The sequence below is a fragment of the Phaethon aethereus genome (assembly GCF_964289735.1).
Source record: "Phaethon aethereus genome assembly, chromosome: 5".
Taxonomy (NCBI): Eukaryota; Metazoa; Chordata; class Aves; order Phaethontiformes; family Phaethontidae; genus Phaethon; species Phaethon aethereus.
Genome location: NC_138579.1, coordinates 63,364,122 through 63,436,210, shown reverse-complemented (window position 1 = coordinate 63,436,210; position 72,089 = coordinate 63,364,122). Strand labels below are relative to the sequence as shown.

General features: G+C 43.8%; 1 protein-coding gene across 4 annotated transcripts; it reads right to left on the bottom strand.

Moving 5' to 3' along the window:
• Positions 1–33,059: 33,059 nt before the first annotated feature.
• On the bottom strand, positions 33,060–69,535 carry WT1 (WT1 transcription factor; the record flags this gene model as incomplete). Of its 4 annotated transcripts, none has more annotated exons than XM_082000357.1 (9): positions 33,060–33,332; positions 38,230–38,322; positions 40,021–40,110; positions 47,569–47,719; positions 49,101–49,203; positions 58,589–58,666; positions 64,558–64,660; positions 64,909–65,031; positions 69,145–69,535. In XM_082000357.1, the coding sequence occupies 9 exons, from the start codon at positions 69,533–69,535 to the stop codon at positions 33,307–33,309; spliced, it is 1,158 nt and encodes a 385-aa protein (XP_081856483.1). The 4 variants fall into 4 exon arrangements, with proteins under 4 accessions (XP_081856483.1, XP_081856480.1, XP_081856481.1 ...); XM_082000354.1 differs by lacking the exon at positions 33,060–33,332 and adding an exon at positions 34,666–34,787; XM_082000355.1 differs by lacking the exon at positions 33,060–33,332 and adding an exon at positions 34,666–34,787 and having other exon boundaries at positions 38,239–38,322.
• Positions 69,536–72,089: the final 2,554 nt, after the last annotated feature.

Below are 72,089 nucleotides of genomic sequence, written 5' to 3'. Positions count from 1 at the left end.
GGACAGTACAAATGTCACTATAAGGATTCTTTTTACCAACAAAAAGACTTAGCTGAGCTCTATTTACAACAGAGGCTAATAACAACAAACATTATTTACAAGGGATAAATTAAACTGTATAAACTGTCACTGAATTATCTAATTGGCATTTTCTCTCTCCCAAATGCATTCCAGATTCAGTATATATTCACTCTTCATAGAGCTCTTAAGTCTTCAAACTGTTTATAACTCTCCTAAACATTGAAATAATGTATTTAGATCAGGATTAATCATCACTATAATTTAATTAACATTTGACAAGAATTGATTTGGCAGAACTTTTTCCCTTAAAAATAGGAAATGGCCATAAACCAGGGGAATGGCCATAAACTAAACACTGTTTTTTCTCTCCATCTGCTTCTGGTAAGATGCATTCTTCAACTGTTAATTCAGTCAAGATCTCAGCTTCATTTATCCAGTTAATTAGAGTCAGATGCTGACAACATCAAGATTATAAATCAAATCTGGGTATGCAGGCAAAAAGAAAGCTGCTGCTAACACCAAGGTACATGTTTTGAGTTCTTACAGACCTATGTATGAAAGAAGAGGATAAACTAGTAGCACACTGGGAGCAGAATTAATTAGATCCTGTAAAAAATGTGCCTAGAAGTTACATACTAAAGCACTGACCTTGTAAATACTTGGACACAAAAGCCAGGTCTAGAACCTCACACCACTGCCAAGCTGCAGAGGAAACCAAAGTTGCTTCTTCTACTTTTAGGGCACTGGCTCCAGCTAGTAGGATTGATATAAGAAGTTGTTTTCCATCTCCTTCAGTTATGTTTCAAAAGACAGTCGTATTGACCCCTGCACATTGTGGAGAGCCTGATCAAGCAACCACTCACCAGGAGCTCCCAGATCATACGTGTCTGATCCTCCGCTTTGGATCCAGTCAGACCTAAATGCCCCAGACTAGTGAAGAGGGAAGCAGTTTGGGGCATGCAGAAATATGCAATTCTTGTATCTGCAGAACTTCAGATATCAAATGGAGTATGCAGTCTAGACATAACCAGAATAAAGCAGCACATGTGCTGGGGTTTTCACACAGTTTTGTTCTTGACAACATTTACGCATTTTTGGAGGGCAACAAGGAGATGTACATGATCCCATGTAATCTCCCTTTTGTGCATTTCTTTCTGTTTACTCAAGGGATCACATCTGTGTCACCAACAAAGCAAACCAATCATAATTAATGGTGACTCAGGAATTACAGGAGGAGAATATTGTACTACCATAGCTCCTTCTGCTTGCTATGTTTATGTTTAGATGGACCAAGAATTCTGAATACCTTGAGAATATGCCACAATACTAAGAAAGCCTCAAAACTAAAAGAAAAAATGTTGTAATATATAATCTTCTCCCTACAAACCAAAAGCAAACAAACTAACCCTTAATTCTAAATCACAGAGCAAGTTATTTCAGAGCGTAGAGATTAAAAGGACCCTTGGCTTTTCTACTGAAACCATATAACAATGTTGAGTATCGGTTCTAAAATTATATATATGCACACAACATCCACATTGTTTAAGGATATATAGACTCCTGGGTCACTTAGTTCAGCCTCAAACTACCAAAGTGTTTTCCTATATCTTTGATAATATTCCATAAGTAAAACTGTATTTCTTTTCACTCCACTTTAGAAATTGTCAGTTATACTCAAATTAACTGACCAATTACAATCCATAGGCAATCAAAAGTGATTTTTCAAAAATTTTTTTTAACTTAGCAAGGGGCTCATTTCAATCCTTCCTACACTTGGCAAAAACTCCTCTCCCCATGAAAATCTGCAGTGTACAATGGCATTCCTCAACTCGCGTTCTCAGTGTATCCTTTCTCAAGGTCTTGCAACTTTGCCACATTTCATGTCATACAGCAAGGCCTTGGCAATATTAATGTACTATAGTGTCAATGATTTCAGTTTTACAGCCTAACAGCCCTCCGTTGGAAGCACAGGAACTGAACACCTGTTCTGGTACTCGGCAGCAACATTTTTGTCTTTTGAGCATCAAACCTATAAATTTTTAGATACTCACACAACTAAAGAGCAATTCCAAATGCTGTAATTTGCCAGATCAGGAAGATCACAGCAGAGGGTTATACGACCATTTTAACTACGAGTAGGTAACTCAAAGAGATTATGTTGGATATCTGAAGAGAAATAATAAGCTTATCCAAAGCTAACATGCCTTGAAACAGCCAAAGAAGCAAAAAGCAGATTTATACAGGAAATTACAGTTTTTTTCTAAGTGCCCCAATTCCACACTGATACCTTGTGGTACTCCTATCCCACCTTTCTCTGGATTCCTGTTGACAGCAAATCACTGCCTTTACGTAAGGAAACTTTAACAACCTGAGGCAGAAACATCTTGGCAGTAACAATTAAAAACTCACCATTCATTCTGGCAGGTACCACAGCCATCTGTTGTTCAGGTGCAAGACTTGCACAGCTTAAGCAAGAGAATGAAAACAGCAGCCGAGGTGAGGAACATAGTCAAGAGCAGGCCAGGCAGGCATAATTGCCCTGGGAGGTGGCCACGCTGGATCTGGCACAGTAAGACAACCAAAGGCCAATCTGCCCAAAGGAAAAAAAATTGCAGTGGACTACAAGTCTTTCCTTATCGGTGAGTCCATAGCTCCACAGAAAATACTAAGCTTTGGAAAGAGCGGACATAAACATACAGAGCTGCGTGAACCAGTCTTCCTCTCCTGGGAAAGTTGTCCCTGAGAACTGTAGAAGGTGGGTGTCCTCCCATACCATGAGCTAGTGGGATGTCCTGAACTCTCAGATGAGATACATCTTATGGACAGGTTACACATAAATAATTGCGATTCTAAACTGAGGCCTGTCATCAACTCAATCTCCAAGGCAACATGCCGCAAAACAGTAATATAAACTAGTGATATAAACAGATAGCCCAGACCAGTCCTTAGCACGTTGCTTGATTTCACGCCATTAGTTACATACAGAGCTGAAACAAAGCCTTACACTTAACTCACGTTTCCAAAACTGTATTGTTTCCAGGCTCTGGTAGGAAACAAACACCTCAAATTAGCTTTTGCTTTCAGTTACAAAAGCAAAGATCACAAATGATTTACCCTCAGTGTATCCTTAAACATTAAACCACAATGGATGTTTCCACCAATGACGTCAAGTATTGGGTTTTTTTTGTGATTTTGCTACAGCATGTGTGATTTACAAGTATCACCTGTAAGGATTTGAACTGCACAGTATTCTACTAAACACGGTGATTTTCTCAGAGCTGGACTCTGGCTTTAACAAGATACCGTTAATTAAAGAAAATAAACATGAAGTAAACAGATTAGTTTTTAAAGTGACTATATGAGTTAGACCAGCCAAGATGAGGGAAAAGGGGTAACCCTATTAAAAACTCTTATCTTCTTGCTGCAGCTATTTCATTTGTCTTGGGTATAGTTAGTAAAGTGAATTAGTAGATTTATGCCATCTGAGTTTCTATTCTTATTCTTGAATAAGGATTTTTACACATTGAGCCATCAGTTATACTCCAAATGGGAAAATGTTTTCATATAAAAACACTGTTCAAATATACAGATTATCAATCTGGGCATGATTTTTGAACCTCTCAGGTATGTGTATTTTTTACTTTTTATAAAATCGTCTAAAAGTTCTACATGTCTACTTCAAAAGCCTCACTTTTCCTTAAACTAAAATCTTATCCTCCATAGTATTTTACAATTCACTCAGACTCCAAGATTTATCTGTTCTTTATATAACCTACATCTCGGTTTTTACCAGAGTACCAACCTAAGCTACGAAACAATATTCATTCCAAGCCAGCAAATGATCTCATTTCATACGCACATTCTCTATCTGGGTCCAAGTCCCTACAAGGCGAGTACACAATGCGATTTCCTGCAAAAGAAAACCTCTGAAATTAGTCAGGCTGACAAGAAACTCAGATTAAACTTGGCAAAAGCTTTACAAAGTCTTAGCCAAACTGGCTGTTTCTGATTTCTAATGACACCTAAAATCATGTTTGAGCCACTCCAGTTTTACAGATCATAATCCCAATGAAGCAAACCCCTGTTTCTTTTCCAGACTGATTCCCTCCCACAGTACCACAAACCAGTAAGACAACTGATCTGCAATAAACAGGTCCTTACTGTGGTGTTCCCAGTATTACATGTAAAATTACACTGTTAGATTCAGCAATATCACAAGATCCACATAAAAAACCCCGCTGTAATCATAATTTTCCCAAAAGTCAGAAGTGAAAAACTTCATGCTCACAAAACATAACAATACTTTTTCAAAAATGATAAGTCATGCAAACCAAAATATATTCTTCACGCAAAGAAGAGGTCAACTTAAGACATTACTTATGTACATTGCAGTTCTCTACAGGAAATAAACCTAAAAAACATGGAAGGAGATGCACAGTAGACACATCAATTTCAAGTTAGTATTTAAAAATGCATGGGAAAAATCCATGTATCAAGTGTATTCCACTGCAACTGTGAATAAACTAAACTGTAATTTTGATAAACGTGAAAACAATCTAGTTACAGTTATTATATTGGTGATTATAGCCTAGAGGAGACACATTAAAAATGCCTACAACCCCACTGAAAACAATCTAAATTCATAATTCACTGCATTTGGGTTTTATATCCATCTTTGTTAACTTACAATACAATAAGGATTTAATTAACAGAATGCTTTCATGTCATCAGATAATTTCACTGGCCAAGCACGAAGCATACCAAATCACCTGAAAATCTGACAGAACATGATTAGGAAGGTTTAGTTTGCAAAACTTCTATTACTGCATGTTACTTTTTTGGGGTGGGAAATTGACCCAATTATGCATTTGCAGTTATTTACTCTTTTTACATGTTATTGCACTCTCTTCTTTTGTGCTCTTACACTTTGCCTTCTTTTCCTTTGAAATTAAATGAAAGGGATCTAACTTGTACTGCCCAGGACAGGGAAGAAGAGAAATCATCAAATTCTGGAATCCCAGAAGGCAGTGTTTCCATAGTTTGAGGCTCTTGCAGAGATCTGAGACAGAGGAAGCATGATCTATCAACTCCTACCAACTTAATTTCAGTAGGCTTGCTTTATTTTCTTATACTTTGGTTGCTTTTCCAAGTGAACACAAGAGGGCACAGCTCTTGTGCAATCTCAGACTATTTGTATTCAGCATACGCAAAATTAAAATCACTTCTTCCTACATGCAAAACATCCCTCTGTGGAAAGCTCACATGCCAAAATGAGGCAAAGCAGCTGACCAGAAATCTTACGTACATACAATTTCAGTTACTATATGTAAGCTAAAATGCTGTAAGTGAAATAACATAAGATTACCATGTGATAATGGTAAATGGGGACCTCAAAAAGCAATGTGGAGCATGTGCAAGTTAAAATATCTATTTCAGGAAACCTGACACTGATTCAACTAACATCTGAAGATCCTGAATATAAAACATCCTGAAAAAGGAAATACAGAGTGACTCAGGAAAAGGATCAGCCTGATAACAGGGGGGTAACAAAATGAGAATATAGAATTCTTCCCTGCATTAATCCTTTGAGGCCAAGTTTATCAGTCTATTTTTAACACAATGATTTAAAAAAAAAAAAAAGCTGAGGCTGGAAGACTTGAAACAGACTAGTTTCTGTACTCAGCAATAGTAAATCACGTATTCCGCTTAAATACAATAATTTGTGCTCCAAGATAATCCAAAGCAATTTAAAAAATTTTAGTGATAAAAATTAAGTAATAGTCAATAACAGAACTAGCCTTTGCTAAATTAAAAAAAAAAAAAAGAAATGTGTAGTGCGGGCAAGCAATACGTGTGTTCAGAAGCTACATGCAAGCACCAAGAAACTAATCAAAATTCAGGGGCTGATAAGAAATACCATTCAGAATTGACTGTTAACACTGCTGTTGCAGCTTCTGCTCACAGCTCAAGCACCTCTTACAAACATTTTCTCCCAATGCAGAAGCAGATATGTAAAAAGCACCAGGTATTCGGCCATGTCCTCACCCCGCTGCTGTCAGACCCTGGACTAGTGAAAAGCCCTGCCTTCAGCTGTGCAGCACCGCACTGCACGTAAGGCACAGAAGTCTTCATTCAAGCAGCTCCAGCCACAGACAAACCCCACTGTGGCGTGGAACCACCACAGCCTACTTCTAAGTCAATGAAACACCTTGCTCCTAAAAGCAGGGCAGTGATACTCTCAGCAGGCAGGCTGTATCATTTTACTGAGTTTGCCAGCGCACCTCTTGTTTCAGCTGCATTGTTTCCAGTATCACGCCTGCCTTCCGAGGAACCAAGCCCATGAATTCACCTGCCCAAAGAAGAATGGTGCTCTTACAACACATGGTAACGTTACCAGTAAAAGCAAGCAACTTCTGCTTTTTGCACATAGTGACAATTCATATAAGCAATAAACTGCTCTGTCTTCTTGGTTTAAAAGCACCTGCCTTCATAGGGAAGGTAAAGCCTAAGGAAATCTACTATGACATCTGGATGAGAAACATGCAGTCTGAAAAGCAGCTCACAAGAAACACGCAAATGAAAATAGGGACTGACATCAGCTCTACAGTGGAAATCTCTAAAAAGGACTATAGTATACTGGCATGATTAGAGCATAGATTTGATACACATTCTGTCATTTCTAGGATACATTACGAATCCTAAAACAGCTTTGGCTGTAAGATTTAAAACATTTTTTAAATTGTTGATCTTAGCACACTGTTTTTCCTGAATAAATACTTTGCTTTTGCTATTAAAATTTTAGAAACCAGGAATTGGACCAGAAAGATACTCCTGTCATGGCACTACTGCCAAGGAGACATGAGACAGCATGGTTCTTAAAGACAGGACATAAACATGGCAATGCGCAGCATCAAGATGCTTGGCTGTAGGTGCTCAGACATGTCTGAAACTCCACCACCCTCCTAGGTGAGGCTCTTCCTCGCATCCCAAAAGCCCATCCTGCACTTCAGATGCCTATGTCATCTTGTTGGATATAGATGACTGGCTCACTTTTCTTTGAACGTAAGTCCAGTGAAAACAACACTCTTTACCGAAAAGTAATCAGAGTCTCCAAAGAGCAAGAAGCCCGAGAGTACAATCTCCCCAGTGAAAAAAGTTCAAGACACCTTACACCTTCCATAAAACTGCCCTAACCACTAGGCTGCAGGCAGTAGCACAGCAAAGGCACCTGCCACCTCTCCTACAATGGCACACCACTGAACGCACACAGGTTCGCATCACCAAAAACCTGTTATCAGGTTCCTGCCTTATGTGCATCTTCTATCTGGCCTTCTTTTACAGCAGGAGAAAACGAGAGTAATAACAATGAACTAAAGGGTGAAAAGAAAACAAAGCATTTTATACCAACCATGACTGAAAGAAAGTGTCTGTGCGGTTCATGGCATGAATGTCCCTAGACATTATCTATCAGCACAAATACAGCCTTGGCTGTAAAGTGCTTGTCTTTTTATAATTCTGTAACTTTACAAAAAATGGCAAGCATTCAACCATGGAACTATGCAGAAAATTACCACTGCTGTGCACTTTAGTGAGGACTTTAAGGCTAAATTTTTTTAGTGTACCAGACTATTGTACTAGGAAGCCACATTTTAGTTTGCATTTTTGCTCCTGCAATCTGAATAACACATGCTTTGCTGTGACTGAGATAAGTTATACTAAGCAAGTAACTGTTAGTAGCAAAAAATAACATTTTCCTCTTCCTATCTCAGTATTATTTATACTAGCAAGTGCACTATGTCTGTTTGTCCTCACTAGAAAGACATAACTGGAAAATAAAATGGTTCTCCAGCTCAGGTGAAAATTATGAAAAGCAAGTATGTCCAGAACTGAGTGCACAAAGAGAGCAAGTTCAGGAAGAGAGAGCAGAATAGAGACAGAAAGGAATAAGCACGTCATCATGACAAAAGAATAGACTGCTTCTTCTGATTAAGTTCTCATTAATAATGTATTATTTTAAGTAAAATTATCTTCAAGATCAAAATCAATTTCCAAAAATTAGAGCTCAACAAAATAAGAGGCACATCTTACTATTTGCTTTTGCCTACTTCAGTAGTATGGTATAAATTTGTCATAAAAGCAGAATTAACATTTATTCCTTTTCAGAACTAAACACTTCAAAAGCAGTAACAGGCTTTAAAAGAAAGCAAAGATCACATCAGTCTACATTAGTTTCTGGCTCCATTCTCTGAAATGCTATATGTTATCATGCACGTGTTTGTTTTTATCTGTCAGTGTGGTTTATTGTTAGGGAAGTGTAGTATCAGCTGTCTCTTCCCTGCCATCAAAGCTACTTCGTTAAAGTTAATAGTGTTTGACTTCCAGAGGATCTTTTACCAAGGTAACACAAAAAACTTCTGCTCATCATTATTTTTCCAGCCGTAAAGACGCCCAATGGATGCAGCATTCCCTTTACCTTAAAAAAAAAAAAAAAAAATCCATTGCATTAATCCACTGAAAGCATTTAAATATTCTATTTGTCATTTACTAAATTACTTTCGCTGTGAGCAACCAAAATGTTAACCACACACCATCAGATGGCAGACCGCGCTGTATTAAACGGTATCTGCCTTGATTTGCAGAAGACTACTGCGCAAAGTTTCCTATGCACCTGCGTTAATCTGCGCTGCTTTCCGTCTAACATTGCCCCTTAACGGTTATAACTACTTGCATTAACTGACATGAAACATTTAGCAACGCCCTGCCTCCAGCCCGGATGAACACATTATAATAGTCTTAACTAAAGAACATTTAAAGAATATAACATTGATTTCATTAATAATTTCTTCTTGGTTTTAGCTAAACCAAATAGAAGTTGAGAAGTGTTTGATAAGCTGTATAACTTTAAAACCTTTTTCTACACTTAGGAAAACGTATTTCTTTTCAAGATATAGTCACTGGTTTTTAGTCTCTTTGCATTTATATCCTTCCTCATCTCTATTTTCTGCAAGATGCTGTAAATGCATCTGATTTCGACAATAAGGGTCTTTCCAAATAACTGGCATTATTGGCGAGAGGGGTGCAGAACTGGCAATACATTTTATTACTTTGAATGAGAAATCACCAATTCTGTGAATATCTGTTGTATTAATAGCAATAATAATTTTTAGAACTGCAGGAACATAACCAAACATCATTAAAACTTATGCTGAAAAATATTTCTATTTAAAAGCTGCTTACATAAATAAAATGCTGCTGCTTTAAATAAAAAGCTGTTAATTTTCATAAAACCACTTAGGGACTGAGCATATGGGTTTTTGTATAATACACATGTATCCTATTAGCAGTAAAAATGCAAAGATATGACATAATCATTGAGAACTTGTTCCTGTATAACACAAGTTATTTTAAAAATAACAAAACCCAGTAATCTTTAAAAAGATCTACACAGTTTCAGATATGTTAGAATGGTCTGGCATATTCACAAACAGCTGTTAATTCTAAAAAATGTTTATCAGCACAAATACAAGAGGACCCAAGTTCAAATCAATTTTACTCTAAGTATTTGAAATACGCTATAAAAATCTTGTGTACCTCAATAACCTGCAGTAAAAGAAAAATAAAAAGAAGTATTTTATGCAGTATTAAGAAACATCCAGCCTCCTAAAAGACATTACAATAAAATATTGTAAAAAGAGAGAGCATTCATCTAATGCTTACAATAGTAAAATTAGTGTTTTATAATAGATAGTTTTCCTGTGCACACACCCTTTTAAATACAAGGAGGAATAATCTCAGAACCATCTTTTCAACGTGTAAAAGTGCATCAAGACTATTCATGTTATCTAAGAATACATAGCATCATTTAACTGCTAAATTGGCATTGCTGAGGAACCAGACACGAAGGTGGGTGTGCACATTTTTGTGGCATTTTACTCTATTTTTTTAAAGTGTCTTTTTCAATATGATCTTCATCTTAATAAGTATGTACTTATGAAGTGTGTATATATACACACACATATACATATGTATGTGTATATAAAACTATTTTGTCTATCAGAAGATCATGTCAATCGAAGTCTACAGAACCAAAATCCAGCAATGTTTCATTGCATAGAATCTGGGGTGTATTCACTTAATGATCCCCTCCACGTGATGCTCCTGAAGGCAACAAGGTTGAAAATTAACTACGTATATCGCATGAATCAATTATTAAGACTTCCAAAAGAATATACCTCCAGACGATGCCTAGGAAGATGAAGGTGTGTGAACAAAGCCCTTGGTAGCCAGCACAAGGGGGAGCAGTCGGGTAATATTAACGAGGCTTGTGACCCTACTGGGAGCGGTTCAAGACGCAGGTTTGCAGAACCTGCTCGCAGGCTGCCTCTGTCTGCAGAGGCAGCTGCTTTTCAGAAACTCCCCGACATGCCCTCAAACAAGCACCTACCAAAAACCGAACGCTCGCTTCAGCAAAACCACCCTCTCCACATGCACACCCCAAAACACAGCTTTGGCAATTTCACCGTGCTGCCTGATGCAACGTTTGCAGCTGTTTTCTACAAAGCAAAGCGAGTAGTTACAGCTGCGGTCTGGTTGCTGTTTTTCCCTCAGTTGCAATATCCAAATGTTTGTGGGGAGGAGAGAACTTCTATACACTTATTTCATTTTGGTAATACAGCAACTGCAAATCAAGTGAATTACAAGACATCAGTCTGTCTCATGTAACTGCCTGTGTGCTCCTGCTTTTGATTCATTTCAAATATTGTAAGAAAATACTAAATGTCAGCTTTTCCTCCATCCCGAGGAACTAGTAAGTTGCAGTGCACCTTGAAATATACTGCAATGAATTTGGCCCTTGTGAACTCTGCTGTTTTACTGGCAAAAGTGATCCTTCTGCAGAAATCTGTAAGGAGATCCTCAACGCAAGCTCGTTGTCACAGTTTATTGTGATGTTCTTCCAGTTTAATACAGCTGTAGCACTTCCTGTGTTTGCTGTCTGGAAACCACCTTCTCCAACACCCAGGACTGTATGCTCTTTAAGGACTCCAAATCCTTTTAGCCACATATTGGCGAAACACAAAATTGAACACAACCACCTTCTGTCTGTGACTAGCATTCTTTGCTGATACAGCTAAAAACTATTTCAAACAAATGCTTAAAAAAATAATTATCACAATAAAGGAGGTAACCTTTCATGCTGAAGTTCCAAATGAAAACTGATTTTTAAAAAAATAAAAAATCACCAAGCAAATAGATTAGAAGCAGCAAAGCAGACAGTCGAAGAGTTCATTTCTAATCCAGAGCTTCAATCAATAACTACTTTCTATGTAACAGATATATTTCATAAATTTTTGTATACTATTATTGTATCTAAGTCTTCATAACAACTCTGAGAAAGAAAACTGTAAAACACCAGGCAAAAAATCCTACATACAAAGCAATTACTCTTACTAGTACTTATTCCACTTTTCAGATAACTTTATAAAATAAATTCATATGCACAAAACCCCACCCAAATTCCACAGAATCCAGTGTGATTCCTTCCACAGAAGTCTGTGAGAGCTTCACTGACTTCATACTGTTCACTACGTCGCAGACCACAACCCAGCCATGAGCATTTTGAAAGCCACTAAAATACTAAAACTTCATGCTCAGGTAGGATACAATAAATAATTTTTTAAAAAACACACTTTTTTAAAAAAAAACACTTTTTTAATTTTTACAATCAGTGTTATATAAGCTTTTTCATAAATTGAAAGGATCATCACCCCAGTTAAACTTTAAAACTATTGCTCTGCAACACCTGCAAGCAACTTCTATCTCCACAGAATTGCTGAAGTTAAATTTCACCAGCTGAGATGACCATGATCATCATTAAAAGAAATGCAACAAAATCCCTTCAGCACAGCAGAATCTGAACTGCAGGTCCAATAAATCAACTGGTTAGTTTAATTATAAAGAGCATATTTATAGTGGATTCACTCCAAAAACATTAGAGATAGGCCAATTAGTTACAGTCTTCCCTCAGAATGAAGTGAACGTAAACTGTATTCTTTACTTCTGTAGGTTACATGAAGACTTTCATCTGGAAGAAAAACTTTTCTCATTTAAATCCACTTTTTCCTTTTTGTTTTGTTTTTTTTTTACTTACTGCACACTGTTGCTAACTGAAGGAAAGATTTAAGGGTTTTTAACCAAAGTATCTGTTGGAAGTTCCAAGTAAAGCCTTGACAGGGCCCAGCTTGCCAAGAACTGCGCTTTCTACCCGTAAGCAAGGAAATCTATCCAGCTTTTTTTTTTTAAAGAAAAAATGACATTTCCTTTGGATTTGGTTTTCTCTTCTAACGATTCTCTGTGCTCACTGCCCAACACAAACACACACCTTTCTGCAAGGACAGGAAAAAGCTCCAAGCACCCCAGGGGACTGTGGTGGCGGTGAGGCCTCCCAGGCCAGGCCGGGATCCGGGCGGCCATTTTCCCCCCTCAGGACACAGCCTCAGGCAAGAGGGCTTGGCTAACCAGGTGTTCCCAGGCTGCAGCTGTGCCTCCCGCTGTGGCACTTCTTCCCCTGTCGCCCATGGGTTGTTTCTCGACATTTTCGTGAGGACGACCCAACATTTTGTTCAGAAAAACCATCGCCTCCCATGGGTATGTACCTGGTGCCTGAGGCGGGAGAGGGAGCACAGGCACCGCTGCCAGAGAGGGATGAGAAGTGGTTGGGGGTAGAGAAAAGGTCTTAACCTTTGAGTGTGCGTTTTAAGGAAAAGCACAGTCTTTTTAGGCCTTGCATTTGACCTCCTTAAATCAGGAAAATGCTATAATCTGAAGGACTTCCCTTTTATTATAAAGGATAATTTTTCTAAATACATGCATCGTTAGTATGATGGACTGATTGATAAATAAAAAAAGCCTGTTCCAAACCGTTCATGATACACTTTTATTACACAGTACCCCGTACATTATACTGCAACACTGGCCACTTGATGAATCCAGTCCATACAATGTTGTTAACATCCCTGACGTGCCTAAGAAGAAAGAGGACACTTGTTTTTTATCTAGTCTAGATGCTAAGAGGGTAGATAGTCTCCATGCTGTTACCTGATCCAAGACTAGCCGACAGCACAAAGCAGATCTGTACTACATGGTTATCTGAGGTTTTCTTCTCTCTAAACTATGGTGTATAACAGTGAAGGATTTGTACAATCTAACGAGAAAGCAGTGACTGTATCAGAGCAAGCACAGCATTCATGGAAGTATTAGCCCTGGGCAAGTTATTAAAAGGGCCTCTGGAGTGTAGTTGTAAAAAGAGGGACGAATTTCAAAGGTAACTCAGCACAACAAATAGCCAAGCAGGAACAACTTCATGTAACTGCCAAGAGGAATATGGCTAACACTCAAAAATTCAAAAAAAGCAGAAACATGATAAGAATAGAAAGGATGTTCATTTTCAAGCAGAAGATAAGATATGGATTAAAGTTCATTCTCAGAATAGTGCAGAGAAAGATTTTACGACTACACTAACCCAAACCAGAAGATTCCTTACCGAGTTATTTAAGTAATAGGGTAAACTGAACCACAGCGCTTACTGTACGCAACGTGTGCTGCTGTGGGATGCAAATCCTGGCACACTTACACTGCTGGGCATTCTGGCAGCCTTTATTCTGGAGTTGTGGTAGAATTCACTTTTTATATGCTTTATGTTTCCATCTCTGGTTTTATCTACATGGACATTAAATTTATTCATTCTTTTATATTCCGTACCTCTGTCATTCAGTTTTTAGCTCTCCTGAAAGGAAATTACCACAAGGGCAGTAACCGTGTAACTAATCTCACATATAAAGGATGTTAACTTTCTTTCCTTTCTTCATAACACACATATAATTTCCACTCATGTATATCTTGGCCTAATGATGATCATTAGTTGATAAGTAGGAGAAGAAGAGCTTGGGAAGGGAGAGGGGCTGGACAACAGGGGTCAGCTCAAGGAAAGGATTCCTCACTTTCTGACCATCATGCAAAATTAACTGGAGAAGCAGTGAACAAATGGTTTGATAAGGCTGGTATCGCTAGCAAAACAAGGCAGGGAAAAAGGACTGGAGGCAGTATTACTTAGGAAGAGACAGGCAAATGTGTACGTGGTTTTTAATCTAAGGAAAGAAAGTTGAAGTAGAATAAAGACCTACTAGAGAAATTTGTGAAATTATATCAAGTTTCTTACAGACCTGGCAATGGAACAGTCTGCAAGTATGCGTTTAGTCTTCAAAAGTGATCTAGAACACTCCTAAAGTGTACAGTGTGAGTATATTTAGTCCGTTATTCAAAACAGGAATGAATATGAATGATCTTTAGGTGTTAGAAAGCTGGTGCTGCAATTACAACTTGATGGAAGAATTGCAGGTTCACATATTGAGTCTCAGTTTCACCACCATTTTGGCTTCCTTCATGTCCTTGGGCAAATTACTTGATCTTGGCAGGTCTCTTTCTTCTCTAATACAAATCTGTTGGTATTATTTCCCTTTGCCCGTTCTTCGTCCAAGCAGACAATAAACTCTTCTGAACGAGGACAGCCTCTTGCATAACGGTACTACAGTAATAAGGATTTCTGAGTTTTTCAAGCTGTAAATTCTTGGTTTACTAAGGAAAAATATACATGTTTGAAAGATCTGGTGGCATTTGCTAAAATGTTACTAATTATTATCTATGGGGGTAAACCAGAATTCACCAGAAGTTCATTAGTCACCTTTTCAGGCTATGAAGATGTATTTGGTTAGTTATATGTGGAAAGGAACAGCAGACTTTCCAGTGCCCCTCTTGTCCTACTGTTCCTTTCATATTTTTCTCCCACTCTCAGCTTCACTTCTTTTTCCATGTTGCCTCTTATAGTTTGAATAACTTCCCATCTGCCACATGCCAAATCTCCTTTAGATCCTTCCTTAAAACCTACTTCCTTCAGATAGCCTACTTATGCTGATATTTTCACCAAGACATCTCCATTCATTCCCCATCTGAACTATTGTCTCATAAATCATATTTGTCTTGCTTAGATTGTCAGCGCTAAACATAAAGCATGTCCCGGACATTCTAGCAGTCATTCCTAGTCTGCTGCCACATGAATGATAGTGGGGTCTTGTATCAATTTCTGTACATTTCCCAGCAGGACAGAGGAGAAAAAATAATTCAAAGAACTTCACAACAGCCCTTAAGGCTTGTCTGTATTACACAGCTGGGAACAAACATTTCTTCCTCCTGTGAACTACTGCTCACAACATTATTAGTTAACCAGAGGTTAAATGTAAGTAACAAATGTTTGTTCCTATTACACCCGACAGTTCCTTACGCATATACAAACATCTCAGTAGATATTTAAACATGCCTTTCTTCTTCATTCTGGAAGTGAATGTGTCAAATGACACAGTGACTGAACCTGAATAGAAAGCAAAATTATTAGTCCTTAACAGTCAATAACAAGATATTAATTGTTTAAAATTTGATGAGAAAGATCTGTGAACAGTTTTGAAAATTAATTTTGTCAGGTCATATTTAGTCAACAGCTCTCTATTACAATTGTGAAGATTAATGTTTTTTCCATTAAACTAATGCCAAAACTTTGACTCACTGGAAATAAAACATTAGTTTAAAGAGCTACTCATTATCATTTGTTTTACAGTAAAAAATAAATTTCATGAATTAAGATATAAACCATTTTGTCACGTAACAGTATGTTGGAGAAGACATGGAAGGTGACCTGTGTACAAATAGTTCATCCATCGTTGCCAAGTTCCCAACTACTGTAACGCTTGCACAGCTTACATGGAAAGAGAGAAGTTTCACTTGCTCAAACTGTTGACTTAGGTTAGCTTTAATGTATAAAATAGGAATTATAATGCATACCTTACAGGAATGACTGACTCTCATTTTCATTAACCGCAGTGCGCAGAACAATCACCTGCATGTTAATGCCTGCTGGCCTAATAGCAGCAGCAGCAGCCTGGATGCGCACTCAATGAGATCTTCTGGGACATGCCACTTTTACACATGTGAGTAGAGATTCCTCATATGCATAGAAGTTCTCATAGTAAACCCTGGCATAGGGCAAAGAGGTTGTACAGGTTGTAACTACAAAGTAATGAGTGTTTCTTGGAAGTACATCTGCACCTTCAGCATGTATTGCTGCTTATGTGAAAGACACTAACAGTAGATCCCAAGGTCACCTTCTTGCTTGCAAAGACTTTATTCCCACAAGAAAACAGCAAAACTTGTGAGGTTCCAAGAAATTCTGGGAAATTATGAATGGAAATGGATGGTGTCCAGCATCTTGCAGGATAAATTCATGTTTGTTTGAAATCAAAATAAAAATTTTACTTTAGCATTGAAAATATATATTAAATATCTAAATGAGTCAAGAAAAAGAAAATAGGAATGATTTTTTAATATATAATGACACTAACTTTCAGTGTTGGAGTATCAAAAAAACATGCCAGGAACTCTTGCAAATTTTGCAAATCCTTAACTTAAAACTCTCCTTTATTTCCCAGAAAATGCCGTGGACAGCAGTTGTTATCATGTCACACATTCAGTAGGATATATCTCATTTTATACTGCGTTTAAGGTTTTATTCTCTTCTTTTGTTTTGTGACACAGTGTTTTGGTCAATTTTGCTCTCAGACCAGATTATTTTTTCACATGTTTTTTCCCTATAAAATATTTGGACTCATTCTTAACCTACTGAGAACTGGAAATGGTATTCTTGGCTTTAGGGATGCTCTAAAATGACAAAGCTGGGAAAGCACTGGCAAATAGTCCCTTCGCAAGTGGGGACAGATATGTTGCAAAGGCTGAGAAGCTAAGGAATCTGCACAATTCCTAAACCCCAGTGGATTTAATGCTCCTTGCTGACTATAAAATACCAATACTTTGATGTGTGTCCCGTTTCCTGGGCTCACTAGTACTGTGGATTTTGGGATCTTTGCAGACGATTTAAGTTTTCACTTCAGATGAATAGCTTCAGAAAACAATACATCTTCCTTTTAGAAAGCAATAAATTTTCTGCGTGCCCCCACTTGGCTAGTTAAAAATAGAAGCATTCAAAGTTTCTAGTTACCATGGGTAAGTTGGGCATACATAGAACCACTGTGGATTCTTATGCTTACTGCCTCTTGTTCCATGTCCAAAAGTTCTGTTTGCAAATAGGAACCTCATCTTTCTCTACTGCCAGCTTTCCAAGCTCATTTGGTTCTTAATATTTACAAGGGAGACTTTTCATGCTTTTTACATTATCGCAGACAATAGCTGTTCAGGTACATCTGTGAGAGCTCACCACCTTCATTTCAACCTCTCTGCTTCTAATTCAGGAATGCACTCAGCAAATCCATCATTTCTAAACAGTGTGTAGACTACAGACATATTCAACACTTTCCTGAATGGAAATCTTTTTTATAGATCATACAGCTGGAAACTACTAAATACTTCTTGTCGTGCAGCACAAGAAAGAATTATATCCAATCTTCCCAGGGTTAACTGTTCTAGGAATTTAAAAAACAAACAACAAAAAAGGAAATACACTGTTTAGAAATAAAGTTGCTAGGTACAACTGAAGGAACAGGTTCCTTGAACAAGCAATTTTACATTGCCATTTTTGAAAGTCAGACAGGACTTGAACAGCTGAATGAAAAACAGTAGCTACTGGAATGCAGACATTACAAAACTGGGCATTAAGAATGAATTTTAAAGAGACAGTAAGGTTTTGTTAACATTACATTTGATGTTCTAATAGCCTGAGTGGTAGTGAGTGACACTGTTTTTAGGAAACTGGCACTGCTGGACACAGTGCACAGTTAAACCCCATCTGTGCTCTGTGTGAGGGAGAGATCTAGTGCCTGGCCCATAGAGAGGACAATTACGATCAAGGAAGATACTGTTTACATTTCAGAAGCCTGCATATTTTTACAAAAATAACTATTATCATGATCATCACCTGATGCCAGCTCCAGAGCTGTGATTCACCTCCTGATTGCAGCAGTTTTTTAGGATCCATACTTCCATCCCTTTAAAGAGCATCAATACTCAGACTTCAGGAAAGTCAAAGTATCGAGTGTTCAAGGGATATTGTACTGAGCACATTGTTTGTTTCTTGATTCAATAAAATCTCCTTTGTTGAAACTGCTTAACATTGCCACAGGATTTCCAGTCTGCTAGTAAAGTTCAGAGCTGTTGTCCCAGCAGTCTGTTCTGGCTTGCTACATGACATAGAAAGTATTTCTTGTAACTGATTAGCAATAGATTGTTTTTATAACGGTGTGTTTCTGTACACATGCCCTCCTCCAATATACCTTCCCTTTTCCCAGGACAGAGACACCAACTCAGTAGTCACAGACTACTATATTACATCGGAAAGGCTCATTAAATCACCGTAGACACAATTATCTTTTGTATCCATCAAACCATGAAAGGTTACCTGAGTTACTAAAAAATTCCAGGCGTGTCTTCCTAATAAACAACAGTATAGTGATTAATTGCTAAAAGAATCTAGTGCTTTAGGAGTAGCTTTTATTTGGAAAGTTTAACATACTCATTCACCAGGCAACTGAACTCTCCACTTCTCACTTTCTCAGGTCACCTGCAAGTACTAAAGATTTATGTGAGCAAGAAATATTGTTACTATTTAACATGGCGGTGTTTTTTTAAGCAACATATCTCAGATAGAGATTTAGCCCCATGATGCATACAAAGAAAGAGACTTTGCCTTGAGAGGAGTTGGTATGAACTGGGTCACAAAGGCAATTAAAAGTCGTAAACCAGATGTATTCTGTCTGTTCTATCCTTTTCGTTTGTGTCAACGGGTGAAATCGTAGCATGGTACGCCCTGGTTCATTTTGTCATTCTAAAGCTAGAAATGATGTAAATAAAAAAGCAACTCTCATTTTTGTTAGGACTGTGAAAGATAGTAATTTTATTCCACTTAAATCAATGATAAATTCAAAGCTGAAAATGCATGTGTATTTTTTAAAGATTCTGAATCTATAAAGTGCATTCCATAGTCTGGATTTGCTTTAATTGTGATTAATTTGTTTTCTTCTATATCCCATAGTATCTATACATAGGATGAAACAGACGTAAATAAATCACACCCTTAACACTGTGGTTTCATTCACCTGTGGAATCCTTCATAAGAATTACTGATTCATTTAAAATACACACTTTAACCATCATGAGACTCAGCTGGGTTGAATATGCTTTCTGCTTCCATGAAAGATCAGTTTAAACACAGTGAAATAAGTAAATCATGTATGTGGTTGCTCAGTAAGGAGTTACTCAAGTTAATTATATTTCTGTTGTTTTTGGCAAATAACTAATGCTACAATATTTACTTTAATAAGCTGAAGTAAGCTCTGAGTCTCTTTAAAATCACACTCTCCAGAGTGCAAAAACTGTAAACACTGCAGAATGAGGATTCCACTTGAAAATAGATTCATTACTTATTTGCCAAACATCCTGCAAATGGGGGAGGATTTGCTTTTCTCAGTAAGGTATCTTTTTAGGTAACTGCTGGGAAAACTGTTGCAATACCTTTATGGCACTGAGCAGCTGGTGCTGTGGCACCATTCCTAAATAAATGTTGTCTTTGAGAGCCCACCCATTGGGGGAGAGGGAGTAAGAGTCTCTCTGGTCTCTTTGCTACCATGAGGTCCAGATCAGGGTGGAGATCAGTACCTAGTAAGTTCATAAAACAAACTAGCTCACGTCCCCTTCTCTGCTCTAGTCCCAAAGAGCCACTGCATCTGGCTGCCCAGGAGATCTCCAGAAATGTAGGATGCTGTGGCATACAGGGGTTACCCCCATTCCCTCAGCTTTCCTACATTCGCTGTGACACCAGTCCCTGAGGCAGAACTAATCAAAATGGGTAGAGATTTCCATGACTGCACCTCAAAAAGTTCACCTTCATTAACCATCTGGTTCTTTCTTCAGCTAGCATTGTTTGGGTGCTCTCATATATTGGTGCTCTCATCTTCACCTGCAGAACTTTCAGATTCATGCCCGATACAGTTATCTGCATTTTGTGGGGGGAAAAAAGGCCATATGTCATCCCTAAATACCTTACTTTCCATAGCCAGACAGAAATTGGCTTTATACTGCCAATACTTTTTGCGAGAGGAAATTGTTGGGGCACTGGAAGTTATTTATTTTCCACTATATTTTATTAGGTTATTTCCTGTTTTTCTTCCTGTTCCTTTGCTCTGTCTAATTTGGCAGATTGATTTTCTTCTTGCATTTTCCTTCCTCTTCGTTTGTTCTCCCAGTCCTACTCACCATCTAATTGTCAAAATCTCCTGGACATCACTTGAATGTTAGAAAGCAGAGCTGGCCAAGGATTCCACTTTTAAAATGTGGATAAAGCTTTTCAGCTAATTTAAACCTTCAGGCTTGCCATTACAGTTACGTCCAAATCTAGAAAACAGTTATTTCCTCTGTGATTTTTTTTATTTTGCATATTTATTTTTCCTTTTAATTTATTTTCCTTGAACTTACACCAACCCCTGCTTTATCTTGTTCCTGTGCCTGCTAAAGTCAGACTGGCCCAATTCTTCTGTTTTAGGTATTAGTATGTTCCCAAAGACCCAGGCACCTCGATAGTTTTTCAGCATTTAGACTGGGACTGGCAGAGAGCAAAAGAACTGGGAAATAACACAACATTCCTGGTACCATCTGATGAATGTTGGGCAAAGCAAGACATTTGTTTGGGGTTACATAAGTTTACCTGGCCCAAGATGTTTATTGCTGAACACATTCACCTTTCTTCTCTGTTAATCTCAGTAAAGTGTAATTATGTTAAAAACATTTACCTACAGGTGAGTGCAATAGTCAACTTTGGCTTCCAGCTCCATCTCTGTTATGCACTGCATATTTTATTGTTGTGTTAGGAAGTGAAAATTTCTCCTTGCATGACAAAAGTTAACCAGATTTCTCTGAAGGTGAATTTTCCAATCTACTAGCTCACAAATTTCTAGTGAAATGCACTATGCTTCAGGAAACAAGTCCCTCTAAAGTAATGTGCCCCTCTAGACGGAGATAAATTGAACAGCATTAGATGCATCTACACTTTGGGGAAGGAGATCATTAAGTTCAACTCACAGAGAAATAGCCCCAAGGGATCTTGGGCTTATTCAGGCTAGCCAAAGGCCATAGCCAGCACAGCAAAAATTCCAAAATTTGACATATTTAAGCTATTAATTTGAATTGCCAAATAGTCTTTAGACATATTGTTACAGAGCCCTGAAGTGGAATTGCTCAGTGGTTAATTTTACTCATCAGCTGCATCAACACATGTTCAAGGAAGGCAGAAACATTGTTTTATTCCTGCAGCATTTTATGATTCCTCTCTTAAGAAAAAACAATTGGATTTATATTTATTTTTAAGAAAGGCATTACTTTTCTCAGAACTCTTCAAAATAAATAAAATTATCACAGCACACTACTGATTCAGTTCAATAGCATATAAAACAATTGAAGAAAAGAGACTTACCAAAATGTTATCATTACAAACCCAAATGAGGAAAATTCTTTTATTTTAATTATATATTTAGTAGTAACTGTGCACAAGCCATCAAAACTGGAGAGGGAAACTCCTAACACTGCTTTCCTAATCAGTTTCTAAAATGTTATCTAAGTTTTAGCATTTGTTAACTAAGCACAAATTTGATAGCATTGAGGGGAAGCAATACACTCAGAAGAGATTACAGATACAAGAATATGCTGATACTAAAGGCAGTGAAAAAATATTTTTTATGCCAAGAAAGAAAAAAACTTGGGGTATGACCTGGAAATTTGAACACTTGAAGAACAAGGGTTCAGCATTTTTTATTTTTCATTTTTGGCACACTCCGTTCACTCCAATTTACTGCTCGTGCACTTGGACACAGATTCAACTGTCTCCTGTATCCAAGGATAATGACCTACCACTCCAGTGATTTAGTAAACCTCAACTCTGTGCAGCCACTCAATCAGTGATGGGCTAATCCCTTAATGGCCATTTGTGTCTTTCCAATGCATCCTAAAGAGTTCTGCAACACTCCGATTCTGCTGCACAGAATTATGTGCACTTCTTCCACCCTCGTTATCTTATCAGGTAGCTAATTCCCACAAATGATCATGCAGTTTCAAGTTTAAGATGAAATTGCAATTGAATCATAAATTTGTCACTCTCCAGACAGCTGCTAAGTCAGTAAAATCTTGATCAAGTGGGGATTAGTCACTGGATTGAACAATTAAGACCTGTGAGTGCATCTGGCTCTCTGTCAGAGACATGTTTATTGATAAAAAAATAGTTTATGTAGAGGTTTAAAATGTTATTAATTCTTAAGTGGGGCATAATCCTTTATCTAGTATATTGTGACACATAGCTAACTATCCCACTAATGTCTTGTTCTGCTCAATTGACTATTTAAACAGAATTAATCTTTTGAAATAATGATGACTATGAGCCTTTATAAATTACCAGAGCAGAGTGCAGTGAGAGATGGCATTTACAAAAATTGTTTGCTTCCATGGCTTTTTTTTAGTCTGCCTTTCCCTCTTTTAGGGAAGCGGCCTTTCAGATCATCACCTAGTTATGTTTTTATTAAGATGGTCATATACTAAGAAATATATTTCCCACACAAGAAGAATACATTTTCTGCAGAGAACTGAGATACACGCACATCTCTGAGCCCTATTTTGAAAAAATTAAGGCACAATGGGATACTGGAATGTTATTTTGCACTGCTCATTACATAATGGAAACAAATAAACGAGATAAGCACTTCCCTCAAGTTAGTAACCCCTATCCGAAGTTTTCTTTAGTAAAGATTTTTCCCATTGTATCACGTATCCAAGGTTTACCACGATCTATTTTTGTTAGCTTATTGTAGGAAACAGTAGACCTCTGAAATGTGAGACGTTACTGTTCCATGGCTGTAAATTTTACACCTCTCCTATTTTGAACATTGAGGTAGTTTCTTAACTACATGTATAGATGGATTGAGATTCTGGTTGCTTCTATAGTTCTTCAATTATGGAGTTTTCATTGTGTTGACAACTAGCTGTGAAGAACTGAGCACAGACTAAAAGCCTCATTTCGGGCATGCTACTAACAGCAGCAAGTTTTGTTCATCTTTGTTCTGACTGAGACTTCAACTAGTAAATTAAAACAAAGTGATTGAAGGTATAATTCACTACAGATACCGTGAGTGTATGCAGTCTTATTGCCTGACAGATTCAGCACCCACACATTTAGCAAACAAATTTGGTCTGCCAGGTCTGTAGTAGGTAATTATTGACCAATCTCTTCCAGTGCCACCAGTATCAGTTTTTCTGATCTGGTCTAATGAAAAAAAACCCCAACATTCCTGTATCTGTAGATAAAAATGTGATTTTCTTGCCTGATGGAAATCTCCATGTTGTACTTGTTTGTTATGAAAATGATTCACTGGACTTACACCAGACAAAGGAGAAAATTGAAATTGCATTTTATGCAGCCCAAATGTTCTCATTCCATAGCACTCAGTACAAGATGTCTTTTTTAAGCAGATATGTATCCTTCAATCCTTTGCTTTTCTCACAAGATACTGAAACAAAACATTCAGTTTGGGGTTTGAGAAAAATATTTTGTTCAACTTGACATAGCAGTTTTCAGCATATTTCCACAAAAAAGACCCAAAAGATTAAATATAAATTCAGCCCAATGAAATTGAAATTTGGGACAGATACTTAATTTTGGCTGCCCATCTGAAAAATCAATTCATATCCTTAATTAAAAATCAATTCAGATCCTTAATTAACTTAGCAAAGTGCTTTATACTGCAATATTTCAGAGTTCAAAGACACATCAATATAATAACAATGCATTAGCTCCACACAAGAAACTAAGATGAATTAATGTTATGGAGAAAATTAGTATCTCCTTATAGTAATATAGCAGTGATATTTTCCCTTGTACAGTTACACTGTGCAGCACCAAATTCAATATCATATGTAATAAACGATCATCATAATGTTTAGCTATGAAGTGTTCACAGAGTTCAGCTGGAAATAAAGGTATATATAATTTCGGCAGTGTGTAATTACATTCTGTCTCTTTAAAATGCTCTTTATCCACAGCTTGTTACCAACTCCATGACTGGTGCAATCTCTTAAGTAAAGTGTAGAAATAAAACCAAGTATGGTTGAGAAGTTCTCAAGGAACAGTTTAATCAGATAGGTACTTTTACCTGCAGTATAAATATTGGCTGGATTTAGCACTGAAGTATGGTGGAAAACTTCAAGACTAAATTAACTACCTTCTGTTTTTTGAGCAGAAGAGCTCAAGAGAGTCCCAGCCATTTCACAAAGATAACATTTCTGCAGCCCATCTTGCACAAGAGGGCCTCAAACTCTGATTTCCATGGCTCATTCATGCAAGCCAAAATTATGCCCTCAGAGATACCTTTCACAGAATCCCTGTAGTGCTGAATCCACACTCAGCCGCAGGCTACAGCACACAGGAGGGGACGTTTTAGTCGCTGTTTAGTCAGTGGTAACAACCGCTATGGGCAACAGTGTGCAGAGGTGGCCGAGTCCCTTGACACTGCTCCACATTTGCTCAGTGCAGCATTAGCACTGGTGGTTGGTTAGATGGGTGTTTGGGGCTGGGCCATGTACACCTGCTGAACCTGGAATGTTTTAAATTGTATTCACTAAGGCAAATTCTCCGTCAGTATCACACCCTATGTTCTTTGTCAAATCACAGCTGAAGGGCCTCTTGCTCAAGGAACGCAGCCCAAATTCTTCTGACAACCAGGTTGGATTAGGGTGATTCACTTCATGAATCAGACAGAACATGCCCTACACTGGCTGTCGCTTTTCCATGCTGCTCAGAAGCATAATTTTGTAAATACTTTAAAGTCCTACTCTCATGGGTCACAGTCATTTCATTTTGCCCTTGCCTGTGGCTGATTAATGCAAATTCAATTTCATGCCAGTCAGGTCAAGCAATCTGCACAGTGCACAGAAATCCAGAGTTTTCATTAGAAGGCAAAACTGTTTTCACCAGTTACTAACGTTTTCAGAAAAGGTCAGAATTTTAAATGCACTGGTATCAAAGAGAGGAATTTAAAAATTCAATCATAATAATCTTTGATTTAAAAGTACAACTGAAAAATCCAGCTGGGTTACTTACAATTATTTTTTTTAGTATATGTCTGAATAAAAACATTTAAAATGTAACACAACAACCCTGCCTTTAAAGTTGTGCAAAAAGAGCCAGGAATGTACTAAGCTATTTCCAGCAAACAGCCAAGTTAAACAACACACAATGACAAAATTTCCCCTGACTAAAACCGGTTATACATTTCATGACTATTCACCACATTGCTCCTAAAGTGAGTTCATGTTTTGGGCCAGTATTTCAACTGGGTCTCAAGATTAGTTTACCCCTATCTTCTAACATTAAATACTCATTCCAGGGAGAAAGGAGAAGTTAAAAAAAAAAAAAACACAAAAACAACAAAAAACCTGCCCTAGGTTTCTCTGTCCGCTGAAATTTTATTCTACTTAAATAATATACAAATCTTATAGTGTTAAATGCAGAATAATGTATCAGAGTTACTGGAAACCAGCTGAACTACATGATATACAGAATATAATCCCAATACATAGGCCTTCCTGTAGTTCTTGCTATCAATGTGGCAGAACATTGTCTAACTGTATACTCACGTGGAGTAACTAGGATACTATATTTGGAATAATCAGTGGGTTTTGAACTTACTCCAGCAATTTTTGGTCAGGTAGAAATCTTACTCCTATTAACTTCAGGAACATGGAGTTTTTTCCTCAATTTTAAGGAAGACTTTAAGATTGCAGATTCAGCACAGGCTCATACTATTATAAGTGTATTACATTATATTACATTTATTAACAAGGGAGATCAATGTTTTAACTGGCTGGTCTCAAAATTCATAGTTAATTGGGAAACTCAGAGTCTTTAGTGTTTTTCAGTTCCCTATAGTACCCAGTTCCAATAAATACTCTGGTGCCATTAGAAATTACGTTGCGTCTCTATTAAAATGCTTCAAGATGTAAATCCTTAAAAAGAGCAGTATATGCTTTGCTGAGGCCATCCCCGAAAAATCGGTTTGGGTCAACTCAATTTTTTTGTAAGATTTTAGGTATCTAGACTGTACAAAACTTTTTGTAATCTAATTACATGAAAAAAAATAACACATCAAAGGAAAAAAGGTGAACTATAAAGGCTCTTCACTTAGAAAAATTAACTTTCTTTTTTTCTTTGATATTCTTTAATGAAGAATTTTAGCACACTCTGAAATGCTCAAGAAAGTATTTGTTCTCTAGGCAAATGTCACCTATCTATCTATAAGGTTTTAAATGTTGTGGCTCTAAAGCAAGTATTGCTGAACAGCTAAATAACATTACCAAGGTATCAGCTGCTTCATGTTTGTCATTGTGGATATGGAATATTCTCCGTTAGCTGACTGTCTTTAATTTAGCCGAAGATCATAACAAAATGTTTGGCTGGATGGCCAGTGTTTTATGTGAAGGGAGCCTGGGGACTTCAGTCCAGCTTCTAGTAGCTGCATCCTCCACATGTGCAGCCACAAAGCACGAAAGCCAAAGACTGGAGGGGCAGGAAGAGCAACCTGTTATCTCCCCACAGGGTGCAAGTTTAGGACTCTCCGATTCGGATCTGAAGTACAGTGGTAAAGGCCTGAAGTGAAAAGCACATGGCTACTGCCTAGTCTCTCTGTGTTGTATAGCTAAAAGCAAGGCTCTGCCATTTGGGGCAGGAATATTTCCCCCTCAGTGCACTCATTCATTTTTTGCCTTTAATAGGTAATGATTTGTAAAGGAGACAATGGGTATGTCTTCAGTGTTTGATTCAGCTTTAGAAAAAAAGGGAGATTCTGAAAGACTTAACTATTAGACCTGTGTATGGTAGATGAGAAATAAAGGGTTAACAAAACTAATCGTGGGCAGCCAACAAGCGGCAGAAAGTAGCAAACATACTGGACACAAACAGGTGATAAAAGCCGATAAGAGAGATGACAAAATTAAGAAAATAAAGAACACTGTTATAAAGATTTATAGATCAGCTAAAGCAGAGCAAAATAAATGATAACAAACACTGATAAAAAAGAAATGGGGCATCAGCCATATAAACACCCAGGAAACTTCAATGCTTCTGTATAGCACTATGACACTGCTTTGTTTACACCAGCATTGACCTTTTGCTCCCAAAGAAGTTTATTAACCATCTTGGTCTTTCTTTGTGTTGCTTTACTCATCAAGAGAAAGTTGTACAGGGTTGATTCTGATGAATGGCTTTTTCAGAAAGTCAAGTTATCCTTGACTAGATGCAGATGGCCTAGTAAAAAATGAATGCTGCCAGCAGACATTGTCTTTATCAGTAGTAAAAGTTCAGCAGGGACTAGACTTCCTCATCTCTGGCCAGAGAAACCCAGCCTTCTGTTTCAGCACCATATCACATATTGTCCTAATGAATTCTTGTAACACACTGCAGCCCAGATAAATATGCTTATATTAATGTTTTTTGGCAGTCTGGGGCATGGTACAGAATTGACACAAGTGTTTGGATTCTGCCTGCAGCAGACACTAGGAATTTATACAGCTTAGAAACATTAGACCGTTAGGTTTTTTGTCCTGTGTGATGACCTTCAGTATTGCAATCTGCAGTTCGTCCTCCCCAGACTGGCTTCACAAAGAGGAAGCCCATAGCAAAGCCACGCTGAAGTCCTGCAGCTCGGAGCAGGGTGAGGAAGCAGCTCAGTCACTAGAGGGTTTAATGCATTCCACAACAGTGTAAAAACTAACTTGAGATTTATATTTCAGACGGTCCAGTGGACTTTCACCAGGACAATATCTATTGCAAGCAATTCAAATCCTGCTGCCATGTGACCTTTCCTTTCTTTGATTCTCTATTAATTCTTCCTTCTAATAACAGAAACATGCATTTCCACACTCCTGAGGTAATGGGCAGTGAGTGATTTACAGCACACCTCTCTTTAGAGGATGAAGCACCATCCTAGGCAGCCTCAAGGACTGTAGGATCTCGGCCTCTGAAGGAGGCCCCAGGCAAACAGATTTTTAAAAGTCTGTAATTCTCAATAGCTACCCAGACCCACTTGGATAAATGCTATAATTACAGTAACAGCACAATACCGTACTCAGGCTACTGAACTACATTTTGACTTGCAATACGTGATAGCCTTCAGCTCTGACTGCTGCTTTGTAAGTCCTGTAACTTTCTGTTGCGAGTTAGGAAATTCCTCCAGCTGCAGCGGGCAGCTTGGCTGCATTGCGCTCCCAGAAACGCAGCTGTCCCAAAAGCAAGAAAACCCTCTAGGCTGAGCCGTCTGGTGGCTGGAAGTGAAATAGCTCTCCTGCTCTAAATACACGTCTTTGTTGGTCTGGAGTTCTTGCCATATAGTAGATAAAAACCTCTTTATTTGCCTTTACAATGTACCTTTACTGTGCAGCTACACTGACAACTTAACCTAAGAACCTCAGTGATATGGTTAAAAATGTCAGAGACCTTCCTGGAAGGAAACATTAAGCAGACGTGATTATTGTATGAGTAGAGCACGTGCACGAGGACATGCCACTTCCCAAGAAACTCTGGGGCAGGATTTTTTTCCGGACAGTGAGATTACTTTTTTTTTTTTGTAGTTATGTTTTTCAACATATCATTCAAATGAATGGGAGTTCTGATGCATGACTCAGATGAGAATGAGCCATAAAAAGAAACATCCTGAGAATAAACACAGTTGTATTTCTCTCCTGCACCTCCATACTGAAGTGTCTCAGTGCCCTACGTGTTTTTATAATGCCCTTGCACCAAAAGGGCTTTTTTGTTGCTGGGAAAGGCAACTAGTTTTATATTAGATTTACGTAGTCTTTCCAGCCAGGATAATCAGGTATGTCTTTCCATTACTGCTCAGCCTGTTTTTGCAGATTAAGATTTTGGCTCTGCAAGAGTTCACTAGAACATAACTAGCCTGTTTCACATAAAAAACAGTGATGCTATAAAATTATGTTTATACCTATGGGATAGGCATTTAGTCATCAGGAATACAAAAGCCCTGCCTGGGACTACACTTTCTCATTCAAGATTTTCAGTGCCTTTAAACACTTGCCTTTATGCCTTCTCTGTGGCTTACAACCTCTTCAGGGCAGTTTTCCTGCTACTCAGTGTTCCTACAGCACCCAGCACAAGATCTGTCCATTTTATGTGTATCCTCTAGGAGAATATCATCTTTTGGACTATCCTCACTGCTCAGAGCCCTTTGAGGTCTCAAAGGTAACTTTTTTAGCAGCAGAAGCTGGCATTTGTGTTTGGATTGCAATCTATGTAGAAAACCGCACTTTATTTATTTGATGCTCTGGCTTACTTCCAGTGGCCATGCTGGTCTTGGTTCCCTCACCACCATCATTTAAGAACTTTACTGTGCTGGTGGAGCCACATCTGCTCGTCAGTGCAGAGGTGGCCAAACTGAGCACTTGAAACTAGGCTTCATCATGCTGATATTTGCAGCCGTGGAAGTTCTCCAGCTTTTTTTATGGGAATCAACATGAAAGTATGCAAAGCTTCGTACAAGCAGAGAAGAACATAACCTTTGTATATTTTGTCTTTGCCTCATTTGAGTCTTATTCTATCCAATCCTGTTCTTTCCTGTATTACAAGTAGTCTTTCATGAAAAATTTAAAAAAAAAAAAAAGTTCTTTCTTTCTGTTTTTCTTTTGCTGACTCTGTGCTTTGCATTGGTAACTTGCAAGAAGACAAGCTGCTTGGGTAGAAGCTCCTCAAAAACTTGCTTTTTAGCAAGTCTCTCAGGGCATCTCACTAGTGAAACCAAGGGCAGCACTGAGGAGCAGTGCCCTGAGGCACACCCATTTCTGCCTGCCAGGCTCATCTTCCTTTCAAACCGTTCTGGCAGTTTCCCTCCATCCCTCACAGGACGCTGCCGACAGCCCTGGCAAGTCTCCCCCGAATGCCATGAGCTGCTCTGCTCCTCTACCGAGCGACTGGGGCTCAGAGCAGCCTCTGAGGCTATTGGCCCACCGTGCCTCTCCTCTGGGTTTATCTCAGCTCTACCCCCAGTTTTGTCACTGTATCCTTCAATCCCCTCTCTCCCCATAAAAGTGTCTAGCTGTCTCTTAAACTCACTTTACCATTTGCTGCTTTGACCTCGCTTGGCAACTTATCCTTGTGTTTATTATTTGAGGTGGAATAGTTCTGGCTACATTCCTGGTTTTACTCTTAATTGTCTAATTTTTAGAATGGTGTCAGTGGGGTTGGGATTTGGGTTTGGGGTTTTTTTTAAATCATCGCTCTTGTGATCAGGTCTTCTGTTTCATTAGGCACCTTTGTGTCATCAGGACTTCCAATAAATAAAGGAATGCTAATGAATCTTTTATTGGATCTTCCCAAATATTGCAGCTGGGCTTTCTTGTCCATTAGTGCCATTCTGGACTGCATACACTGCCTTTAATTACTTTTTTGTTAATTGGAGGGGAGGGAGGGGGAAGGAGGATTTTCCCCAAGCAAGTTGTTCCCCAACTAAAAAGCTGAGTGATTCTCCCTGCCCGTCCTTGCCCCAGGGGGAAGGTACAAACTGGGCTCGAGCAGGACTGAGCAGTAGAACTTCCTCACGTCCTCTGGCAGCTTACCTCTGCCTGCTGCTTGCCTTTGTGTACCCACCTCATGCCAGGTGCAGGCAGCTCTGAGGTGTGGGGCTGCAGGCACCTTCTCAGAGCCCCTCGATCCACTCCAGAGCCTTGTCGGGTTTTTGGACAAGGTGCTGGGAGCAGCTTGCTTACCATATTGGATTTGCTGTCAGGTCACACTGATGATGAGAAAAGATGGCGCGTGATGGGGTTTTCTCAGTGCCTGTCTGGAGAAAGGGAAGGAGGAAGAAACACTAGTTTTAAGGTGCCTACCTGCATCTTCAGGAACTGTTCCCAGCTGCTGTAAGGTTGGTTGGTGGAGCAGTGAAATGAATCCTACTGACATCCTGAAACAGATAGGCCTGGTTGGAGCGGCTTCTAAAATGAACAACTCGCCTAACACACCACGGAAAGAGCAGCAAAGAACTACTTCTTTGCAACTCCTCCCCTTCCCTTACAGGAATCAGCACCTGTCTGAAGGATGGACTGCCTTCAGGTTGGTTCCCTAACTGCAGCAAGATAACGTCTTTGTATCTCCTGTTCGGTTAGTACGGTCCATACCCTTAAAGAACATGCCGTGCAACAAAAGTCGGCTCATGTGGTTACAATTTAGGCATGCTAGCTCTCATGTTTTCCTAAAGGAAAAGCAACTCTTTGCTGGATTCACCTACCTTGAAAAAATTGGTGCAAGTGAACCCTTGAATCTTAGCTGACACCATCAGAGAGAGAAGAGATCACGTTCCCTTTCCTACTCAAGACATCTTGTACACCATGAAGTGGCAAGAAAAAGTACAAGCTTTATCTATCTAGTTAACATTCTCCATTCTGGGGGGCTATGGAAGTGACAGGACACAAATAGTATGCCAATCACAGTAAGACATTAACCATCAGCCAAAATAACATCGGTCACTATTTTCAGTTTAAGAACAGAGGACAGAGGCATAAAAGATTCGCTCAATTAATCGTGGGACTGAAAATTTTCCAGAGAGCTAAGTATACTTGTAAGATATAATAGAGTGCAGTCCCCTCATCTTTCATATGGAGGTCAAGCTCACAGAAACTCGGCCTGCTGAGCAGTTTCTGCTTGCCACAAAATGAGGAATTGCATGCTGCAAGAACCAGCGTCTGGGGGCCGCTTCTGAGAAATTCCTGCAGTAAAGCACTTCAGTAAAGGTGGCTTACCTTGCTGATAGAATCCTGAGAACAGGGAAATGAAAAGCAGAGACATAAAATGCATCTCATGACAAAGACTGTAAAATAACTAGGAATAAAATTTTTTTAAATCTTGTAAACATTTACCATTGTGTTCACTGTACTCGGCAGGTTGGGGGACATAATGATCATCAAACAACAGAGTAGCAATAAATACTTTCATTGAAAAAGTGGCGACAGCAAAAACAAAAGGACATGCTCTGTCACTCATCAACCCGCGCTTCATTTTTTGTAGCCATCTACTGTTGTTATTTGGCATGCAATTCACTAAGCAGCAAAACCTTGGCTGTAGTTATTTACAGGTCACTGGAAGTCTGGCCTGTGCTGCAGTGGAGTCTTGGTTGTATTTCACAAAAGATAGTTTTATTTATGTTTGACTAATGCAGGCACAACTGGAGGCTGATTTTTCTTTTTTTGGCTTTTAGTATAAACACTCATGGCAGGTCTCTATTTTGGGTGCAGACTGAAAAACAGATTGTTTCGTAGCTGCAGAAGACTGCTGGCTAAATCAGAGGACATTGTTACTGCGACTGAACCTTTCTCTCAAGAAAGCAGGAGGACTTGCTTTATTTTTTAATTCTGTGCAGTTTTATGTACACCATTCGCTCCAAATATTTGATGTTTGCCACACTTGTTATGAGTTTCTCCAGAGAGATGCTCTTTTGGCAGCAAAAGATAAAGTTGACTGATACAAATGAGTCACAGTACCCCAACAGTAATTAACAGTGATGCAATACCCATGCGAAAAAGAGGACTTGAAGAATTAACTGTTGAGTTTTCTTGACGATGCAGCTGCACTTTAAGAGACAAAGCTCAACCCATCATAGAACTCCATTGTGTACATTAGAGAAAAAAGCTTGGCAAGATACATTAAAGATTTTCGCTAAAGAGATACAAATATTTTGCAAGGTCAAAGGGCGCTAAGGCAGGCTGTACTTACTTCCAAAGAAAAGTAGGCAGTATGACAAAGAAACAGTAATATTTTTTTATCTTCATTTTCACACTTCATCATCTAAGAAAGACTGTCTTTTTCAACCTGCTGAACTGATTTAAGCCACTCCAACTCTAAGTTAACTTTTACTTAAAAGTCAGTCTATGACATCCTAATCTAAGAAGTTATCTGTGCTTATGGTTTCAGCTCAGTTCTACAGAAGGCCAGTACTGCTATTTATAAACTGGGTTGTACTATGCTATAAAGTTCTTATACATATCTTACAGGTCGAAAGAAAAGGAATAGTTTGGTAAGAAGACGAACGATTGAAGCAACTGCTTTATAGCGCAATATGAAACTTGACACTGTTTTCTGCTGCCAGTATGATTCCCAAGTGAGATGGATAAATTGTGGTCAAGACCTGGACAGGTTAACTAGTGGTCATCAGTGCTGGTGGTACCTTTATATACAGAAAAAAAAAAATGGATACTATTGGACAGGGCATTTGAAATTTAATACCAGACATGAAACAAGACATCTGTTGGACTCTCATTTGTTTCTCTTTGAATGGGCTTTAATTGAAAGCTCAGTGAAAAATGCAGGTTACATTCTTAGTGTTATCAATAGTTTGTAACAGCAACAACATCAGAACAGTGATGCATCTAATATTTATACACTTTCTAATTTTAGATGTCTAAAAGCAATACATTATCAGATATATATATACACACAATTTCAAGCAATTAAAAGTAAATAATAAACCCCTCCTCCCAAACCCCTGAAACAATATATTTCCTTACACTAATAATGTCTTTTTCACATATACTTGACAAAGAGTCTTTTTAAGTTACTTATCTTAAGAGTAATCTGTTAATGGAGATCCTGGACCAGCCCCATTAAAAGTTCAGTTTTAAGTTTATACAGCTTGCTAGCCACATAACCAGTGTGGCTTTACATTGTAAACAAATCCCAAATGTCTACAATGATTGAAATTAGTTTTGTGTAAAGGAGATCTATGCATCTCATGATAGAATAAATTTAAACCAATACATTAAAAAGAGAGAGAGAAAGGGAGAGAGTTAATTGACAAACAAAACAGTTTTGGGGGATCAATTATGTGATCATTTAAAAAACAAGTTAACTTAAAGGTAAGATTCTTGTTTTCTGTACAGAGAGGCTGTGGTTCATCTAGTTTTAGCTGCTCTAGAAATGCATCCTTTAAAAAAAAGGTTTGATTTGTGAAATTCAAAAGCAGAGCTTCCAACTTTAAAAGCTTGCCCTTTGGCAGTATGAGTACAAAGTGTACCAAAAGTATCTCAGGTGATTGTTCTGTCTCATTTTGTGAGGATGGCTGTACTAGCATTTGGAAACCTCAGCATACGCACAGATGAAGTAAGCGTAAAGCTCACTTTCGACGTCGAGGAATCACCCTACCCGCCGCAGGACTTAAAAAGGTACAACAATATGTACCTAGAAAAGTTCAAGTGAAAATAAAACCAGAAAATTGGAGACAGACGTGGAAGGTAAGCATGGTTTATAGTAAACTTGAAACTGTGGCAATCTTGCTTACTTTTAAACAAAATGACAAAAAAATTCTCTTGAACTTATTGAAAAGGAACTTATGTAAGTCCAAATGGAAGACAAGGCTGAGCAGAATCCTACAGTTTAGTTAACTTGTGTCAAATGGGATGCGAAGTCAGCTGCAGCTTTCTGACAGAGGTGATCGAAGATGGCTGATAAAGTTTGCAGTAGCTCGTAATGTCCCATCTGGTTTATTCACTTGTTTGAACTGTCTAAAGGGCCAACTGCAGTTTAGTCATGTTCCTCTGGTGCATGTTGTGATGACGAACTAATTCATCAGACCTGGCAAATTTTTTTTGACAGCTGGGCCACCGGCAACTGAAAGGCTTTTCACCTGTTAACAAAACACCCTGTTATTAACTGGGTATACAGCTCGCCTGAGACACTACTATTTGTTTTCTTTCTGCAGGGTTGTGAGGAGCTAGGCAGAGCCCCTATCAGGAGGAAAGGCATCCTGGGCTGTCCTGAGAGGGTGTGGGAGTGCCCTCAACTCCTGCTCACAGCAGTGCTCAGCGCTTTCTTACACCTCCCTCAGCTGATCTTTAAGAGCATGCCTTTTCAGATGACGTAGAGCATTTTGCAGTGGTTCATTCCTGAAGACAGGCCCTTATTGAACACTGTGTCGGCATGTCTGTGCTACTCTCAGCTCTCGAATAAACTAGTTTAAAAGTCACTCTGGCATTTGCACAAGCTTCAGTCACACCTTGGACGGTGGTGCAGGCATACTGCTAGTCATTGTCAAAATTGTCAGTGGCTATTTAGAGCTTGACCTCTAGTCAAGGAGAGTTTTTCCAGCTAGTTCAATGAGTTTTGGCTGAAGCTCTTTGCAACTGGTGAGTGTAAGTGAATACGGCAGAAGCAAGAGAGTTCAGCATGAAGTCTGCTGAACCAGACTGCAAGTTTCCCACTACTGTCTAAATAAAGTAGATTCACATCTATGGGAGATGTTAAAGGCTTAAAATATTCAGTATTTTTCTAACATTCCTATGAGCATAATATTAAATAAAATTAACCCAAGCAAAGCACATTCAATTTTAACAAGAAATGCCATCACCTTTTTACAATTTAATCTGGTCTCTCGATTTTCTACAACGTTTAAATGGAATTTCAGGCCGTGTTTCTGATGCCACAGGAATGCTGATGGAATGCTCTCGTTAGCTCAGAGCAGTGCCCACTGACTTATGTTTCTTTCAGAATTACATTTTCTTTTTCTTTCCCCAAAATAGGTGCAAATATATTAAAGTAGGTTCAGCTCTGGGACTGGGCTCTTCAGTGCTGTCTGCACACCTCATACTCTCCAACTCAGGACACACTGGGGTGGTACAAGCTCACCCAGACACCTTCTCCTCTTCTTTGCCTCACACTTTTGTGCATTTCACAAACATCCAAACTCAGGCAGAAGCGGATTTGGGACTGACATAAATGTTGTGTATTTCTTTTTACAAAATCCTATCCAATATATGTGGGACGGGAGTATTTAAAATCTACTTTATCCACTTAACATACATGCTGGAAAAAGCATCAACTATCTCACATGAGTGCATAAAACAGTATGGGACAAAATTGATCTGGTCAGAGCTACTGATAAAAATCACAGATTGTATAAAGTGGTCTTCTTTCATCTCAGCAGCATTAGCAAAACCATCCTGTGAACTGATGTGAGTTATCTATTACTGGCCAGTTTTTAACTGAACCACCACAGTAAAAGCAGCAGAGTTTTGCTGTTTCACAAGCAAGTCTGGTTGTCCTCTCGCAACACGGGGCAACAATCTCTGTTAGTTCTGTGCTGGGTACAAATTACTTTGTACAGCTTCACTGTACAGATATCAGAAATCACATTTCCATTGCTAAAAATGTATATAAATGTATGGAGTTTTCCTTTGATTACTTTTTTTGCTTTCTACAGCAAAGATTGCTGTCACAGTAAAATTGCTTGTGGAGACAAAAACCCCTGACTTTGTAGCTGAACAAATAGTTTGGAAGTTGACTTAAAATTAGGGTGGAATTAGATGGAAGTCACCCATGCTTTGCTTCATCAAGATTTAACATGGAGCAAGTTAACTCCAGCTAGGTGTTCTGTTGCAAAATTTAGGGGCTACAAGACAGAGAGAGGAATGAAGCTACAGAACAAGATGGAGATGAAAAATCCCCACCCACCACTCGTGGTCATTCCCCTCAGGATACGTGTATTTTACAGTCAAAGGAGCATGACACATCCAAAACCACTGACAGGAGCATCATCACAGCAGCACGCAGCTGGGCTGCAGAGCTCGCACAGACCCTGAGCCAGTGGCAGGCAGCTAGCCCACGCAGAGGTCTGTGCTATGAAGTTATCAGTGCTCAAGTGAGGCTGCTTTCAGCAATGAGTGCAGTGTGGGTGTGGATCACATGGAGCAAGGAAGAACTAGAAGAGGGAAATGAGTTTCACTAGAAAAAAGAGAGCAAGTTCTTCACTGATTTAGCTAAACTGGCATAAAAAATTACTGGAGTCATGAAAGTCATGAATTAGCAGATCAGTTAGCAATGAAATGTGATGGGGAATGCAGTTTATCGTGACTTGCTAGCATGTGACAACTGCTTGCCATTTTGTCTCTACCAGAATGTTACCTGTTGCTGATTAAGAAAATATCTTTCTTAAGCAAATGCACACAGACCCCTGCGGCTCAGCATGAGACTATGGGGAGAGCCCAGGAACGCAGCCATGCCCTTTACCATTTGCAGACTGCAAGCGCAGATATGGCCATTACTTCAAGGATTTAATTGGCCAGTGCCACAGAAAACGTCATTATTCTCAGGTGAATAATTTCCTTTATCAAAATTCCTGTTTTACTTCTGAGAGTCTTAAATATGTGTTTTTATGGTCCAGAAGAGAAAAAAGAATCCTTAGCAGAGAGAAAGAGATTTTCAGGCTCCATGTCCATCTGTACAGAGACTGAATTTAAAAGGTTAACGCCAGTACAGAAAACACTGTGACATCCAATAACGTGTCAAAGTGCTCAGTAAACAATCGCTTGGTAAAAATACTGCATACATAGTGGAAGGGAACAGAAAATGTCAGTTCATAGGAAAAATTCTAAAACTTAAGACTAAAATAGAGAGGTTGTTGCAGTGGTTCCTCAATGGTGTTTACATTTACGTGAGGACAGAGTAGACTAAAATGGCCTACTATTTTTTTTTCTCTGTATTTATATGAAATACTATGGTTTCTGCAAAAAGATCCTTGAATATTTGAGTAAGCTTTTACTTCAGTGTCTGTCAGTGTGAGTTTGCAAAAGGCACTCCTTTTATCTTCTGGAGAGATTACAGTACAAGCAGCAACAGCAAGAGCTTTGCCGTGCTATCCTGCATTAGGCTCAGCTGACACTTAGGAGAAGCATGAGTAGGCATGAATACTTTAGATTAGAGACCTTAGGCTGAAGCTAGAATTCAAATTTCTATCTTGTAGCGTTTTTTTCAGTAAAGGCAGTAGATCAGCTTGACATTTGTGGGCTGAGACCATGATGTTCATTTCACAATAGCTGACAAAATATATTTTGCCAAGCTGAAATTTCTTTAAACATTAAGAAAGCAAGCATAGTTTCCAAAATCACCTAAATCCCTTTGTGAAAAGTGACTATGACACTTGGGGAGTGTAGTCACACTGAAAAATCAGCACACTCTGAAAGTCTTTCTGTTGTTTTGAATATTTAACTCCTGGTTAAATCATGTAATTTACAACAACATTGATTTAAACTTAAAAAATAATGAAATATAAATGTGAAGAAAAGTTTACGCACTTGTTTTACCTGTATGAGTCCTGGTATGAGTCTTCAGATGATCAGATCTGGAGAACTTTCTCTGACAGGTTTTACACTGGAAGGGCTTCACACCTGAAAAGACAAAAGAAGCCTATTCTTAAATCCCAACACCTTTTGGAAGGGTGAACGGAACCAGCTATTTCTGAATTTTCAAAAGTCTGGATTTTTTTTGTTCTAGTTACTATAACTGCTCCTTCCAGCTTCATGCCTACACATTACAGAAAGTCATTAATCAGGTTACCATCCCTTTGTAACTGCCTCTTCCAAAGTCTGAGTCTGAAGCATCCTAACACCACCATCATAAACAAATACCCACTTACACTGTTGGACTAAGGAGGATCTGCAAACTTTGCTAATTCTGATCCTGTGGCTTGGCACTATTCGTATCATGTATGAGCAAATATGACATAAGAAGATAGAGGTGCAGAGGTATATGTTTATATACCCCTACTAGGCTTAACTTAATTTACATTTCTATTACTTATTTCACACGCTACACAAAAGCCTTGGGGACTGCTTAACACAAATACGTTGTAGTGTGCAGTTGCTAAAAATATATCATCCCAATAGAGTACTTTTTACCATCAGCTTTCAGAGTGCTTCCTACATCTCTTAACAACACTGTTTAAGTGGAATAGCACATCTTTAGCAAGAAAAGTAGTAGGCAGAAATCCACCACAGAACAGTGAGTAAACCAATTGTCAGGCCACTCCCTGAGACCCAAATGCAATTTCTTGCTGTGACTTAGCCAAAGAAGTACTCTGAAGCCCTTTCTCATGTTCCATGCAGAGTGCCCTCATGGTTCCACCCCCAGCCATGAGGCTGGAGTCATCTTCATCTCCTCTTCTGTGACTTTGCAAAGGGCAGCTGCCCCCCCATCAATCTAATCTAGACCTCCAAGAACACATGAAATGCTAAAACGGGCTGCCTTGATGTTTCCAGAAAATGGTGTATGCACAAAAAAAACCACTTGCTGAATTTGGACTGAACTCACAAGTAGTTTTGGCCATCTCAGAACATCCCACTCAGTAAATGATTCACTGAGAAAGATACACAAGTCTCGCTAGGACTCAGACCCATTCATGACTGCTGCTGCCCTCTCCGCTGTATGTGAACTGCTATGCACTTCCCAGGCCATCTGTGCAATCCAGCCAGCCGGATCTTTGACATTTCTCTCCTTACTGCTCCTGGAATCTTTCCTTAGTTGGCAGAATTCAAGAAAGGCTCAAATCTAAGATTAAGAAGTAGTTGACTGAATTAGGGTCTTAAGCATTATAGCTGGTGTGGCTTTTTCTTCTCCACTTCTGCTTTCCAGATATAAATGCACAGTAATTCCACCAGCCTTTCAGGTTATGCACATGCAGCATTCACCTATTAGCATTGCCACACGAATGTCGGAATACCAACAGTAGTGTTTATCAGGTCACTCACTGGCAACGTTTTCTTGCAGAATTGTTTGTTTCTTAAAAATAACATGTTCCTTATATTGAGGATACAGTATAGAGCAAACAGTTTCATTAAGAAAGCTCTTTCAAAAAGATGGCGTCAGGATGAAAACATCACCCATACAACTGTAGTAGTACTGAAATGCCAATAAAAAAACCTGGCTACAGTCCTCTCCTAAAGCTAACTTCAAGAATTTGGCACAACGGGTATCATGTATGAGCAGACAGAACATCAGAAAAAAAGAAGTTTTAGAAGTATACTTTTTGGATCGCAATTCACATATAAAGATGAACTCTAATGAGTAGAGACGTGTTGTCAACAAACCTGTGTGTCGCCTTTGGTGCCGTTTGAGTTGGTCTGAACGAGAAAATCTGCGTTCACAGTCCTTAAAATCACACTGGTAAGGTTTTTCACCTGTAAAGGACAAAGAGTTTATCAGAAAATGTGGCTGAATGAGGGAACATGTCAACTAGAATCAGAAGATGAAACATGTTACGCTAAAAGACTTAGACTTCCCTCCTATCTGAAGCAGTCTAGGGGTACTCATTTGCTATAAAACCACACAACAGAGTTGGAATCAGTGGGGAAAGGCTGGCCTAATTCTACGGCATTGACCCTGATACTGAATCTGCTCATTCTAAAAAATAGCCCATTAGGTTGAAGGTACAAAAAATTTCAGGTTTTTTATTGTTTTCTGCTGGAAAATAACAGAAATCTCTTGGTTTATATTTCTCTGAAAACAATATTAAGCCCTTTCCACCTGTTCCAGTACTACATAATTTCTACAAAGGAACAACTTGCAGTTTGCTCTAAATTGGATTTAAAGCAAAAACTAAACAAATGGCATCCATGTAGATGGCAATTTTAACCACACTAAATGAATTGAAAGAAACTGAGCAAAATTCAATCACTGAAAAATACATATTCTTCCCCAAAACACAAGTTATGTTTCTTCCATAAAGCATCATTAAATAGAATTTCTCATGTAGCTGCACACCTCTCTACGAATTATTGCAAAGCCTCATGTAAACATAAACTCTTCCTCCACCTCTCATACAGGTCAGCAGAGGTCCTCAGGATGGGTTTTCTCTGGGACTAAAAGTGAGATTCTGACTTTTGAAAAACACCAAAATCCCTACAAGCCAGTGTCTCAAAAGAATGTGGTTTTCAATGGAAAGGACTTCACCAACCACATAAACATGCAAAAAGAAATGCAGCAGTTGAGGAGCTTGAGGAAAGAGGGAAACACTGCTGGCATGTAGCATACCAGAGAGTTGGTGAGATTTGGCCAGCACAAAAAAAAAAAAAAAAAAAAGCCCTTATGCTGTTACAGGAGGAACTGTATGATCTTTCAGATCTGATCTAATCTGAGGCCCCATTGCAAACACTGGAATCCTGCAAAAGCCTCAAATATAATTACATTTGTACCTTCGTAAAGTCTGGTTACAGTGCCACAGCCCTGCACAGAGGCCTCAGCACATGAAGTAATGAAACATCTCTCACTGCAAAGCTGGGAGGATCCTGGGTTTTATCTGGAAGGTACACACCAGACCGGCTGGGACCTGCCTTGTCTACTGTGGAAAGCTGAGATGTAAAACCAAGGTCCAGCACGAAGGATGTAAAGAAAAAATCAGCTGAAGTGGGCAGTGGGTCTAATTTCTGTGAGTCTTTTTTTAAACACGTACCACTTCCACAAGTGTCTGCATTTCTGATTTTATTATGATGAAGAAATGTATTCTGACATACCAGTGCAAAATAGTTTATTTTAAAGCAGAAGCCTTCTGATCTCAGTGACACAGTATAAGCAGCATATTAAGGAGAGCGCTCCAAATTCATACTGGTGTGGCTAGGATAAAAATTTTACAAAAGCAACTAAATCTGCAAGAACAAGCTAACTTCCTGTGACAGTCACCCAAAGGAGTTTACTGATTCTCAAACCTAGGTGTGGACAATTTCCACGTCTGCTGTGCTTAATTTATTAGCATAAGGGATTAAAGTTGCCACAGGTGTTTGAAATAGTTCCGTACACTTTGACCGCAAGGACTCCCTGGGGGGTGCCTGCTTTTCAGAAACCACTTACTTCCAAGGAATTCAGCCCTTTGGCAGATTTAAGAGGGAGCATGTCAGCAGAGCAGAATGCAGTGACAGGATGATTGTCTGCTAATTGCAATATAAATGCAGAAGATGGTTAAGGAGGTATTTGAATAAAACAGTGTAGTGGGTCTGATGGCATGCACATTAAAGCATTTCTTTAAATACTTTGAAATATAATCTTGATTAAATTAAGGACAAATTTAAGCAATGCATATATTAAAGGAATCAATCCAAGATGCTTACACAGAGATATGCTGACACTGGGTAGAAGACAAAAAGCAAGCAAGCAAGCAAGCAGAGGCACAATATTCAGACAGAATCCTAATTTCCCTTTCCTTCTACATCTTCCATGACAGCTAGTGCCAAGCAAACTGCCTGCAAAAGCCAACTGTCACATACCTGCTAACTCCCGTACATTTCATCAGAACAGAACGACAGAGCTGTCCCAGATTAGAACAATTCTGTTAGTGTCTCATTAAATCACTACACAGAGAGGGGTGAGACCAGTGTCTAGTTTCTCCAGGCCTATTAGAGCCTCTCCAGTAAAAGGCTAAAGTCCCTTAAGCTATGAAAAATATCCCATAATGCTGTCACCTTCCTATGTGACCACATACAATTTCAAAACAAAACAGGAGATGAAGGTGAAGCTTCACCAGTCCTTCCACCTGCGACTCGGAGGCTTCCATGATCATTTACATTTCATTACTGAAAGAGGGTACACAAAAGAAAGGCTAAACTTGGTCTATAATGAAATAGTCAAGATGAGAGAGGATAGCAGGATATTAATTCTAAACTATTTAGAAAAAATAAAGCTCAACAATTGCAGAGCAACTGTGAATCAGCCTTTGCATGTATCGCAATAAATGCTTCTAACACAATAAACCTATTTGCTTAAAAAGAATTAACTTAAACTAGAGGAAGCCCGCACATTTTCTCTGGAGCAAATTCACTTGCCCAGATGCATGGAAAAACAGAAATTCCTACTGCTGCAGCAGTTGCACAAAATATTCATAATCATTGCATTTCATGAAGGAGTGCTGCAAGAGCAAAAGCCTGCCTGCCACTAACAAGTAAACATGAAGGGAGGAGGCTGATTTTGAAACCAGAGGCAGCAAGTCTGAATGAGAATCTGAAGGCTTGTCTATACTCACTTCACCAATTTAAACCCCTTTTCTTATATACCCACTTTATCAAATGAGCACAACTCCATGATCACACTTCACCTCGCTAATGTAACATTTTTCTATTCAACATAATTCGCTTTAGCAAACTTAGATAACACTTATGTTTCTCTATTTAGTAGGGAGCCTTTATAGATAATGTTTTCTCTCATCTTCACACCAGAGTTCAGGTGTGAGATGTTACTACTGTTTTGAAACTAATCTTGTATTTTAAATACCTAAGTAATCTTATTTTACGCCATAGAAATGAAAGCCTAAAAGCAGTCCACGCTGGGTGAGGCCAAAGGTCCATCCAGCCCAGCAGTCTCCCACCAGGGCTCACCAAAGATGCCTGCAGGAGAGCAGAAGATAGCAAGGATGCAGCAGAAGATAGCAAGGATGCAGCAGGACTTTCCTTGGACCCTCTCGTATCCAGCAGTTTGTGAGTTAGCAACTTTCTGAGCCAAAGTCGACTTCATATTTAACTCTCGTTAATGGAGTTTCTTTCCATTAATTTGTTCAGTTGTTTCTTGAACCCACATAAGCTTTCAGGTTCCACAGTATTCTGCAGAACGGTATTCCACGGCTTAAGTATGAAGGTCAGTATTTCAAAGCAACACTAATGAAAGAGTGTCATCCTAGAAGTCACCACGCTGGACTCTTAAGAGGAGAGCCTGTGCAGTTCCCAGCTCAGGCACAGTAACACCCGTTTATCAATTTACCACCTCTGTATATATTATAGAGGACAGAGCTCTGTCTGTCAAAGATGCTGTAATGATGAACTGCACTAATGACTGTAAAGCATTTAGCAGCACAGTGGCACATGCCATAGTAAAAGGATATTTGCTTTTGTGAAAGCAAAGAAATCATTATTAGATGATTAGCATAAAAATCATTATTAGACTGCATTACTTGCATCCCCTAGAGCCTCAGAAATTCACCACTGAAAGCTGAGTCCCCTACCACATAAAGGACAACCTTCCTGATTTACAGATTCTCACACTTCATTGTACAAACTCATACCTGCAGTTGAGCATATTTAGGCTGAAGAATATCCTTGGCAAACAGGCAGAGGATATTTTCTCTGCAAAGACGCTCAGTTTTTCATTGGGATAAATCCAGTTTTTCCAATGTGTGGCACCAAACCCCAAGGGTCTCTGGCAAGAATGCTGATGTTTCCACAATAAATGAAATTTATGGAGGTCTAGACATCAATTTGTTTCTGCAAAGCAGTCTCTGAAGTCTGCCACAGGATGACAACTCACATTAATTGCTGTACTGTTGAAAAGTTGTATGTATTTTTGCATTTCCTTTCAGAGGTCTATCTACTGCAGCAAAATACACCAAGATAAGAAAAAAGCTTTTTGGCTGTACATGTTTCAATAAAGGCATTGTTAACCATGGGTAAGCAGTCTTGGAGGGTACAAAATGTCAACATATTTTCAACTAAGGCTATGTTGAAACATTGGTAAAAACTGATTATAGAATCCAATTTGGAGTTTCAGGGCCCTGCTTGATTTTGCAATACTGCAACCAGTGAAAAACGGAAGCTCTGATGAGTCAGTCCTCTAAGTATCTATTATAGAAAGAAAAAAGATAATCAAGAGCCAACGTTATTCTGCAAAGATACTATCTGCTGGTTTAATATTAGATATATGGAACAGCTTGTTTTTCACATCATGTGTTCATAATTTAAAAAATTGACCTACCACTACACTGAGAAAGGTGGAAGAGCTTCAAACCCATGAGTGAATCCAGAACCACCTTACAGGAGGACTAGTAAGATTTTATGTTGGCTGTAAAGAGGTATTCCAATCACAACCAAATTGTCCTCCACTTGCGCTGACATCTGACAGCTCTCCTGACTTCAGGCATGGCTCGTCAGGATTCCTCCCCATCAAAACATTGAAGCAGAAGAAGTAGAGACACATTCCTTTGTTTAGTAAGAATATCAGGTGTCATGTTTGCCAACTACTTTCTGTCTAATATGCTAATTCCACCAAGTCCAATTTCCATATCTAGCAGAGAACTCTAGAATAGGGGTTTGGAGTTCACTGGGTGACAAACAGAAAGATGATCAGGGAGCCCAGGAGACAGCCACATAGTTATCAACATAACCCGGTAGCCTCACTCTAGTCATACTGGCCCCTTGAGACATCCCCTAACATAAAAAAAGCAGCAGGTGGAGAGAAGAAGGAAGGTGCAGAGAAGTGTGAACTGTAGCTACTGTAACTGTTATCAACAAGACACACACATTTTTCATAGCAGTGATTGAAGAAAACTGGTTTCCAAATTTTGCTTTTGACAATTAGCTTTTTCACAAGCAGGAGACACAAATCAGGGTTAGATAGAGAAAGACATGAACTTACAAAGGAGACTGGAAATGGATTTGCATCACAACAATTAGTTCAACTGCCCAGGACTCCTAAAAAGCATGGGACTGAAAAAGATCATTATGGCCACCAAGCCCAAACCACACCAAGCAGCCAAGAAAATACGTTAACTCAGAAGTGTTTGTAGACTATCCACTCCAGATAGTCCGCTTCCATATCAGATAGTTCACCAAGCACTCCCCAAAATTAGGACTAACAGATGACAGAAGGAGACAAAAAATGAAGGGCATCATATTATAAGTCTCTACAGCAGCTGGGAATTTGGTAAGTAAAATTTCCAGACAATAATCATAGGAAATGGGTAGGACCCATACAACAGGCTGAGGACAAAAACCTGCCAGCCTGGTAAAGGGGAGAACTCCCTTCTGATCCTAAAGCTGAATGCATCAGCCAGGCAAGTTACCCAAGCAATTCTCATACCGGCAGTGTGCTATCCCATGCATCCTCTCTAGCTGCAATCAACGTCAAAAGCTGACATGGTCTTAATGGCAACGTTTGTATCGGCAAATACAAGCTTTGGGAATTAAGTTGGCCTCATACGGAAAGCAACTTGCAAAGCTTTGAGAAATAAATACATTTTGTTATCAACGTATCAAAATATAGTGGCAGGAAATCTGGGCCCACCTGTACAGAAGAGGTGTTTGGAGGGAAAAGAAACATTTTTCTTCTACCCCATCCCACTATCGCGTAAACCAAAGGAGAAGGAAGGGGCGTGTATGACCTCAAAGACAATGGCAGAAGTCTCTCTAGGGATGCTAGATGGCCATAGTCCTATCCCCTACATCTTCTGAGGCTTTTGTGGCTCTACGTGCCTGGAGTGTATGTGGTATAATGCTGGAAATCTTCTCCAGTTAAGGAAAAAAGATGTAAGCTGAAGTCCTTGTGATGCATCCAGAAATAATACCGTGAAAGCCAAGGAACTAAATGGAATAAAATACAGGACCAGAACAAACAAATTATGACTGCTAAAATACAAAGTAAATCAATTTAGGAATGAAAGAAATAGTGATTATGAGAAAAATTCAGAACTGTTTAGGCATACTTAAGAAAAATACTGCAGTTAATGGACCCCAAAAGATCTCCAAATTTTCTTCTGTTTCCAATTTATTTACAGAAAATAGAATAGCATTTCTGTAGATCTACAGCTCTAAAGACTAAATTCCAGTTACAATCTAAATTACCTTGAATGTGTAATCTGAACATCACTGAAGATGTCTATCTGAATATTTTGTGACTTGCCCATTCAGAAATTAAAAATGCTTCGTAATGTTCATTTCTTACCTGTACGTATTTTACACAATTAACTAATGTCACCATATGGTCTCCAAAAGGAAAAGTTTGCAACTATTTTTTATGAAATGTTAAACAATCTGCTAAGTCACAAAAGTACGGACTGTCTTCCTCTTGCCTGTTTCATCCCTTTGACCTTCCATCATATTAATGGTTAACTGAGCATCCGTATTTACAGATTTTATCCATAGATTTCTAGATTAGCACAGAACGAACTGTCTAAAAATATGATAGGCAGTCAAAAATAATGTCGACTATATCTAAAGCTATATCATAATTATACATTTCCAACAGTATAGATCTCACAGTGGGGGAAATAATTCTGTTTACTCTTTGGCAAGGTGCAGCAGGACATTTGATTTCCACATTTTGAGATGTAACTTACATTGCCTGAACTCAGAGAGAACCCAGATCTTAGCCTACAAATGACTGGCTTCAGGCTCAATTCTTCATGGAAAGATCCCATAGCAAGGAAGCTCATTTGCCAATCCCTGCCTCCATCCCTGACCAGAAAAGGCTTACACAGGGAAACACGAGGATGCTGAATGTCTAGGTTCCCCTTGAAGAGGAAACTTCTTAATAGTTAACAACAATTAAGATTTGGAACAAGCTTTGATGCTCCGAAATGGGGGGCGGGGCGGGGGGGGAAGATTCACAGCCCTGAATGATATCCTATAACAGTAAGAGAGGGAGGGAGGAGATCTACTTGCTGTCAGCGCTGCTCTGTGGTTTTCTTGACTAGATTCAGAGAGCCTTCCGCATCCAAAAGAGGGATTGCCCAGATGACAGAGCACATACATACCTCCTCTGACAGATTCTCACTGTCCCTGACCTGGCAGATCATTTCTTGCACCTTATGCTATTTTAAAATCACCCTACCCACTTTGCTGTCCAGTACTGCAACGTGATTTATACCAATCCATGCTGACACTTACCAGTGTGCTTTCTGCTGTGCATCTGTAAATGGGACAACTTAAAGTATCGCTTGTTACAGCCAGGGTACGCACACATGAAGGGACGTTTTTCATTTGTCTCATTTGCTGATCGGACAATAGTTGGAGCTACTCCTGGCACCCGTCGGACATCCTACAATGACAGAGACTTGCTAATGCAACGTGTGTGTTCTCAAGCTTTTACTTAACATATTCAAAGACAAACAATCAGAGGCACTTCTCCAGGACAAAGAGATACTTAAATATATTACACTGAAAACAGGCAATTTTATTTTATTCTACAATGACGAAGTACAACCTTAGTATACCTTAAGCTGTTCTTTGCAGAATATTAAAATTATTTGAAGGTGAAATACAGTGAACTCTACTTATTAAATTCTCTCACCAATATTTATATGCAAGATTAAATGGGCCACATTCTGACCCCATGTATAATCACACAATCCTGGAAGAACACTCATTGGCATATGAAATAGTTTTAGGCTTTTACCAGCGTAAGAGAAAAGAGCACGAGCCAGAGTAGCCTTCTCCTCTCTATTTTAAGCACTCATATGAAGTTAAAGGACAGGGAAATTAATGTATTGGGTTAATACAAACTGGTAAAAAACAAAACAAGAAAGACCATCTAGGTGGAGCTGGTGAAAAGTTCAGTCTTAATGCATTTTGGCCACTGTCACAATGTTCCATCAAAAATGATCTTCTCCTTCTGAGATAATTAACTTCCTTAAAAATATCAAGAGCTTACTTTTTTTCACTCAACAAAAGCTGGCTCACGAGCCTATTTCTGAGAGCTTGCCACTGAATAATGACTTGTTAAACTATTCAGAAAAGGAGAAAAGATGCTGTCTAAAAACACTGATGTATGTTGAGAACACAGAGCAACACAGAAGAGACAAATATTATCTAATGACTGCCATCAGTTTTAAGAAGGTATATCTTTTACAGTGGTATTTATTGATGATACAACTATTTCAGAAAGGGAGGAAATTAACTCCCATGAACGGTAAGTTCCTTCCAAATGTTCAGTAATTGCTTAGTCATTAGGAAACAACCACTTGCTATATTTTGTTTTAAGGAAATATGTTTGAATTAGTAAAGTTTCAGAAATCGGTAAAAGCAAAATGTCATCTAATACTTTCTTATATATAATTCTCAGACATAGTCTGTCGTAACCACAGAAGCTTCACATGGCCAAAGTGACAGGAGCTAAGAGCTAAAAGCTGGAAACTGTATCATATATTTTGGACCATCCTGAGAAGTTGGTACGGAATATTGCCTCACAGATATGTTTTAGAAGAAGAAATAAACAATTTGAAATGACTGTGTCAGAAAGAAATCTTATATTATACTTCAATGGCTTCAGTGAAGTCAGGACACTTAGGTAAAGCATTTCTTGATAACACAGGGAAACCACAAATCAAGGATGTATTTATAGATACCAGTGAAGTAGTAAATGAACATTATAAACAGACAGCAGTTTTACTCCCCTATGAAGAATGTCCTACTATACTCACTTGTATGCCTCTAAAAACTCCATGCGTGTGTATTCTGTATTGGGCCCCACAGCTGTATAACATGGGAGCGCTGTGGTTCTCATTTTCATATCCTGCTGTATGGCTGTAAATAAAGAGGGGAATAATGCAGAAATTAAATATTTTTCAGTACTCAGCTCCTTGAGAGGTTTCATTTCTAAAGTCGGTGATAACATATGCAGAGCTCGCTTTTATAGCCAGGGCATCAAAGTTCAAATGAAATCCACCAAAGGAAGCCTGCTCTGCCTTCGTATGGATCTCCTCCCGCTGGCACAATGCACTAACGCCATACATACATCTATTAGTATCCATTAAGACAGTCCAGAAAAAAAAAATTGTCATGATTTGAACTCTGATGTATTTCCACAAAGATTTTAGCTAAGAGGAAAAAATCCACGTAGCAGCATAACTGTGTCATGTGCACATGTACACATTATTTATCAATTAAATGTGAGGCTGGCTATTGCTAATATCTTTTGGAATGAGCAAAATGCCTCAAGTTTCGCATTAACTGCAGTGGATTTTTGTCAGCACTTCATGACTCAGATATTACCAGATACTACCAAGAAAGTGATGACATTTATAAGAATAGCAGTCATGTACTCATAAACAGAGATTACAAATCAGTGTCCAAACTATTTATCCCACATATCAGCTTGCAGGATTCACTACAAATTAACCCTTTGTAAAAACAAAATAAAAAACCAAACCAGCCTATCCTTGCCAGGTATAAATTTTCAGGTTCCTCACGCAGCATCATCACAATAATTTTAAACATCTGTAAAATTGTTGTGTTTTGGGGATGTCACAACCATATGTTTATCTAATTATATTCTGCAAAATCCTATGTTCTCCTGTCCAGAACACTTAGGAACTTTGCCGTGTTTCCTGATTGCAACCTTCTTAATGTCAACATTATGAAAATACCTTTTAATTTTTATTTTTAAATGAGTATGCTACATTGGCATGTACATTGCCACATGTATTAATATACATTGGTGACAGTAAGTGTTCATGTTTTACACTGCACTAGAAATTAGAAAGCCCGGAACAAAGCCCAAGGGCACACAGCTAGGGACAAAGATGGATACATAGGTTGTTATCCCAGTCTGTGCCAAATGCTTGCAACAGCAATTTGAAGGGGTCCCTGAGGCCCAGACTCTCATTTCACTGGTCCTTCCTTTCTCTTCACTCAGAGTTCATGTGCAGAGTAGAATTACAAGGAAGCTTTAAACCTCTTAAGTGCTTTGCAGAACAGCCAGTGGAACTGGAATGCGGGAGATGTCTAAGTGGTTTGTGAACCTGGCTAACCAGGAGCGGAGCAGTGTTTGTGAACAGCTCTTACTGCAGAGTGTGGGTCGCATTCCTCATTACTCAACCCCATAGCGGCTTGCAGGCTGCCACCTGGCAGATGTGTTCCTTTAGGTCAAGTCCTTTGCTGCTTAAACTACTAGATTCAAATCCTGGCTCCACCTGCCTATTCAAATCAAAGGCTACACCTTTTAGGAAAGTATGCTCTGTTTATTTCCATTTTAAGTGGCAAACAGGTCACCATCATGAAATAAGTTATAGGGTGCTGGCAAGAAAGTATCTCTGATGTGCAGTAGTATCTGCAATAACAGATAAAGGAAGATACCATTAACTGATTTAAATGTATTAAACTCTTCTCTAGGTATGTACCACGTCCAACTAAACAGGGTCTTCCCCTCTACTCAGGGTCCAGATGTGGCCTTTTGTTCCCCAATACAAGTAACAAATGACCATTTGCTCAATTCAGCATTGAATTTTCCTCCCTATTGAAAGGTAGTAAGTCCATAGATGTTAAAAAAAAAGTTGAAAAGCACCCAACCTGTGGTGATAGCCATGTTAATCACAAATTAAATAGTGCATTTTAAAACAGAAATTAAATGAGAACTACCATTTATAAGGAGGAAGGTTTGCAGTAGAAGCTATTGCTGATCTGCAACGTAGCAGCAAATCAAGGGAAACTATAAACTTAAGCATTAGTCACCCTGAGTAACCCTGTAACCTCTCATTCACGCCTGTGCTAGCGACTTTACACATCACAATAAACAAGAGACACAAAGTTAGATAAGAACAATTCCCAGGGCAGAAGCTTTGGAAGGAGGAACAGGAATACGCAGTAAAAGCGTATACCATAAAACACTGCCTAACTTTCCCTCCAAATTCACATGGTTTTCATCTTTCAGTGATGACCTTTTTTGTAAAGACCAGTCAGTCTGAAATAATTCCTCCCAGGAATAAGCAGCAGAACAAAGACCCTGTCCGTGCCCTTGAGAATGGCTCTGTGAATGGGAGGTATTCTCCAGATGATCTCCATCTCGATTTTTATTGCACAGTTGGGAAGCCTTCCTCAACATTCAGCCTTTTTTGTATTTCTTCCCATTATTTCTAGATATACTTCACTAAAACTGTACATACAGCTGCAAAGCCTTGAAGAGTAAAACCTGTTTTCTGAGCCTCTTGACCCATAATATACTAAGTAATGAACAGCCATCTACTTAACCAGCTCCCTAGGAGAGAGGCTCTAATAACCAGAAACCCTAGTTCCCATTTTACATTGGGCCCATTTCCATCAACGTTGTCTGGTACTCAGCACGGTCATATGGGTGACAACAGTAAAATGGAGCACGTGAGATTTCTTGGTTAAAATACTATTTATTCACTATGAAGCGCTATTGGAATAATCTGACCTTCAGGGAGATAGAAGTTAACAGGTGAATATTCCTTCCGGTCAGTGGAGAAACTGGAACACCGAAGGAGGAGTTTTCCCTACGCCACTGCTCTCTTGACCTTCAACCTTCGCTCTGCATCGACAGTAACCTCACTGTGAAACACAATCTTTTTTTTCTTCCAGTCTCTTTACTCAATGCATCTGTGACGTATGCCACAAAATGTAAACCACGGTTTGCACAGTCGGCTTGCTTCACAGTGCTGCAATTTATATACTAAAATAAAAGCGCTGATAGAAGAACCAACATAAATCTCCTAACTACATTACTGAAACTCAAACACTTGCTTTATTGCATACGAGAGATAATCATCAGATGCAATCCACATACATGAGCAATACAAGTAACTGATGAATTTGTACCTGCAGTACTTTAAGTAGATGGAAACCTTAAGAGGGTAGGAGATGCCTTAACCTTCAGCTTTTCTAGTCAGGCACTCTATGTTTAACTAGGCAAAGAGACAATGCCTCATATGCTTAGGCCACCAAATCTATAAGAATAATAATGAAAAATTGTCCCGCTAGATTCTCAGGACTAGGTAACAGCCTAGATCTCCACCAAAGCACTGCAGTGGGTACGCTATACACCCCGGATCCACTAACAATATACGCATTACAAATCAAAAAGAAGATGCATTAGAGATTATGTGTTCAGATAAACAGTGATAATCCAGGGGACACTTCAGGAGAGACAGGCTTCTGCGACCAGGACCCACAGGTTCAATCCCCGAAGCATGGGCTGCTCAGGCAACACCACAGCAGCCTGAAGAACTGCCAAGGGAGCCGCTCGCTGCCCTGCTGCAGGTGCTCTCAGAGCACAGCTGAGAGCACAGCCAAAGCTCCTGCGCTGTGTCTTCCCCCGCTCCAAGGGCTGAGCAGCCCCCAGGAGACATTCAGCTAAGGCCAGGGGAATAATCAGGGGGCGAACAGTTGAATTAACCAAAGAAGACCAAAAAAAAATCCCCAGTAAGGCCCAGACTTATAGTTAGGAGAGACACTAGACTGATCCCTCCACGAGTCCTAAAAGGAGTCAAAACTAAGCAAGGCCAGATGCAGCCAAACTGGGCTGCCAGGGTTTAACAGAAATTCTTGTTCGAGCAAGGACTGAAGGATTTGGCCTCACAGTCTAGTTCTGCCTTTACTTGTAAATATACAACTCCCTGTATATTAACTGTAACTTCAGTGGGAACTGGACGAAGGCAGAACCGGACTATGAATATTTAGAATTCACCCAGTTAGTTGGTTAAAAAAGGACCCAGTATATTTTGCTCTCTGGTTCTAGGCAGCCAGAAACAGTCCTGGAAACATAGCCATAAAATGTAACTCTAGATAACTGGGAAACAAAGACTGATACTTATGCAACATAAAACGCTAAGCAAGCGCTACGTGTCGTAGAATATTTAGAAGCACTTGCATTTGCCATTAGCCCAGCAAATCCTTAACACTCGGAGAGTAGCTCTTTTAAAATGATTAATCTCAAAGTTGTACAGATTGTACGAAGATTAATAAAAATGAAGGTTTTACAGATGAGAATGTGTGATGAAAAACAGAGCAGCTTTAGAGAGTTGTATCAATCTAAGTGGTTATAAAAAAACTCATAAAAGATGACATTCTAATCTGAATATTTTAAAAAATAATCAAGCTGCAATTTCTCTCTCACACCATTTTTACTTTGTTAAACTGAAATTGTCTGTCTAATGTAGAAAGCAGTTACAACTTAATCTGAAGAGTTAAGCTTTTTATTATTATTTCAGAAACCAAAAAAGGGAAGCTTTAGGGCATACTGAGGAGAGTTAGAAAATTTCAGATGAAAGGTGAATACACATTGATTCATGAGATTCAGACTTGGAAGAATAAAAAAAGCCAGAAAGCGAGATTACATAAAACAGGCACCACATTAAGCCTCAATTTAATTGTGTTTCAATGCAGGAACAGGAATTTTAGGGTTTAGAAACAGAGCCAAAAATGAGGCAAAGTGAGGGTGTGGGCTAGTCCCGTTGATAACAGAACATAAAGGAAGAGAAGTAGAGTTAATTCCCTCTGCTAAAATATTTACCATCCTAGCACCCTGGGAAAAAATATGTATGGAGACAGCAAAAAGATTCTGATTAGTTATATGGAAGATCATGTTTCTGCCTGTTTTTTGTCTAGTACTATTACGGACGGTAGAGTATAAAGCTGCATTTTTATCTGCATTTTCCAAGGCAAAGGAATATTAAAAAATGTGATTTCACAGATTACAGCCCTTCTGCCATCCTCAATGAGAAAACCAGCTGGTTGATGAAAGGAAGGCACTGGATTTTCAGGGGACCCTGGTCTCTCTGACTTCAGTAGTCTTTGTTTGGTTTGGGTTTTTTTACCATTGACCTGAGTGGAATCAGGATTTCAACCAACACCTCCCTTCAAAATGAGACCCTCAGCTATCAGCGGGAAAGGGGAAATTCGGTATTAGAGACAATAGGTCATTGCCCGTTTCCAACTCATGTTGATTGCAGAACTGAACCCAAGCAGGAAATTTTGCACCTCCAAATTTTACTAATAATGCAATCATGGCTAAACAGAAAACCGTTTACAATTCACTCCTGGACAAACTAAGTTTCCACTGTCTTGTTTTAGATGCAGTTTTAATAGTGTGCTGCAGAGATCATACTTCATTTTCCTTCCAGTGAGCCTGAGCAAACAGCAATATATACAAATGTCTGTGGAACATGCTGACTATCTAACAGCTGAGCAAAACCAAAAGAAAAAACAAACAAACAAATTTTGTCTGGTTATATACTTGATTTCAGATGACTGTTGGAAATATGGATCAAAACTTCTTTGCTTGAGCAGCTGAAGAGACAACTATGCAATATTTCTGTTATGTCTTGCTGTTGGGTGTGTGGCTACAATTCTTGTCTACAATGCCATATCATTTCCTGCTTGGTATAAATCATTTCTACGTCACTTTTATACAGATCTCATCCAAATATCAAGGAGGGTTTTATAGCCACGAGGTCTGCCTCTACGACACGACTGTGAAGAGAAGCAGTACTGTCCACATTGGACAAGTAAGACAGCAACACAAAAATATTAAGGAAAGGTGGAAAGGTGTCCACTGACATGGGACATCCATTTTGAGATGTCTGGGACCTGAGTTCTCAGGGTTGTAAACAAAGGACACACTGGCTTTCCTGCAACAGCATAAATCTGATTGCAGCTGCTCCAAACAAAATACCACAAAATTAAGAACAAACCACCAGCAAACAGTCTGAAGAGATAAAATCCAGTCCCACAGTGATGTTCACTGTCTTAACCATGAAGTTTTCCTTTCAGATCCTTGAAGCTGCCAGTTTGTGTTACAGCTCTCACAGACAAGAAGCCAGCCCTCCCTCTTGTCTACTGAAAGTTCAGAAGGTGACAGAGAAGTCCCTGGGCAAACAGGCAACACATAATCAAGGCACTAGCTCACAAGGACTGTTCTTCCCTCACAAGAGTTACAAGCACAACTTGAGCTCAATCTTTGGCATTCAGAACCCAAGTGAAAATCTACAGCACAGATTCAAGTCACTTGGATTATATGGAAGCAGTAGTGGGTTGTTTTCTTCTGCAGAGACAACTGCTTGCAGAGCGAAGCTTATTTTGCGGCGTCAGACTTCCTTTTGGTTTGCCAGCAAGTAGAAACATCTAGAATTCAACTTTTAGGACCTACTTCATGTTCTGAAGTAGTCTGGCTGCAGCCTTTTCTATCTGCTTCCCCATTTACACCTCTTGCCCCTTCCCTTGACAGCCTATCATGTTCTTGTACTGTGCCAAAGGACAACATCTCTGTTCACCTTATGTGTCTCTCTCCACCACTTAGCAATGGCTCGTCAGGCACTCTATTCCATACCTTTTACTGCCCACCTCTGTTTGACATTCAGGCCATGTCTTCTGCAGCTCCCTAATGCTTACACCTACTAAAAACACTCAAAGACAAAAACTCACAAAGACGAAGAAACTTCTTGCCCTCAGTTCCAGTATCTGATGTTAAAATAGCCAGGGAGAAAAAAAAAAAAAAAATCAGGAAAAAAATCTTCTAAGCCCTTAAAAGCCATGGGCTGAAGCAGGGGTCGAGTACATACAATCATTACATAGGTTAGATGCCAGACTCTTGCTTCTGATCACACACGAACAGGACTGTTCATAAGCTTGCAACTCCATGGAAGTGATCTACACAATGGCTGAAAAGGACACAGCTTTAGCCACCTGACAGTATTCCTTGCCAAATTTCAAACTTCTGGAGTTGATAGGTCAAACATTGGCAAGAATGTAAACAGCTAAAACCAGAACGCTCTCTGATGAACTAGTAGATAACTTAAGCGTAGGAGCTGTTAACTAACTCTACCTGAAATGCACGGCAACAGCTTCATTTCAGTACATTAAACTCAACACCTAACACGAACCCAGAAGGCAAGCTACTGAACTGGTCTACTGTCAAGTATAAAGTGTATGACCCATAAGTTTTACGTAACCGTAGAGTTGTCTAACCATTTGCAGAACTTACTGCAAAACTTAACGTTTTCTTCCTTCTTATAATGTGCAGAAGTCTTATCGAAGCCAGGAAGAATTGCTGAGGAGAACTCAAGGCAAGGAGCTAAACAAGAACTGTTCATCGTTGGACAGAATCTAGAAGCTCCATATTTCAACAGAAAGATTGATTCCAAAATTCTTAAATTACAACTACAAGATTGAGAAAAGCATCTGAAATACTAAACGCCTGGGAATCACTTATGAACAGTTCATATATTTTAAAGATGTAAATCTTGGGAAGAATACCTTATGTTCATGGCAACTGAGATTGGAGGTACTGTGTATTGTAACTCTCAGCCAGAAAAGACAGATAACTATTTTGGCTCATATTACTAGTGATGAGGCTATGTCTAGCACTGATTTTCCACAGATTCTACAATCTTGGCCTATACCAAAACTTTCAGCTTTGTTTTACCATAGATCATTCATCTTGATTTCTACCCGCCCCCCCCACCCCCCCGCCGCTTCATGCATCCTAGGTCACATACTTTACACTGCTAACAGTCTGACTCCTGGACAAGTAAGAAGCCATTTATTTTGTTCGGTACTCCTTTAACATTTCTATTGTGTCTTTTTTTTTTTTTTTTTTAACTGAGTTCCCCAAAGAATAACCTCTTCCTTGCTTTAATAACTTGGACCTCGGTCAAGGTTGATGTGTTTCTCCATTTTGCAGGATATTTTCTTCAGAAGAGACATAACAGTGTCTAATATTGCAATGACTGATCTTTAAAGGGTACAGTTTAAAGAGGAAATCAAAAACATTTATGCAAAATAAAAAAGTAGGAAATAACCTTTAAAAAGAGAGGATCAGCAGAAAAGACACTGAGCTGTGCCCAACTGTAGGCTTTGGGGATCTTCTCTAACCACGAGAGAGCTCCTTGACACATCTCTCTAGGCTCAATTCTCCCATTCATTTCAATACAGATAGTTGACTACACTACTATCTTCTCCCTCTAACCTTCAGCCACCATTTGTGAATGAGCTAGAAGCAGACCCATAGTATTTTTTTTTCCTTTATCACGCTACAGCACTGTACACAAAGTCCATCTTGAACAAGGTTTTCACATTCATGGACAACTACGTGAAAGCATGGATCTATGTGAGCTTTTCTAGACTGCTCGGTTATTCACTTGAGACTGCACTCGCTCCGACGCCAGCAACGTCTCGAAGCAAGTTGGCGATACCTACCTTCCGTTAGGAGAGTTTTCACAGACAACGTTCTACTCAGGGCAGAATAGGAGACCTTTGGCTTGGTCTCAGCCAAGGTCAAGAGGTGGCTCTGGTGGTGGTCGTAGGTGAAACAAGGTGAGGTTGGGGCAGTGCAGCGACCCAGCGGGTCTCGGTCCTCCCTCATGCTCCTCCGGGTGGGCCGGAGGACAACCAGCCCGGAGCAGGACTACCGGAGGCAGCGGACACAGGCTGTCCAGCGGCCGGGCACCGGCCCCGAGGGCTTCGCGCCGCCTGGCTGCCTCCTCCTCCTCCCTTTCCTCCGCCAGCATCCCGCCCTCGGCCGCAGGGCCGGGCCCGGCAGAGCGGGAGGCCGGGTGCCGTCTGGGGGAGCCGGGCAGGAGACGCGGGGGCCGGGAGCGCGGCCCCCCCAGCGGCCACCACCCCGGCGGGGCCCCGCGGCGCCTCGGGGCCTTCCGGCCCGGCCAGCGGCAGGAAGCCCCGCGGGGGAGGCGGGCCGGAGCCTCTTCCCGGCAGGTGGGAGGGCGACAATGGCCGGGAGGAAGGAAGCCGGGAGGCGGCGGGGCCGGGACACAGGACGCAGGGCCCGGCGAAGGGAGGGAAAGGGAAGAGGGACGGTAGGAAAGGGGCGACGACTCGAGGAGGAGAGCGCGGAGGGGCCGCAGCTGCCCCGCCGGCCCCGGCGCGGCCCCGGGCGCCCCGCGGGGACAGGGCCGGGGGCTGCAGCCCGCCGCCGCTCCAGTGCCTGCCGCGCTCCCCGCCGGGCCTGCGCCGGCCGGCGCCCCGGCGCTCAGCCTCGGGTGTCCGCGGTGCTGCCCGAGGCACGGTGAGCTATAGCCGGGTGACGAGCCGCTCTCGGAGCCGGTCAGTGTCTTTTTCGTGCTAGTGACCGGATCCAAGCCGTAAAATGCAAGACACAGTTAGCTCAGCAATACAACCACGCCAGGGCAAAAGATCGGAAAAGAAGAAAGCGCCTTACCCCTTCAGTGTGGATCCCAAGTTCATTTGATTCCATGTCATGCATTCGAGCTGTGAGGTCATTTGGTATAAATTGTCACTGTTGTGGAAATATGTAGAATTAGAACCAAAATTAAAGCGATCAAATTAAAACCAATACGTCAAGATAGCAACATTGTCTTCGTTATTGTTTCTAAATATATAGCAGCAGAAAGTGAAACAATTTTATACAATCCCTTTTACCGATGTGTTACGAATTTAAAAACCAAAAGAAAAGGAAATAAAAGAGAAGAACGGCTGTGGATTGAAAAGCCTCGTTGAATCTGCAAGCCCGTCGACTTGTAAGTAGCTGGAAGCGGAGACACAGAACTTTTTGCTTACAGACAAGGAATATCCGACGGGGACAGGCTGCAGCTGCGGGAACGAGTGCGGGCAGCCTGGCGCGCGAGCGACGCGGAGCCGTCGCTCTAAGGCGGCAAATCTGTTACGCGCTTTCCCCAGCAGTGCGCGGCACCACGCGGTCAGTGAGGTGAAGCCGCTATCGTGACTCACGACGGATGCTACTGCGCAGCGGGGCTTGGCGCGCAGGAGGGGAACGGCGCGGCTGGGCCATAAACGAAGCCCGCCGCCGGGATTCGCGCTCTCCCCGCCGGTGCGCACGGCGGCCAGGCGGGCGGCTGCTGCAGACCGCCGCCTCCCGCCGCCGCTCCGCGCTCGCACACGGGCAGCGCGGCCGCGGAAACGCCGGCGGGATGAGCTGGGCGAAGGGGCGGCCCCGGGCCGCTCGCCCGGCCGGGCCCCCCCGCCACGCCGGCGGGGCCGAAGAGGGGCCGTGGCCGGTGGCGTGGCCCCCGGGGCAGGCTGCGGGCCTCCCCCGCCCACGAGTCTCCCCGAAGCGCAGCCCCTGCCGCCGCACAGGGGGACGAGGTGGGAACCCCCCGGGCCTCAAGCCGGGCTCCGCGACTGATGCCTGGGACGGGGAACAGCCGCTCACAGAAGTCTCCCCGCTGATGAATTGCACCTACAGTCGCTGGACTCACGCAGTGAATTTATATCGTTCTGTTATTAGAAGAGCGTATTTCCTCCCCCCCTTTTTTTTTTCTTCTTCGTGGCAGGTAGAAGCGACCTAAAAAAGTCATATTCCAGTGGGAAGCTTTTGCATATAAAAACAAATTAAGTGACTTCAATCTCGAAGTATGTGTAGTATCATTTGTCAGTATCACTGGACACTATTATTCATTAGTGTGTCTGAAGTGCTATTATGCTACTACAATGTCCTGCATATCAGCTCAGGAATTGTTAAACTCTCCTGCAGTTTCCCCATTTGCAATAGCAGTCCGTGCTGGTCTGTGCCAACTACGTTTTGCAATTCCACGAATTCTTCCTGTAATGCTGCTGTAATTAATTCCTCCAGGACCCTGATTTTTATTAGAAGTGCCCGCCCGATGCATTTACAGCAGGAGATTTCCCTTTAACTTTCTTTCACTTGACAGTTCATTTATAAAAGCCTCCCCCACAATATCCACTTTTTCCCCTCCTTTGCTGTTTCATAAAGCAATACACTTACTCATCTTGTCACTAGCTCGCAGCCACCGTACTGCCTGCCGCCTTCGGGCGACAGTGGCCGAAACTGCCGAAACCGCTCCGAAACCAGCCCGACGCCCGGCGCCGAGGAGAGGCCGCAGCTCCCTCCTGCCCTCCCCGATGTGCAGCCGCGCTCCGCAGCTGTGGTGGGGCAGAAGCCGGGGGAATGAGCGCCGGGGCAGCAGGCGCTCGGGCTCGGCACCCCACGGCCGCCCGGACTCGGCACCCCACGCCAGCACCCCACGCCCGTCCGGGCTCGGCACCCACGCCGGCCCGGCGCGGCACCCCACGCCAGTCCGGACGCCCCCCCGGGGTGGGAGGCGAGCGGGGGCGCGCCCTGGGGAGAAGGAGACGTGTGACAAGGAGGCCCCGAGAGCGGGTTCCCGCAGGATGCGCTGCCGTCTATCGGCACGCCCCGGTGGGCTATGCCCCGTCACCGGGGTGCCCACGGAGGGGCATCCGACGCCCCTCAGAGAGGCTGTGGAGGGGATCTGTGTGATCTCTGCTGCCGGCAGTGGTCAAGGGGAGAAATTTCTTTTCTGTGGAGATGCTGAGCCCGCGACCCTGCGGGTTTTACGTCTCGAAAACCCCGGGATTGCCCAAGCTTTTGCCAAACGGTACGAAAGCGGCCCCGGGGCGGGAGGCCGGTGGGCGTCGCCGAACTCCGTGCCCCGGCAAGGTCTGGGGGCCACCGGGCACCGACACGGGGTTAAATATCTCGCATCTGGCCTGTGACAGAGAGCAGGACATCCCTAACTCCATGGACGCCTCGCCATGGTTTATTATCGACGGTACGGTGAGATGATCTCACGGAATTAACAGCTCCTCTCCAAATCTCGGCTTTGGATGAGGTTTGAACGATGAGAAGGAAAGCGGGGGGTCTCTGGGGATATGCCTGCACTGATTCCAATCTGGATCCTTGGCCCTCCAAACGGCCACAAAGACGACACTAAAAATAACTTATTTTCATTACGGAGATGCTTTTAAAGAGAAACGAGAGGAAGGGGGGGGAACATTTCTACAACGGGGATTAATGTAAGTTGGAGTGGAATAAAAGGAAGTCAACGCTGAGCAAAAAGGGAACTTAAAAGGAAACCAGTAGTAGATCATATAGAGTTTGTTTTGGCCTGCATTGCAGTATTACCGAGTTCTTGACCTCTGCACAGAAAGAGCTATAATCTGAACCGAGACTCCTCCACTTTTAAAGTCTTTGTAAGTGTGACTCACAGTAAATTTTCAACATCGAGCATGTTTACTACATTAAACAGCGCGAGGTAGAAAAGTTCACATCACCGTTTTAATGGTCCCACAAAACGCTCGTCATCTCATGCACACTCGCAGCCTGTGCGGGTTTGTCACCCGTGTCCAGCTGTCAACAACTGGCGCGGCACTCCTTGGCAGAGGAGCGGGCTGCGCTATAAACGGAGAGTGAGCAGTTGCCGAGGCGAGAGATTTGAGAGATACTTTTGCTTCCAGTGTAAGAATTACGATCTTTTCACTAAAGCTCTAACAAGCTTTGCCTTGGTACGGGAGGGAAGGGCAACGCTCTTCAGCCCTAGGGCCATCCGAGCTCCCCCCGCGCTGCAGAGGGGCTGGCACCAGCCAGGCCGGGAGCTCCCCCGGCCGAAGGACCCTGACGCTCACGCCCACTCGCGACCCGGCGTGGGTCCCCGCAGGCCAGGCTGGGGGAAGCCGACAGCGGCTTCATGGCAGCCTGTTGCAGCCTGCTGGTGAGAGGACCGGGCGGGACGAGGGAGAGCACGGGGTGGCGGTGGCTCACCCCTGCATCTCCTCGCCGCCGCTTTCCTGCTCCCCCTCTGCTCGCCGAAGAATGACCCCGCGGGCCGCGTTCCGGTGCAGCAGGGACCCGAGACGGGGGGACGGAGCCCGGCGGGATGCAGCGGGCGGCTGCAAGGCCGAGGGGAGCCCAAACCTCGGCCGGGGTCTGCGGGGGGCAAGCACCGGCCCTCGTCCCCCGCCGGGGGAGCCGGCAGCACCCCGCTGCCGCGCTCCTCTTCTCCCGCCGCCTTGACACCTCTCCGAAGCCAACGGCGACCGGCAGCACCCAGTCCCCGCCTGCCCGCTGCGCGCTCCGCGCATGGTGCCCAGGCGCGCAGGGAGGCGCGCAGGGAGGGAGGCGCGCAGCGGGCACGGGCATGGCCGCGGCCAGCCTCGCCGCCCCATCCCTGCCACCCCCGGCGCTCAGAAGCGGCAACCGAGCCGTCAGCTGCCAAAGCAGAACTGGCAAACAGGACCTGAGCTGCGAAAAGCCAAATACATCTTCGTAAAGGAGGTACGGAATAAATACGGTCTCAAAAAAATAATGATGATAATAAAGATTGCGCCAAATCAATACGAATGTTGACAAAGGCAGCGCGGTCGGTGTTCTGGCCGTTGGAAATACGGCTAATGCGTCACGCCCGTGTCTGCACGGTAACCAGCCACCCGCTTTGGTGACAACACTGTCTCGTGTCGTGGGCAAATCGTTTTCTCCAGGCGCTTTTGAACTCGCGCGGGAGGGGACAAGGCGAGGCCCTGCCGAGCTCGGCACCCCTCCGGGCTGAGGTGCTGGAGCAGGCTCTGCGCAGCTGGCTCTGCCCTCCACGCGGAACACGCTCTGCCCTGCCTGACAGCCGCACGCATCGGAACTGGCTCGCGTGAGGTTTAAGGGCTGCAATCCTTATCCCACCGAAGTGAGCAGCAAACCTCCCCGGGGAGCAGAGTAGGATGAAGGCTGAGGTCGGGAAGAACTCACTCGTGCCATGTCCGTGTCCCGGAGCGCTGAGCGAGGGGTGGCCGCGCTAGGGCGGTGCCAGGCTGTGCTCCCCCCCCTCCAATGCTGCCTCGGGGGAGGCCCATAGGGGAGAGAGCTCTCGGCACGAGCAGCGGTTTCCTACCGGCATCACACCTCCCGAGACCGGGCTCGCCCCGACACACGCACACAACGAGTACACACCCGGTGCCGCCGCCGCCGGGAGCCCCGGGGGGATCGGGGCAGCGAGGGGCGAGGACGAGTCCCGGGGCCCGGCGGGGCTGGGAGCCGCCCTCCCCAGGCCCCCCTAAAACCATAGTTATAGATTCCCCCGCGAGGCGAGCGATCTCTGTCACTTCAGCGCAGGAGTTCGCCCCGCCAATTATTCTGCCAGCTAATCTCTCTGGATAGGCTTCTTTCCTTCCTTCATTACCTCATTCCCTCCTTCCCTTGACGTCAGCTCACGTTCATTAGCGAAGTGGCTTCTGGAAGTGACAGAATTTTGTTGTCCCACGTCCAGTGTTGATTAATCAGAGATGATATAACCGGCCCTACAAGAGGAGCCGCTCGCGGCTTCCTTCGCGGGGGCATATTGTTTTGTGTGCGAGAGTTACTTAGCAACTCCCAGATACGGGACTTGCTCCAAGTTCACAAAAAGTTGAAGAATAAATTTCGGGGAACTTCTTTGCTCGCTAAACACGTTGTAAAACTGCGAGAGACACGCCCGGCCCCCATGCCAGACCGAAGAAGACGGGAGGCCGCCCTTGCAACGGACCCGTCTGTCGCCAAGGAGAGTTCGTGCTTGCGGCAAAGCTCCAGATGCACCTTTCTCCCAGCAAGGGAATCCGATAGGCTTATTGCCCCGTTTCCAGTGAGCCACCTCCCTGCAGGCCAGTCCCCGTCGCTCCTGGGAGCCATCGGAAGGGCCTTTGTTCAGCAAGACGAAGCCCCTGGACGGAGCTGAGCTGTAGTCGCCTGTACCGCGCTTTGCCCATCGCTGCCGCTCCCGCGCCTCCCCGGCCTTGGGGAAGGGCGGTAGCGGAGACTTGCCAGCGGGCCGACTCCGCTCTGCAGCCGCAGCCGACGCGGAGGGCACGGCGCCTCGGGCAGGGCGGAGGTGCTTCGGGGCAGGCTCGGGACTCGGCTGGGCTGCCCCAGGCCCCTTCTCCCCGCCGCCCCGGTGCGGGTGAGCGCACCCGGGCAAATCCCGACCCCTTGGCACTAGCGGGCTCCGGGACGGGCGTGTCCCGAAGAGGCCGGGCAGCCCGGCTCCCGCTTCCCGGCGGCGGCCGACACCTGCCGCCGGAGAGCGGTCCTCGAGCCGGCAGCACGGTGCCCGGGTCCGGCGGGGGATGCTCGGGAGCGCCCGATGGCGTCGGCCCCCCCGCCGCCCCAGCCCAGCAGGGCGAGGCAGCCCGGGAAAGGTCCGAGAGACGGCGAGGCCCGCGGGCTTTTCTCGGGTTTGTGGGCGTTCTGCTGTTTTGTTTCTTTTAACGTGTGAATCTTTTTTTTTTTTTTTCTGAGAAAGAAAAAAATAAATCTGGTTCCGTCCGTAACACAGAAAGCTGCCTGAACGGCATGCGGGGGGAGAGATCACGTCCGAGCCAAAACCCACGCAAAAGGAAGCAAGGCAAAGCTCCCTGCGGCGGAGGTACCTGTTGTAGGGGGTCCGGAGGAGCAGGGCCTGGCTGCCCGTGCAGCTGTCGGTGGGGGTGTGGCAGCCGTACACCGGGGGCGGCACCGAGTACTGCTGGTCCCCTGCGGAGAGAGCGGCAAGGAGTTAACCCCGGCGGTCTCCGGCCGTTCCCCTCCGCCCTGCGCTGCAGAAGGTTCTGCGCGGCCCCGTCCTCCAGCGTCTGGGCAGCTCTAGCCCCCTGCCCGGCCCGCAAGCCGGGCAGCGGCACGACTCCGGAGCCACTCCGGATTGCCGGCCGGCCGCTGGCGCCCTTTGAGACGGGCCCCCGCGACCGGGAGCGCTGTCCGCACCCCGCGGAGGCCGAGATTACCTAGGGAGGGCTGCTGGCTGATGGGGTCCTCGTGTTTGAAGGAGTGGTTCGTAAACTGCGCGGCGTGGTGAGACGGCGTGTGGCCATAGCTCGGGGTCCCGTCAAACGCCACGGTGCTGTAACCTGCCGAAGAGACCACAGAGGGGTTAGAGGAGCCTTGTGACCGCTCCCGAGGAGGCGTCGAGCGAGAGGACCCCACGCCCGGCTGAGCGCTGCGGGCTCCCACCGCCGCGGGCTGCCGAGATACTTCGTGTTTATTGCACCGCGTTGATCTTCCCCCGGTGCTGCTGCCCGCGGTGGGGAAAAGGACATAGCGAGGCCGTGCCCCTTCGTTCACCGTCCCTCACGCACTTGGCAAGGCTGCGGGCGCAGGCCCACGCGGGTGGGATCCCCGTGGGCCCCCCGTGGCCCCCCCCCGCTCCGGGGAGAGGCGAGCGGGGCAGTTCGCTCCCAGGGGCGAAAAGTCGGAAGTCTCGTTCGTGTTTAAAGAGAACAGATCGGCTTCGGTAATAAAAAGGGATGTTTTCATTAATTGTTGCTCATATTAAAGAGGAAGATTCCCATCTGCTCAGTGTACTCCTCTGCCGTTTCCAATTTAGAAGTTACCCTTTAATCTCTCTCTCGCTCTATCTTTTTTTAAGAGCAGTTTTCTGAAGAGTCTGCAATAAAGAGGCGGAATGTTACATGCAAAAATAAAACTCCTCCTTTCAGCGAAAATTGCTTTCCAAAATAATAAACAGCCTATTTTGTTTCCTACACCGAGCAGATTCAGATGGAAAGAGACCACCTCTGCTGACCCCGGGCCGACACGAAATCGTAAATCAGGTGCTTGGACACGAACCTTCATTAATGACTTGGAGCTGGCTAAACAACTTCAGCTAAAAAAGTAATTACAAAGTAATATTATCTCAGAGGCTTCTCGGCTCATCAGCATTTACCCCGAGCACCAAGCTCCTCCGAGAGTCACTCTTCCAAAAAACAAAACAAAACAAAAAGTCCGACGCGGGCTGGGAAAAGAAACCAAATGACGACGAGCTCTCCCGCCCTCACACCCCCCTCTCTTTACCCGCCTATTCCAGCACGGGCCGTGGATGTGACCGGGGGTGACTTGGTCAGCCCAGAGGGATCACTCGGGACCGTTTTCGGGCTCCTCTCTCCTTTCCCTCCGGTGCCGAGTGCTCGGCGCTGCGTAGGTCTCTGCTTCGCCGCCGCCGATCGATAATCACGGGGATTTTTCAGAGACGATAAAATGGAGAGGCAACAAAGGGATCCGGCAGTTGCTTCTGCATTTTATTCTGTGCAGAGAACCTGGATCCAGCCACCTTACAGGACTTAATTAACCTTCGGAGTTGCACGGGAGCAATGAAGGGAGCAGTGGGGAAGGGAAAAAAAAAATCCAGAAGACTTTGAAACATTCGCGATGATTTTAAGCCGGCTCTGAGACTGCGGGGCTGGGATGGAAGTGGGACTGACTCGTCCCCGGCCAAACCTCTCTCACACCCCCGCGGCCCTAGGAGCAGAGCTCCCTTCGCGGCGATGCGAGCAGCGTTGACAGGCCGGTACCTTACCGGCTCCCATCCCACAGCTGTTTCTCGCTCCTTATCTCCTCCCTGAGCCCTCAGGGTAGAGGCTCAACCTTCAACTCCCTTTTCCCCATTTCCCTCTCCCTCTTTTTTAACTTTCAGAAAACACTGACACTTTCCACGTTACTTTTGGCCCGGCGCAGACTTTCGGTGACCTTCAAAACTCAGCTCGGAGCAGAACGAGGTTTTGGCCGCATTTTCCGGTGTTGCCTGACCCAAAGCTTCAGGAATGTGATAAGAAAGTTGAGTTCTGAACCGAGCTGCCGATAGTGAGGTCTTTTTAATTAGGGCGTTATCAGAGTCAGGCCTGATTAAAATGTGCTGAAAATAATTGAAAGTTGTACATCTGCTGGAGTACGGGGCCCGCTGGAGGCATCCAGTTGTTGGAGGAGCCCAGCTGGATGAAAGAGACAGACGGACAAAAAGAGGAAAATTCAAAGGTTTCAAAGCTCTAGTTCCCTAACCCCCACCCTATCCCAGACTTGGCAGTACTGTCATCGCAGAGCCAAGGTAGCGTCTTTCCCACGGTTGGAGGAACAGGCTTAAAAAAAAAATAAAAATAGGAGTACAGCCTTGAGGAGAGCCAAAGCAAAAACATTCTATCCATCCACGAAAACAAAACAAAAAACAAAAAAAGAGAGAAAGCAAACACCCTTTGCCGAATTCCTCCTTGCCGCAGGAGCTCGCTGCCTGTCGCCGAAAATAGTTGTGGCTCAGCCGCAGCGCTGCCCGTGCGGGAAGGCAGCCCCGAGCTGAAGGGAAGGCGAGGCCGCTGGGCCGCGGCTCTCCGGCCGCGCACAGGTGTCCGTCTGCCTGTGCAGGGTCTGCGGTGCCGCAGACCGGGCACCGGAGACTGAGTAAAGTCCAGTGCGGGCTCCGTGTTTTGGTGCGTTAAAGGCTCCCTTTAACGACGACAGGGTGGCGCGAGGTCGCAGCCATTTTGCCCCTCGCCCACCGGCTCACCCACCCCGGGCCGACTTTAGCTCTCTCACCTCACCTTCTCCACGCTATTTCTGCCCAGCGATCCCAAGTCCTCTCCGATGTCTAAAATCCTTTCAGATGTCTTTAAAACACCCCCGGCAGAGCTCCCTGCCCCGGCGTGCTCTGTGCCGGCGCGATCGCAGGCCGCTCCCCGCCGGCTCCCGCCGCTCGGAGCTCCAGCCCCCCCCGGGCGCGCAGCGGCCCAGGGGCCGCGCCGCCGGCCCGGCCCGGCCGAGCCTGCCCCCGAGCCGCGGGGGTGCTGCCCACCCTTCCCAGCCGGGCTCGGTGGCGCGGCCCTGGCGCCTCGCTCCGCGTTTTCCGACGTTAGAGCCCGGCGCTGGGCGGGCAGCGGGGGCAGGGGCCGGGAGACGAAGGCAGCGGAGCGGTGGCACCGAGATCGCCACCCGGCTCTTGCCCGGGGGAGGCCCGTGGACGGCAGCGCTGCCGAACCACCGCTTCCCCTCCGCCGCCATCGCCCCTCCGCACTGCAAACGTCGCCCCGGACAGCCGCGCCGGCCTCGGGCCGCCCCTCAGCGCCCGGCCGGCCTCGGCCTCCGCTCTGGCCCCGCCGGCCTCCCCCCGGGGCAGCCCGAATCCTCCTCGCGTCCTGCCGGGGCGGCGACCCCCGGTCCCTCTCTGTGGGTGCGTGGCTGCCGCGTACCTGCAGGCCTGAGGCTCGCCGGCGGGTCGCGGAAGAACGGGAACACTCCCCGCGGCGCACAGCAAGCCCGAGCTGCGGGCTGGCCGCGGGCGACCCCGCGCCAGAAGCGGCGAGACCTCGGCGAGTCGTCCCGCAGCGGTCGGGCCGCGCACCTCCGCCTCCCCCGCTCCCCCCGTCCCTCGAGTCTCGGGGTCGCCACGGCCCGACCCGCCCCCCCCGGCCAGAGCGCCCCGGGACCAGCTGCAGACCCGAAAGGCCGAAAGGCCCCCTCCCCTTTCTTCCTCGCGTTTGCACCCGCAGACGTTGGTACTGCAGCCACTGGAAGAAAAACGGTTAGATGACGGTCCCGGTGCCACATGCAGGGACTGACCCATCGCCCGGCCCTGCAGTCCACGCCAGTTTCTGAGGGCGGCGCAGACTCCAGGGGCCGCAGCGAGCTCCAGCGCAGCCGGTCCCGGCCACGGAGATGCTGAAAGGGAACTGCGCGGCGGCCCTGGCTGCGTACCCGGCCTGGCGGCGTTCAGCGCTCCCGGGGGCAATTCGGCGAGGGACTTGAAAACACTAACGTGCGGGCAGCGGTTTCCGGATGCAGGAGGAGGTTTGGAGGCGCACACACATACACACCCCCACACGCCCACCCAAGATTTGTGGAGGGAATTGTCTCGGGGCACCGGCCCCATCTCCACACCAGCACTGGCGCCATCCCCGGCCCGCATAAACCTTTGCCTAGGCGAGAGGCTGCTCCGGCCCGGGGAGTGTGGGCGGGGGGCTCCGGCCCACACGAAGGGTGCGGGAAAGCAGCTCGTGGCTCCGAAAACTCCCCGGAGCGACGTGGCTGCCGCACAGGGGAGGGAAAGGGGGTACGGGAGGACTGGATCGCCTGACCCTGCCCGGCTGCCGCAGAGGGAAAGGCCGAGCTTGGCGTTCACATCCAGCGCGGCCCGGCAAGGCTAAGCGGGCGCCTGCGGGGGCCGCCTCCCTCCCCGGGGCGCCCGGCAGCGCTGCCCTTACCCTGGTTGCGGATGGCTTGCTGGCTCTCCAAGCAGTTGGGCAGGTAGGGCCCGTTGGGGAACATCCTAGCCTGGCCGGAGGGCGGCTGGCTGGGCGGCGGGGCGCCGAAGGGCCCGTAGCGGCAAGCCCCGGCCGTGCCCGTGAACTGGCCGGAGAAATGGACGGTGAAGGCGCTCAGGTATTGCTCCTCGTGGGGGTCCGACCCGTTCCAGCTCGGCTCCTGCTTGATGAAGGAGTGTGGCCCCAGCGAGCCGTAGGAGGCCCCTGGGGGGAAGTCCAGGACGGGAGCCCACTGCGCCGCGCTGCTCACCGGCATGGTGCAGTTGCTGTTGCCCGGCAGGGAGGGCACAGAGGGCAGCAGCGCGTTGAGGTCTCGGACATCGGAGCCCATCTGCTCGCAGACCTTCTGCCTGCCGCCGGGCAGCCAGTCTCCCCCCGGACCGCACTTGTTCCAGGACACCTGGCCCCTGCCCGCCAGGCCGGAGGCCGGCTCCGGCTGCAGGCACCAGGCCGGCGAGCTGAGCCCTTTGGGGGAAGTTTGCTCGGCGACGCAGCTCCCCGGGTCCAGCCCTGCGGGAGCCGGCAAGAGCGACAGGGAAAGGTTGTTCTCCAGGATCGCCTCCGGGGTGGCACCCGCTCGCGGGGCAGGGCGCAGGGTGCGTGCGTCTGTCTGTCCGCCTGTGTGTGTCCGTCTGTCCGTGCTGAGGGGGCACAGCCGCCTCGCACGCCTCACCTCGGATGCCTGCTCACCCTCAACTTTGCAAAGCTCAAATAGAGGCGCTTGCCGGGGAGGAGGAGTCAGGCAGGCCGATCCTCCATTCACACAACCTCCGCCGAGGGGCTGCCCACAGCCCGCTCTGCCGAGCCCCGCCGGGCCAGACAAGCGGGGGAGGGGGGGGGGCGAGGAGAGCCGGGATGGAGGGGGAGAGGTTACTGTGGGAGAATATATCTCCGCTACACATCACTCCCACCCTTCTTCGGGTGCGAGTGCCACTAAATCTCACCCTAACGTCCCTTCGCTTTAGGAGAGACTCGCGAGACTGTTAGAGGGACCCAGGTGGCCAGTAAGTACGTGCTGGATGACTTCCCCCGCCAGCTCCGTGCGTGTCCGTGGGGACTCCCGAGGGCGGCGGAGCCGCAGGCCCTGGAGACCGCGCGGGGAAGCCTCCGCCCTTTTGCAGGAGCTGGGTGAAGTGCCCCAGCCCCAGCTCGGGGCGGGCGGACCTCGTCCCTGCGAGGGGAAAGTGTCTTTCCAGGTAGCTCTCTCGCCGTGGGAGAGACCCGCGTCTCCCCGTACTCCGGCGGGGTCGGGGCTGCCTGCCCGCGCCCCCGCCCCCGCGCCCCGGGCGCTCCGCGGGGGGCCGGGCCGCGGCACATCGCACAGAACCGGCCCTGCCAGGGCACCGAGGGCTCCGCTGGCGAGGGGGCCGTCTGCGAGGGGACCGGGGCTGGCGTGGACCCGGCCCCAGCCCCGTCCCTCCGGCCTGCTCGTGTGTGCGAGGGCAGAAAGCGACCGTGGGAGGATCGCTGAGCTGTCACTAACCTGCTTCTGGGACATCCACCCGGCACTGCTCCCGGGGAGCCCCGGGTTCTCTCTTCCCTCCCCAGCCGGCATCCCGGCGGCGGCGGGAGAGCCCCCGACGGCACCCTGTACGTTATCCCCGCACGGTCCTTCCAGGCGGCACGGCGGATTTCGGGTCGGCCCCGGCAGCGAAGGATGCCATGATTTCGGCGGTGCGGGGCCGGCAGGAAGACCCGGGTGTGGTGGCGGCTGCGGGACACGGAGTAGAGGCGAGCCCGCAGCCTCCCCCGCGGGAGCCGCTCTCGCCGAGGGCGGGAAGAGAGATCCCGCCGTCTTCCTTCAAAACTACTCATTAATAATCGGTGGGGGTGGGTGCGCGTGTGGTGTGGCTTCTACGAGTACGCGTGGGACCGCAAGCATCGCCAATCTTGAAAAGATGTTTTAAAATTCAAAGAGCAAATGCTACAAGAAGATAAGTTAAAATAGCTCGTTATTAGAGTAGCCAAATAGAATTTAATTTTCTCTTTAAAGTCCATAACCAAAACCGCCGGGTTTTGTTACTAGTGAAACGACTTTGATTTTCACAAATTATCTTCAGAGAAATCTCTTTTAAAACCTCTCTTTCGATGCGTGAATCTATCTGTTACAGAAACCTACGTGTAACGTAAGAGCGAAAGATTTGTTGATTGTCTGCCGATATTAAAGATCGTCTGCATTTACAGGATCTGCCGCTGCTTCCGAGCGCGCACACGCACAACGCGGCCACTCGCGGACGGCGTTTGTGGGTACCACGCCGGGGCGGGGGCACCGCGGTCAGCCTGTGCATAGGCCCCGCGGAGAGGTGCGGGAGCAGGGCTGCTGCTAGATTTGCTCATTCTGTGATGGACCGACACCTGAGGTCGGTGCCTTCCATCTCTGGCTCTAAAATCGACAACGTACCTACAGAAATAGAAGTCTTTGGCCGGCCTAAGCGGAGTATTTAATCTCCCATGAAAACTAGAACTCTCTTGGTACAAACAGAAAAAGCCTTTCCGGCAATGGGCTATTTTTCGAGCTGGTGCGGTTGGGTTTTTTTTTTCATTTTTTAGTCTTTCCTTGAAATAACCTAGCTTGATAAATCTTCGTGAAACGGAAAGATGCTTTCTTGGTCGCTTAGGTCCGCGTAATTCCACCGGGAAGGAAGCACTGCCGAAGTCCTTCCAAACCTTCTCCCCTCTCGCTGTTCCCCGCGGTGAAACAAGACGACCCCTTGGCCGTCAGCGCATCCTCCCTCCCTCCTCAGCGAGGCTGGGGCAAGCCGTGCTCGGCCGGGGCTCCGGGGCCGCCAGCTCAGCCTCCTGCAGCGCCGTGCACCAGCACCTGCGCCCTCCCGTGCCTCCGGGCCGTGCGGGACAGGGAGCAGACCCGGCGCCTCCCGGCAGAA